Source organism: Lynx canadensis, chromosome A3 (genome assembly GCF_007474595.2).
Source record: "Lynx canadensis isolate LIC74 chromosome A3, mLynCan4.pri.v2, whole genome shotgun sequence".
NCBI lineage: Eukaryota > Metazoa > Chordata > Mammalia > Carnivora > Felidae > Lynx > Lynx canadensis.
In genome coordinates this window covers 102,990,355-103,062,088 of record NC_044305.1, presented here as the reverse complement: position 1 = coordinate 103,062,088, position 71,734 = coordinate 102,990,355, and the positions used below count along the sequence as shown (strand labels likewise).

Below are 71,734 nucleotides of genomic sequence, written 5' to 3'. Positions count from 1 at the left end.
TGGCGGTGGTGATGATAGTGGTGGTGTTGGCGGAGATGATGGCGGCGATGATGGTGGTGGCGGTGGTGATGGTGGTGGTGGTGGTGATAGTGGAGATAATGGTGATGATGGTGGGGTGGATAATGGTGATGGTGGTGGTGGTGTTGGCGGAGATGATGGCGGCGGTGATGGTGGTGGCAGTGGTGGTGGTGGTGGTGGTGGTGGTGGTGGCGGAGGTGATGGCGGCGATGATGGTGACGGCGGTGATGATGGTGGTGATAGTGGAGATAATGGTGATGATTGTGGGGGGGATAATGGTGATGGTGGTGGTGGTGTTGGCGGAGATGATGGCGGCGACGATGGTGGCGGTGGTGATGGTGGTGGTGGTGTTGGCGGAGGTGATGGCGGCGATGATGGTGATGGCGGTGATGATGGTGGTGGTGGTGGTGGTGGTGATAGTGGAGATAATGGTGATGATTGTGGGGGGGATAATGGTGATGGTGGTGGTGGTGTTGGTGGAGATGATGGCGGCGACGATGGTGGCGGTGGTGATGGTGGTGGTGGTGTTGGCGGAGGTGATGGCGGCAATGATGGTGATGGCGGTGATGATGGTGGTGGTGGTGTTGGCGGAGGTGATGGCGGTGATGGTGGTGGCAGTGGTGATGGTGGTGGTGGTGTTGGCGGAGGTGATGGCGGCGATGATGGTGATGGCGGTGATGGTGGTGGTGGTGTTGGCGGAGGTGATGGCGGTGATGATGGTGGTGGTGGTGACGGTGGCGACAGTAGCAATAGTTATAGACAATATTACTGAACCAAGGGTTTATTGAAATGGTATTAATTTCAGGCGCTATGGTAGGGAAAATAAGGTAAACTCCTTTTTGAAAAGCATCATCTCCCAATTTTTTTGTATTCCTCAATGGTATACAGGCAGACAAAGGCACGTGGTAGATACCCAATAAATGTAACTTAACTTGAGACTTTCATGTCTGCAAGGAAACAACTGATCCAGAAAATTCTGTTTGGCTATCCCTAAGCCCAAAAAGGCACATATTAGAAGAAAAGAATAATTGGATAAAGGTATTTCAATATGAAAGAAAGCGGACGAGTAGGGTATAAAGAACCCCTACAATTAGATACCAGCTCTATCCGGGAAGAAAAAGGAAATAAGAAAGCTATTGTGTGTTGAGTCCTCACTGACTCTTAGCAACCTTGCAAGGCACGGTGACTGGCATCTGCACAAAGAACTGAGGCCCCCACACCAACGTTTCTGGAGCTGTTGACACCACAGCCCATGGGCCTGAGGCAGACTCCAGCCAGTCTGGCTCTCTCCAGAGTGCGGTTCTGGAACAAGAGTTTGAAATCAGCCAGAGGAATCCAAGAATCCCATTTAATGGCCTTTTCTGAGCCATATTAGGCACAGAGGACAGTATCAGTTGTGGTCTTGCTGCCATGCATGAATATGCCTGACAAGGCTTGTTTTTCCTCAGTGTTTAGAAACTTCACAGCCGAGACTGACTTTTGCCTTACATTTCACTCTGAACAGATTGTGGCTAAGATGCCCAGTGTGTAGTTTGGTAGGTTGCACCTAGAATGTGCTGCAAAGTACAGAACCAAACTTGCAGGAACAGTGTGTGTCCAGCACATGGCCAGGCCGTGCTAGAGGAGTCACCTGCGCCTGTTTTTGGTGCTTCCAAAATCCAAATAAACCTCTTGATTCTTCCCCTACGTCACCTCCAACCACCAAGTCATGTACGTGGGCATTCTGGGCCCAGTACTCCCGACCTTTGAGGGTCCCACTCTTCTCCGCTATTTATTTGACTTTTGTGACTCTCTGTTTTATACACAAAACAAAATGTGCAATATTTGATTTTCTGTTTACTTTAGGTTGATTTATCATGTGATGAAGGCAACACATGACATTTTGGAAAATATTAAAAATTATTTTTTTAATTTAAATCATGCCTAGACTTACTATCGGTAGACAAGCACAGTGAGCATTTTAGTGTTTCAGCTACTGCAGGGATGTGTGAGCAGACACGGGGTGGGGGCATTTTGGGGTTTTAACAGAAGCAATTTTGTATCTTCTGTTTAATTTAAACTTAAGTCGCAAGCATTTTCTCAAACCATCCAATATAAAATTGCATTCATTCATGTATTCTTTTCCCAACTTTTTATCGGGCACCCCCTAGGTGTCAGGCACAGGCTGGGGTCACAGAGACAAACAGGCAGAAAGTCCTAACCTTACGCCAAGGGGTGAAGGTAGATGTCAGACTCTCACAACAAACAGTAAAGTCAGGAAACTGAGAACACAGAGGATTGACCACTAAGGGCTTTCACACCCTCGGGCAGATGTCTGACCCATGCAGCCGCTGACCCACAGCCCTAACAGTCCAACCAGCAAGACTGTCCTTGTCACTGTATTATATGTCCCAGGTTGAGACAACACTGGGATGTTCCTCTTTAGGAACAACATCATTTCCTGCAATACCATTAAGTACTGATGACGCTTCTTTTTTTAATTGGTTTTTGAAACAGAGAGAGAGAGAGAGAGAGAGAGAGAGAGAGAATGAGCGGGGGAGGGGCAGAGAGAGGGAGACACAGAATCTGAAGCAGGCTCCAGGCTCTGAGCTGTCAGCACACAGCCCACCATGGGGCTCGAACCCACAAACTGCAAGATCATGACCTGAGCCAAAGTTGGATGTTTAATGGACTCAGCCACCCGAGCACGACAATTATTGATGATATTTAAAAGCAGCATACATTTAGCCATTAAGTGACCATCAGGTCCTCACTATTTGCCATGCACTGAGGTACCATACCAGAGTGTTGACACCAGGGCTCACAGGCAGGGCATCATCCCAGCCAGCCAAAGGCTATAACTGGAGGTCCCCCCGGGTGCCCAGCTGTTCTCACACCCTCCCCATGGTACCTGCAATAGGACAATCACAGTACCTGCCGGGTCATCCGGTCCATTCTTCTCAAGCACTTAAACCAGCACTTGCCTCCCAGAGACCCCAACTGTTATTATGGTGTGTCCTCCCAGGTCCTTGAGCATCCTCTCTTTCTGTCCTTGGGAGCTGCCCTGAATGTCCTTTTATAACAAGGTCTGCCTTCCCTGGGAGTCTGGGAGGGGGTTCCACATAGACTTAGCTTAAAGCTCACCTCTGCAGAAAAGGCCTTGGAGTCACTTCCCTCCCTGAGTTGCAACAGCAAGAACATCCTAAGAGAGGATGACAAATGTGGGGCCCCTGGGTGGCTCAGCCAGTTAAGCGTCTGACTTCAGCTCAGGTCATTATCTTACTTTCGTGAGTTTGTGTCCCGCGTTGGGCTCTGTGCTGACAGCTCAGAGCCTGGAGCCTGCTTCAGATTCTGTGCCTCCTTCTCTCTGCCCCTTCCCTTCTCTCTCTCTCTCTCTCTCTCTCTCTCTCTCTCTGTCTCTCCCAAAAATAAATAAACATTTTAAAAAATTGGCCGAGATGACAAATGCAGTCAGGAGACTTCCAAGGAGAAAAAGGTAAAGAATTATCACTCTAAAGAGATAGAAGGGAAGGTGAAAAACAATGATTTAAGGGAGCCCCAAATAAAATGGGTAAGAATGCAAATCCTAGATAAGGTTATATGAGATTTTTACCTTTTTCTTGGTGCTTTGCTGATTTTCATATTTTGAAAGGTAGACATGCATTGTGTATATCATCCGGAAATGTAAACCTAAACAAAATATAATAAAGACCTGTCAGTTCAAAGTGAGGGAAGTAATTTTTACGGCAGCAAGATTTTCCTTACCTTTCATTCCTAACACTTTGATCTAAAAGAGGAACTGGAACCCTAGTCACCTGTATAGAACCAGGTGCCTGCAAAACAGCATTGGTGCAACAAATTAACCCAAGTCGGTTCAGGTTCACAAAAACATTTTCCATCTACCAGGGGTGCCCCGTGACGGAGTCCCAGCCATATGGGAAAAAAAAAATCGTTTGGGCTGTGTAATCACAGCTAGAATAATCACATTCTGTTTTTTAAAAGTGTATACATCTTTTTCAGTTCTAAATCAGCAGATGCAAATGTGAGAATGCCAGCGTATCTACACTCCAGCCCTTTAGGAGTGAGGACGGGCCTCAGGAAAATTCATGACAGTGGTTCTGTTCTGAAATGGAAACAAATAGAAGCTTTGCCTCGGGCTTTGGTTGGTGGCCTTACTGTCCTTTCCCCGCCAAATCTAGTCCTTTGCTTCCCTTGTCCTCAGCAGTCAGGCAGGGCTCACAGGACATTGCCCCAAAGCATGTTTTTCCTTCTACCTAATGATGCTGAGTCGTGAATGGACAGGTGAGGAACAGGAAGAAGCAGCCTCAGGGGTAGAGGGACCAGGATGCTGTTGCCTTGGAAACGGAGCCACCTGGTTTAAGTAGCTGATAAACCAAACACGGTGTGATTACTTTGCACTGACATGAGCTGATTTGCAAAATGCAAAGTGGTCATGTATTATTGATACAAATAAATCATTCACTGGGGCGCCTGGGTGGCTCAGTCGGTTAAGCGTCCGACTTCGGCTCGGGTCATGATCTCGCGGTTCGTGAGTTCGAGCCCCGCGTCAGGCTCTGTGCTGATGGCTTAGAGCCTGGAGCCTGTTTCAGATTCTGTGTCTCCCTCTCTCTCTGACCCTCCCCCGTTCATGCTCTGTCTCTCTCTGTCTCAAAAATAAATCAACGTTAAAAAAATTTAAAACAAACAAACAAGTCATTTACTGGCTGGTTCTCACTGACGAGGCGCCTGGCATACACAGGCCGCAGCAGCACCCACGGAAAACCCAGGAGTAGAGGGGCAATCCCAGGCCCCACCTGCCAGGCTCTGAAGGAGTCACCTCACCGTGTCAAAGACAGCTGCAGAATGCAAACAGGAAGGTAAGAAGAATTACTGTAAACTTCATTACAACTTAATTACAAAGTAGGGGAGGAGAAAACAACTTTTGGGCGGTCTGGTTCCTTTTCTGCTAGATCCCCAGGACTCTAACAGTTCCTGGGACAAGCTATCTGCTCAATAAATACTTGCCAAATGCATGAAGCAGTGAATAAAATTGCCCGCAGAACTGGTTGACGCCTTATAAGATATATTAAAGCACCGTTTGGCGAAAAGGAAAAGCGGCCACCGTTAAGAGGGCATCACGTTAAATGGACGTTGGGATCAAAAACCACAGGCTTTTGAAAAATCACAGCGGTGTGTTGAAACGAGCACCCACTGTGTGCATTAGTGATGCTTTGCAGTGCTGACAAGAGGCTTCTTGGTGACACAGCACCCCCTGGGACGGATCCTGGGTCCAGATGAGATGGGGTGGAAAGCCTTGCTCACATACCGTAATCTTGTACCTGGGACTGAATGTTTCAGGTGAGCAGGTGAAGAACATGAAGCATGCCTTTAAATTAAATAAATAAATAAATAAATAAATAAATAAATAAATAAAAAGATACTCCAGCCCATGCTCCGTTAGAGAATGGAGTTAGTCACATCAGGTCACATTAGGGATAAAGGTGATGCAGGTATTTTCCAAGGGACAGGATGGAACCCTGGAAGCTTTAGAGAAGAGCAGGACTGGGTCACGCAGAGCAGTCTTCCGGCCCTTGAGGCTGTAGGATTGTCCCCTCCCCCCACATCCCTAGTTATCTTGAAGCGCCGTATCTACCTAAGTATAACTTTCTCCAGAAGAGTTCTGAGTTGTGATGTCCTCTTACCTGGCACCTTCTACGGAGAGGCCTGCTCCAGGGGTGTCCCTCTGAGCACCACGGGGCTGGGCTGTGTGGGGGCGGAGCTGACTCACTCCCGCTAACCAAGGCATGAAGACTTGCCAGTCATGTCAGGGGGTGGCATGAGATGGGAACAGCAGTGCTGTGGCTGGTAAGCCTCCCAGCTTGGCGGCTTCTCACCAGAGATTTTCCTTGCTCACAGGCCATTCAGTGAAAGCGTTCAGGAGGCCACCTTCCACGTGGCATCTCAGTGTCCAGGATCCTTCCAACTTGTGGTGGCCTCTGGCCAACAGACGACCATTTGAGTCGAGAAGAAACCCCGTACCTCACCCACTCCCATCTCACTGGTGAGAACCGGCCAAGGAGCCCCATCTAGATGCAAAGGGGACCAGGGACATGGCCTCCCATCCCAACTCCACTCAACGGAAGAGGAACGTGAGAATCTCCTCAGGGAGGGAAGTCTTGGAGGATGAGACCAGCCGCCGAAGCCAGGCTGGGGTGGGGTGGGGTCAGAAATAGAACCAGGCTGCAGGGACCAGCGTGGATGAGCCAGCGAGGGGCTGTGGATCCTACCTTCCCCAGAAGATTTGTGGTGGAATTTCTGTGGTGCGTAATGTTTTTGTGTGACTGGCTCCTTTTGGGGGAGCTGGAAAGGCACTGAGTTGTGCGTCTGGTCTTAGGTGGAGAAAAAGTATCAGAGCCAACCTGTGTTACTCTTTTTTTAATGTTTATTTATTTTTGAGAGAGAGAAAGAGAGAGAGAGAGAGAGAGAGAATGCGGGGGAAGGGCAGAGAGAGAAGGGGACAGAGGATCTGTTGCTCACAAGCTGTGAGATCATGACCTGAGCCAAAGTCGGACGCTTCACCGACTAAGCCACCCAGTCTCCCCTAACCTACATTCTTTACTCTTATATCACACAAACGGGCAATCCTGACCTCAAGATTGCCTGGCGCTATGCATGCAAATGTTAATACTATCATGTAGTTGTGCAATAATGGCCCTAATATTAGTAGCCACGTTTTGCTGATGTGGAGCTTGAAATGTAAGTTGTAAGCAAGGTGTACTGGCTTGAATTCATGCCCACATGAGACCTCAGAATGTGTCCTTTTGGAAAGAGGGTCTTTGCAGGCATAATAGTTATGATGAGGTCATGCTGCCTTAGGGGAAGCCCAAAAGCAATAGGCCCAGTGTCCTTATAAGAAGAGGAGAGAGACAAGGACACACAGGAACACCACGTGAAGAGAGAGGCTGAGATTCAAGTAGTGCATCTGAGAGCCAAGGAGCATCTAGGATCACTGGCCACCACCAGCAGCTGGAAGAGGCAAAGAAGGATCCTCCCCTAGAGGCCTCAGAGCCAAGATGGCCCTATGGCCAACTTCATTTCAAACCTGTGACCTCCAAAACGATGAGAGGTCATGATGAGAGGTCGTTTGACCTCTCACGAGAGGTGGCTTCTGTGATTATAAGCCACCAAGTTTGTGGTGTTTTGTTACAGCAGCCACAGGAAACTGATACAGAAGGGGAGGGTCCGCGGGGAAGGATAACGAAAATGAGTGTTAGAAAGTATAGTCACCAGTGGCTCTCCATAACCCATCCTCACCTCTATCCCTGGCTGAAGACATTTTTCGCAACAGACTTTAGCTCTCCCCAGCTGGTTGTCCCCGGCACATCAGATACACCAGGTCTGGAGCCTAACTGAAGCCCCCTCCAGCCACACCTTTCTGCTGTGTTTCCTTATTTCTCCATTGCCCCTGCAGTCAGGCCCACCTCCTCCGTCCTCGTCACCACCCGCCTCCAGTCCACCACCGAGGCCCTCATCTCGGCCCCCCAGGCTCCCTTCTCTGAAATGGGGCTCCTGCTTTCCAGTCCCTGCGGTCCTTTAAATCAGCAAGGCCTCTGCACCTCGCTGTAGATGGGACTTGCTACCTCTCCAACTGGGTCACGTCACTCCCGGCTGAGGCACGTCTGCTCACTCCTTTCCCAACTTCTCCCCGGCCTTCTGCCTGAAGATGAGTCTAGACAGATCCCTCAGTGATGTGCAATCAAGCACCGGACATGGGTTGCTGAAATTATCCCTCACAACTAACCCCCCCTAAATTTAGGTCCGGTCATTAACTTCCTCTGATAGGCCAGAGAACTGAGACTAAAGAAAGATGAACTTGCAGGTGGCAAAGAGAGGCTGAAGTATTCTCCCTAAAAGTAAGCCAGTTCTTTTGGGAAACTTCAACTTGGAATTAAAGATTAAAACATGGACTCTCCCCAAAATCAGCCCTCTGGCCCCCCATTAAAATACATAAATCATTGGGGCGCCTGGGTGGCTCAGTCAGTTAAGCGTCCGACTCTTGATTTCGGCTCAGGTCATGATCTCATGGTCGTGGGATCGAGCCCCATGTCGGGCTCTGAACTGAGCATAGAACCTGCTTGGGATTCTTTCCTTCCCTCTCACTCACTCTCTGCCCCTCTCCCACTCATGCACATGCATGTTCTCTCTCCCTCTCTCTCTGTTTCTCAAAATAAATAAATACACATATTTTTAAACACATAATTATCATGGTAATTATGAAGCAGCAATAACAAAAAGTGATATTGGGCTACTTGAAAACTGTGTTGAGCCTGCAGGTTTACAAGATCATCCATTCAAATCCCATCACTGAGACGTTTTCAGAGTCTTCAAAGTCTGATATCAGGCAGGTCAGAGATCTCCGCTGACGGGTGTGGGGAGCACAGGGGAGCACATATGTGCCTCTGAGGGGTCTTTCTTCAGAGCCATTGTGTGAAATGCTACCCCCAACATGTCTGGGCACTAACACTATTGTATGCCTCTTATCTAAGCAACCGTTTCTACAGAGAATGTTGGTGTTCCCCCCAAATTCATATGTGGAAGCCCCGACTCCCAGAATGATGGTGTTTGGAGGTGTGGTCTTTGGGAGGTAAGTAAATTTTTTTTAATTTTTTTTTAATGTTTATTATTTATTTTTGAGAGAGAGACAGACAGCGTGTGAGCAGGGGAGGGGCAGAGAGAGAGAGGGGGAGACACAGAATCCGAAGCAGGCTCCAGGCTCGGGGCTGTCAGCACAGAGCCCGACGCGGGGCTCGAACTCATGAACTGCGAGATCATGACCTGAGCTGAAGTCAGACACTTAACCGACTGAGCCACCCAGGTGCCCCAGGAGGTGAGTAAATTTATGTGAGGTCACGAGAGTGGTGGCCTCACGATGCGGTTAGCACCCATATAAGAAGAGGGAGAGACAGAGCAAATTTTACAATAAAAATTAGCTTTAAGGTAGAAAAACTATGCCTTTCAGATTTCGAGCACCTGATGTGTGACAATTTTGACCCATAAAGTCAGTGTAAGAGGTGAGCACTGCTCTCACATGGGCACAGAGCTGCACCCCATATGTGCTCTTGAGGTCCTAAAGATCTCTTCTTGTGGCTGCGTTCGTTCTCTAGTTCAGTACATCAGATCGTCCCAAACTTCATACCTTAAGCAACGTCCATGTGTCAGCTTAGAGGTTACCAGGTGAGAAGGCCCTGGCTGGAGTGGCTGGGTGCTCTGCCCCGGGATGTTTGTTACAAGACTGAAATCAAAGTATTAGACAGCAGCATCTCTTTCTAGACTCTAGGGAAGATTCCACCTGCAAGCTCATTCAGGTTGATGGATGAATGAGTTGCAGGACGAGCGAGGGTCCCTGTTTCTTTGCTGGCTGTCAGCCAGGGCTTACTTTCAGTTCTTAAAGATTCTTTTTTTTTTTTTTTTTTGTTAATTTTTTTTTTTTCAAATTTTATTTATTTTTGGGACAGAGAGAGACAGAGCATGAACGGGGGAGGGGCAGAGAGAGAGGGAGACACAGAATCGGAAACAGGCTCCAGGCTCCGAGCCATCAGCCCAGAGCCTGACGTGGGGCTCGAACTCACGGACTGCGAGATCGTGACCTGGCTGAAGTCGGACGCTCAACCGACTGCGCCACCCAGGCGCCCCTTACTTTCAGTTCTTAGATGCCACATGCACCCCTACCACACACACCCCCTCCCACACACACACCTGCCACCTTCAAACCAGCAAGGGAGAATCTCCGTCACACAGAATCTCTCCCACACATCAAATCTCTCCCTGATTAGTCCAGGCTCACCCGCAATAATCTCTTCTCCTTAAAGGCAACTGATTAGAGACCTTAATTACATCCTCAAAACCCTGTCATGGTAGCACCTAGATTAGTGTTGGATTGAATAGCTGGACAAGGTGTGTGCATCAGGGACAGGGATCCCAGGAGCCATCTTAGAATTCCCCCCTACCACAATGCCTTGGCCTTGGGTCACCTACTTCATTCTCTTCTTTATTTAATAAGAGCAGAGGGTGCCTGCGTGGCTCAGTTGGTTAAGCGGCTGACTTCAGCTCAGGTCATGATCTCATGGTTCGTGGGTTCGAGCCCCGCGCCGGGCTCTGTGCTGACAGCTCAGAGCCTGGAGCCTGCTTCGGATTCTGTCTCCCTCTCTCTCTGCCCCTCTCCCACACATGCTCTGTCTCTCCTCTCTCAAAAATAAATAAAAACAGGAAAAAATTAAAGAAAAAAAAAGAGCAGGAAAGGATCCCTTATTTCTAATTATTTCAATATGCCAGAAAATGAAACTTATTTTGGAGCTGACAACCTATTCTGTGGCCAAATTGGAGACGTTTCAGAGACCAGAATAAAATCCAGGCTATTCTGAAACCTGTTTGTGCAGGGCCTAGCATTAAAGTCTCTTACCAGCTATTACCATCACTAGAACACTGCAAACCAACAGTGGCACTCCAGGGACAACCAGGGACCTGCAGCAGGGAGGCGCCTGGCTCTCCATCCACCAGCACTCACCGCTCTTAGAAGGAGCTCGGGACACCTCACCTTCCCTCCTCAAACTGGGATGCTGACCAACAGCATTAGCCCCACCTGAGAGCTTGGAGCAAATGCAGAGTCTCAGGCCCCATCCCAGACTTCCGAACCAGAATCTTCCTCTCAACAAAATTCTAGCTAATCCGTGCACACATCAGAGCTGAGCAGCGTGTTGGAAGCCACATGCCTAAGCTACTCGTTCTGCCCTGCCAACCACCCCAAACATGTCACCCTTCTCCTGCACAGCCCCACCTGGGTTCCTGCCCAGGCGGAGCCTCGATAATGGATTAGACCCATGTCATAGCTAGCCATGTGAGAGGAATCTCCTAACCCGGGCAATGATTGCCTAAAGTCGCTCCCACTTCCTGTGGTGCAGGGCTGAAGCCAGAGAGTGAGCAGAGGTGACATGGGCTGGCCCAGTCTGAGCTACGCTCCGACCTGCGGGCTTTCTCTGTGACAAGGTGGGGCCAGTGCTGCCTGCACAGAGTTGAGGTGAAGCGTGGAATCAGTGCTCAATGGCACTCAGTCCTCCTGCCAGGTGTGTCTTCTGCCCCCGAGTAAGTATAGACCCACTATGTGTCCAGAGAGCTGGGCACTCCAGAAAGCAGCCTCTGTCACCAACCCCGGGGCCCTTTCCTAATCACTTCACAGCTGTCTGCACTGGGGACCACAGGTCAGTGGCTGGGAGGCAGGACACCTGTCCTCTGGCAACGTTGGGGTTCAAAGCCTGATTCCCCACCTTCTAGCCACGTCACGTTTTGGCAAAGTGCTTCATCTCTCTGAGTAATATTGGACGCCCGATTCTTCTGGCTTGGCTTTCCCTGCCAAATACCCCATAGTTACCCAGGGCTGGGAGGGTCTTCATTTTGAAACTGTAGCCCCAACCTCTAGTGCTCCCTGGGACCACTCAGGGACCTGACCTCCAATGTGGCCCAATGTTGGAGGAGAGAGGGCTCCGGAAGGCCCCACACCTATACTTAACGGTGTCACTCTGGCTCACAACTCACCCGGAGGGTCTCACACCCATACTTAACTATTTCGCTCTGGCTCATGACTCACCGGGCAGAACTAGTCACATGCCCCACCTGCCACAGGACAGGAAATGCCAGCGTGCCACACCAGGAAGTGGAGAGCTGCAGCTATCCAATGAGTGTCCCTCAGACGTGCCAGCCCACTGATGGGAAGGAGAGTATGTGGGTGGTCTAAGGCCCCCCAAGTCCCTTTAGGGCCACCTCTGTCTTCAAAGCATTCTGGGAGGACAGTACATGATTCAGGAGCCCCAGGAGGACAGTACATGATTCAGGCAGGTTTTCTGACCGAAAATGAGGGTGCAGGAGGGCCATGCAGCCTCCACTCTCAGCCTGAGCACCAACCCATTCTCCCTACTTGCTGGGCTCGGCCCAGGGCCTGCTTCACCGAGGGGCCTGTGTTGGCCCTCGGGTTCTTACTCCCTCCCACAGGAGAAATATTGGACTCCCCTGATGGAACTCAGATCTGCAATGCTGGGGAAGGCCCGTGGCTGGGTGAGGGCTTTCCCTGGGACAGGAGGTCTCACAACACTGGCTCTGGAAGTTTCTGGAAAGCACAGCTCTACCACAGGCTTCGCAGCTGGGTGGTACAGAAAGCAGCCAGGACTGGCAGCTGGAGCACAGGTAGCTGTCGCTCTTAGGCGTGCTTCAAAAGCACAGCCCATGGCTGATGGATGCTCCAGGAGGACTTCGTCACTTGAAGCTGTTTTCCTGTGAGCAACCAACTTCCCGCTCCTTACATATTCTCCTCCCCAGGTATCACCAGGCCAAGCCCTTAAACTCAAGCTCTGAACTTTTATTATGCAAACTAATTTCTTGGTGGGGAAGAATCAGCTCCCAGAGGGTCTAGATTCTTGTTTTGTTTTTAATTCAAGTTTAGTTAACATACAGTGTAGTCTTGACTTCAGGAATAGAACCCAGTGATACATCTCCTACATATGACCCCTAGTGCTCACCCCAACAAGTGCTCTCCTTAAAGCCCATCACTCATTTAACCTGTCCCCCCACTCACCTCCCCTCCAGCAGCCTTCATTTTGTTCTCTGTCTTTAAGAGTCTCTTACGGTTTGCCTCCCTGTTCCTATCTTATTTCTCCTTCCCTTCCCCTATGTTCATCTGTTGTGCTTCTCAAATGCCACGTATGAGTGAAATCACATATCTTTCTTTGGTTGACTTATTTCTCTTAGCGTAATACCCTCTAGTTCTATCCACATTGTTGCAAATGGCAAGATTTCGTTCTTTTTGATTGCTGAGGAGTATTCCATTGTACATATATACCACATCTTCTTTATCCATTTATCAGTCAATGGCATTTGGGTTCTTTCCATACTTTGGCTATTGTTGATAGCACTGCTATAAACATTGTGGTGCATGTGCCCCTTCGAATCAGCACTCCTATATCCTTTGGATAAATACCTAATAGTGCAATTGCTGGGTCAGAGAGTAGTTTGATCTTTAATTTTTTGAGGAACCTCCATACTGTTCTCCAGAGTATCTGCACCAGTTTGCATTCCCACCAGCCGTGCAAAAATGTTCCCCTTTCTCCACATCCTCACCAACATCTGTTGTTTCCTGAGTTGTTAACTTTAGCCACTCTGACAGGTGTGAGGTGATATGTCACTGTGGTTTGGATTTGTATTTCCCTGATGATGAGTGATGTTGAGCATCTTTTCATGTATCTATTAGCCATCTGGATGTCTTCTTTGGAAAAATGTCTACTTACGTCCTGCCCATTTCTTCACTGGATTATTTGGTTTTTGGGTGTTGAGTATCGTAAGTTCTTCTTTTTTTTTTTTTTTTTTTTTTTTTTTTTTTTTTTTTTTGAGCTTGTTGAGTTCTTTATAGATTTTGGATACTAACCTTTTATCTGATATGTCATTGCAAATATCTTCTCCCATTCTGCCAGTTGCCTTTTCATTGTGTTGATTGTTTCCTTCACTATGCAGAATCTTTTTATCTTGATGAGGTCCCAATAGTTCATTTTTGCTTCTATTCCCCTTGCCTCCGGACACATACCAAGGAAGAAGTTGCTGCGGCTGAGGTCAAAGAGGTTGCTGCCTGTTTTCTCCCGTAGGATTTTGATGAGGGTCTGGATTCTTGGCTGGGAAGGAGTTTGGGAAGCTGCAGGCTGAATGTCTCCCAGCTTTGCCCCCAGTCCCTGCTGGGGACACCTACTGAGGATGGGCACATATCCCAGCCTGGCCAAGGACAGGGTCCCCTTATCCCTTCACACTCAAAACCCTATGGATCAGAGTGTCTCAGGGTTCCCAGAACTGCTGATCAGCAAAGGAGCCTAAGCACTTTCTCATGTCATGCCACCTGCAGCCAGATGCTGGACCAGAAGCTTTTTGACAACACAGGGTGAGCCAAGGAAGCCAAAGACAGAATTTTGCCTTTACCCATGTGGTGATTGGGGCTCGTAAAACATATATTTCACACCCCCAAATTTAAAAATTGGCAGCATTTATATGAGTGCTGGAGCTACGAGCAGCTGGCCATCTAAAGCACCCATTTTTTCAGAGGGTGTTTTCGTTGGTTGTTGTTTTGGAACACAACAGTCATTTTCTTATTTTGAGCAGTATAAGAAGAAAAACATCACCTGTCCAGGAAAACCATTGTAACATGTTGTGTTTCAAAATAACTAATTTTGGATGGGCCTCAGAACTGTCTAGATTTCTACTTTAAAAAAAAAAGAAGGGGGTCGCCTGGGTGGCTCAGTTGGTTAAGCGGCCAACTTCGGCTCGGGTCATGATCTCACTGTCTGTGGGTTTGAGTCCCGTGTCGGGCTCTGTGCTGACAGAGACCTGTGCTCAGAGCCTGGGGCCTGCTTCAGATTCTGTGTCCCCCTCTCTCTCCGCCCCTCCCCTGCCTGTCCTCTCTCTCTCTCTCCCTCAAAAATAAATAAATGAACTTTAAAAACAAGTGTCTAGATTTCTAGAATGGTCACGTGTCCTCAGAGGGAAAGAGAGAAGTGTCCCTTTACCCAACAGAGGCTGTGGTATCTGCAGCCCACTTCTTATGCTTTCCAAAATGTCTCATTCATGCAAGTGGTTTTAGCGAGGGGGTAAGTTCTCCTTGGGGACACTCCTTCATAACACAGAGAATCCCACCACCGCCCACATGATTTTTAAACATGTTCCTTGACATCCGTGTAGGTGAAAATCTGTTCAGTATTACCTGAGCCTGAACCGAACTCCATTTGACACGTAAACATTGTGTATTTTTTTTTACAGTTTCAAATACACTGAATCTGCCAGGAGACAACCACTGCATACATCAAGGGAAGATAGTACTTTGATTTGTTTGAAACCTTCCCAAGGTCCAGTCTCCAGTCTGGACACTCAGGGCAACAACGCATTTTTTCCAGGCATGTCAGTCACCGGCCCCATGTCCCTGCTTCGGTCTGCATTTACAGCTGGCAGACCCGTGGTGATTCTAGGCTTAGAAGCAGGTCAGTGTGCAGATGTCACTCGGAGAATCGGCTCACCTGGCAGGGCACATTGGCAAGGGGTTTTTCAGGGGACAGGTGAGAAAAAGAAGGATTAAATATTTATGTAGGTTCCCCAACATTTAAATTTACACCACTGACCCAAAGCATAATTGTGTCCAAGAGAGATAAAAAAAAAAATCCATGTTACTAAAATGGGACAGTCATTAATTTTTTTTGGGGGGGGGGGGGCCAGGATGGGGTCAGTGTAATTAGACATCAAGTCCCATGTCCTCCAATCCTTCCAGGTTTCTGTCTTCTGCACCAAGAAGGACTTCGGCTCACCGAGAGGCCTCCCTGGGCTAGCACACCCTTGCCCTTCTCAGCAATTTCTCTTCCTAGTTAAGATCAAATACTACATCCCCGGCCTGGTGGCAGAGTCTGGATTTTGTGGAAGCTAGTGCCCTGGTTCTGCTCTCACCTGCTAGAGAGAAGCCCCATCCCCTAGTGCAGGGGTCAGTGAGCCCAGATTCAGGTCCCAGCTCCCCTCTTTCCAGTCAGGTGACCCTGGGCTGTGTCCTCACCCTAACTCTCTTTTTCTTGAGGGAGGGCAGGGTTGTGGGAGGGGCTGCACAGGAGAATACAATGGTCTTAGGCAGGGGTTTAGAGAGAGGAGGCTCTCCCTTAGCAAGGGTGACCCTCCCACTGCCATGATCGTTAGATTCCATTGTCTGGGAGCAGGTTCACTGCAGCTTTGGGCTCCAGCAAAGGGTGACCTCTTTTTTCACTTCCCATCCCAAATGACATCTCATCTCGGGGTTCCTGATCCAACATGGAGGCATCCTAGCGCCCCACTGAAGTGTCATTAGAAACTCTGGCAACTTGTCACCTTCAGTCTCAAGGGATGCCAGTCTGCCCCAGGCTCCTAGATCATCCAGCCTGTTTTCAAGGCTTTGCTACAAGACCTTCCCACCATGACACTGAGCCCTGCACGGGTAGGGACTGAGCCACATTACCTTGTGTCCTCCCAAAACCATGCACACAGTTGGTGCTTAATTAGTGCTCACCGGGTGGATGGATGGGCAGACAGACAGATGGACAGGCAGATCTAACAGCAAACTCAGCCCAGGTGGGAAGTGTACGTCAACAGATGACCATGGAAGTGACTCCCTCCACTCACCAGGAGAGAAAGCTCTCCCCTCCCACCTAAGGCCTCCATTTCCTGGGCTCTCTGCAGCAGCTTCAATGGGAGACAGGAGAAGCTGGTGGTAGTTAGGGTTCATAACATCGCAAATCATTTTTCAAACTCTTGGTCCAGCCCCTTAGGCCCTTTGCCAAGTACTTGTCTGCTTGGTTTGCAAACCCTAGGAAAATGCTATCTGAACATTTCCAATTCATTTATGCTCAATTCATCAAAATACCATTTTGTAAGAGCCATTTAACCTCTGAGAGGTCTGGGAAACTTTCCCCTGGTATATTTATATGTGAAAAGCAGGCTGGGTCCTTCTGTTAACTGGGAGTGCCCTGCTGTGCTGCCCCCACCTACCCCAGGGGGCCACCTGGATAGGCTTAGATACAGATAGCCCCCAGGCTATTTCAGGGCAGGAGGTCAGGCAGGGTACCATCCAGGCCACCCCACCTCCACAAACAAGAGAGAAATGTTGGACCCAGGCAGGAGATTTGAATTCCCAAAAGCAAACATTTTCCTACAGATTCCTCCCCAGGGAGCATTCCCTAAATGCAAATGAAGAGCTTCCAGAGTTCTCCAGATTGGAGCTGGGAGAAGAAGGATGCATTCTGAGCCTTAGATGAGGAAGAGGAGTCTCAGCTTCCACTGCCATTACTTCCTGACCGGGCTAAGGCTTAAATGGGATAGTGTCCCTGGGGTCCAGAACTCTACTAGATCCAAGATCCCCTTCAAGAAAGGCCAGGAAGTGTCTGGTAGAGCTGCCCTCCTCCCCACCTCCAGCACACTCCTCAGTGAAGCCTGAAGTCCGCAAGATCTGCTGGAGTGCTCCCTCTAACTACAACGTTCTGGCTTCACGGTCAGCAACCCTCCAAGCAGAAGGATGGGGACAGCTTCTTCACCCCCACCCACTTCTCCACTTTCTCCTCCGTGACCCAGCTTGGGAGGAGGGGGAGAACCAGACATCAGAAAATCAGAAATCGCTAAAATTGAAAACAGAAAATCAGTGGAGACAATGAATGAAACAAAAAGCTGGTTCGTTGAAAAAAAGTCAAACTCACAAACCTCTAGCAAGACTGACAAAGAAAAAAAGAGAGAGGAGACACAAATCACCAATATCACCAATGAAATGGGACAAAACTACAGATCACAGCAGACATTATGTGAGTAATAAGGAAATACTATGAAAAACATTATGAGCATAAATTTGACAACTTAGATGAAATAAACCAGTTCCTTGAAAATGACCAACTACCACAGCTCATACAAGATGAAACAGATACTATGAATAGCCCTATAACTAATCAAGAAATTAACTCTTAATTTTAAAACCCCCTAAGAAGAAACCTCCTGGCCCAGATTATTTCACTGAAGGGAATTTTAACAAATATTAAAAAAAATTAACATAAATTTCCACAATTTCTTCCAGAAAACAGAAAAGAAGGGAAAACTTCTCAATTGATTTTTATGAATCTAGTATTACCTGATATGAAATCAGACAAAGACAGTACAAAAAAAGAAAACCACAGACCAATAGAAGTCATGGATACAGATGCTAAAATTCTTTTTTCTTTAAAGCTTATTTATTTTGAGAGAGAGAGAGAAAGACAGTGACAGAGAGAGAGAGAGAGAGAGAGAGAGAATGGGAAAGAGGCAGAGAGATAGGGAGACAGAAAATCTCAAGCAGGCTCCGCACTGTCAGCATGGAGCCCAATGTGGGGCTCAAACTCACGGACCATGAGATCATGATCTGAGCCAAAACCAAGAGTCAGGCGCTTAACCAACTGAACCACCCAGGTGCCCATAGATGCTGAAATTCTTAACAAAGTATCAATAAACCAGGCTTAGCAGTACACACAAAGAATACCACATGATCAAGTGGGGTTTATTTCAGAGATGCAAGGTTGGTTCAATACTCAGAAACCAATCAGTGTGGTCCACATCAATAGGTGAAAGAAGACAAATCACATGATCATAGCGATTGATGCGGAAAGAACATTTGACAAAACTCAACACCTACTCATGACAAAAACTCTCAGAAAACTGTGAATAGAGGCAAATTTCCTCAGCTTTGAACATCTATCAAAAAACTATAGCTAACATCAAACTTCATGATGAAAGACTGAACACTTTCCACCTAAGGTCAAGAACAAGGTAAGGATGTCTGTCCTCACTGCTATTATCAACATAGTACTGGAAGTTCTAGCTAAGGCAATAAGACATACATACATACATACATACATACATACATACATACATAAATAAATAAATACGATTTTTTAAAAAGTGAAAGGCTTACAGATCAGAAAAAAGAATCTAAAGTGTTGTTCTTTGCAGATGATGTGAGGGTCTCCATGTATGGAATCTACCAGACACACATACTCCAAAACAAAACAAAACAAACAAACGAAAAACCTCCTGGAACTAATAAAACAGTTTTATTAAAGTCACAAGATAAAAGATCTACAAAGGACAATTAACTCTATTTCCATATCTTAGCATGAATACACAGAAATCAAAATTAAACAGACAATACCATTTACAATCTCTTTAAAAATGAAATACTTAGGTATAAATCTAACAAAAGATATACCGGACTTACATGTCAAGGTCTGAAAGCTGCTGCTGAAAGAAATAAAAATAAAAAACAGACAGACACACGACATTCATGGATTGTAATACCCAACATAGCAAAGATGTCAATTCTCCCCAATTTGATGTACAGATTTAACATAACTCTTATCAAAATCTCAGCAAGGTATTTGTAAATATAAGCAAGTTTATTCCAAAATTTGTGTGGAGAAACAAAGGAATTAGAACAGCTAAAATAATTTTGAAAAAGAATAAAATGAGAGGAGTCATTCAACCCAGTTGTAAGACTTATTATATAGCTATGGTAATCAGGATATGTGTTAATGGCAGAGGAACAGACACGTAGACCAGTGGAATAGAACAGGAAAAAAAAATATGGCCCCACACAACAACAGTCAACTGGTTTGTAACAAATGTGCAAAAGCAATTCGATGGGTAATTTTTCAACAACTGGTGTTGAAGTGATTGGATAACCAAAGGCAAAAAAAGAACCTTAACCAACACTTCACATCTTGTACAAAAATTAACTGTAAACAGATCACTTCGTCAAAGGTAAAATGTGAACTATATGATTTCAAAGAATACATAAGAAAACATCTTCCGAACCTAGAACTTGGGGAAGAGTTCTTAAACTTGACACCAAAAGCACAATCCACAAAAGAAAATAATTGATAGATTGAACTTCATCAAAATTAAAAAATTTGCTCTGGGAGAGATCTTGTTAAGAGGATGACAAGACAAACTGCAGACTGTGTATTAATTCTCGATTGCATCCATAACAAATTACGACAAATGCAGCAGCTTAAAACAACACCCGTTTATTATCTAACAGTTTTGAAGTCAGAAGGCTTGTAGGCTCAGCTGGTTTCTCTGCCCTAGATTTGCCATAGCAGGAGCGCTGTGTTCCTTTCTAGAGGCTCTGCTAATTAATCTTCCAGACTCATTCTGGTTGTTGGCCAAGCTCAGTTCCACGCAGTTGTACGACAAAGGTTACCATTTCCTTGTGGCTGTCAGGTTGGGATCATTCTTAGCTTCTAGACATCTGCATTCCTTGGCTCATGGTCCCGTGTCTTTCATCCATCTTCAAAGTCAGCAATGGTAAATCAAATCCTTCTCACACTTGAAATCATTCTGACCTCCTCCTCTTCTTGTTCTTCCTCCTCCTCCTCCACTTTCCATTTCTCTCTCTCCCTCCCTCTCTCCCTCTCTCTGCCCTCTCCTCTCTCTTTCTTCCACTTCCTCTTCTACTTTAAAAGGCTCCTGTGTTTACATTGAGCCTATCTAGATTATTCAGGATAATCTTCCCTATTTTAAAGTTGGCCACTTAGCAACCTTAATTGCATCTGAAAAGTCTCTTCACAGCACTACCCAGGTTAATGTTTGATTGAATAATCAGGGAAAGGGGAATTCTGGGAGGACATCTTTAAAATTCTGCCTACTACAGACTGGAGAAATTATTTGCAAACCACATATCTAACAAAGCACTCATATTTGGAATATAATATTATATTATATTAATATAATAATATAATTAATATAATATTAATATTATAATTATATTATATATTATATTATATTATTATAATATTAATTATATTATGTATTACTTATTATCATTACTAATATATATACCAAGCTCTCAAAATTCAACAGGAAAAGACAATCCAATTAGAAAAAAGGCAAAGAAAGAAAAAGAAATTTCACTGAAGAGAAAATACAAATGGCAATAAGCACATAAAAAGATATTCAACAACACTAGCCATTAGGGAAGTGCAAATTAAGTCCAAGGGGAGCTAACCCAACTCACCTATCGGAATTGATAAAGTTAAAAAAATAGCAACAATACCAAATGCGGGTGAGAATTGGGAGAAGCTAGATCTCTCATCCATTGCCGGTAGGAATGTAAAATTGTGCAGGCGCTCCGGAGAACCATTTGGTGGTTTCTTAAAAATTAAACACACACTTATCTCATGACCCAGCAGTTGCAATCCCAGGCATTTATCCCAGAGAAATAAAAACTTATGTTCACATGAAAACTTATACACAGGGGGTGCTGGGTGGCTCAGTCGGTTAAGTACCTGACTCTTGATCTCAGTTCAGGTCTTGATGTCGGGGTCATGAGTTCAAGCCCTGCACTGGGCTCCACGGTGGGTGAGAAAACTTATACACAGTTTTTATTGTTGTTTTTTTGTATGTAATAGCCAAGAGCAAAGTAATCGAAATGTCCTTCGATGGGTGAATAGCTAAACAAAGTGTGGTGCAACCATAGTAAGGATTATTAATCCTGGTTCTCCAGACACAGACACAGTCACAGATGCAAATGCAGACGCAGACGCAGACACAGACACAGACACAGACACAGAGATATGGAGAGAAAAAGCGTTGAAGGAACTGGCTCAGGTAACTGGAAGCTGACATTTGCAGAGCAGGCTGGCAGGCTGGAAAATCAGGGAAGAGTAGATGTGACAACTCAAATCTGAAGGCAGCCTGCCGACAGGCTTCTCTTTCTTGGGAGAATCCAGGTATTTCTTCTTTTTCCTATTAAGACCTTCAACTGGGGGTGCCTGGGTGTCTGAATCAATTAAGCCTCTGACTCACTTTTTTTCTGTTTATTTATTTATTTTTGAGAGAACGTATGCAAGTGAGTGGGGAAGGGGCAGTGAGAGAGGGAGTGAGAGAATCCCAAGCAGGCTCCGTGCTCAGTGTGGAGCCTGACACAGGGCTCGATCTCACAACCGTGAGACCATGACCTGAGCCAAAATCAAGAGCCAGATGCTGTGGGGCACCTGGATGGCTCAGTCTGTTGAGCATCCCGCTCTTGATTTTGGCTGCCATTGTGATCTCAAGGTTCTTAAGATTGAGCCCCACGTGGAGCTCTTCACTGACAGCAAGGAGCCTGCTGATGATTCTCTGTCTCCCTCTCTCAAAATAAATAAATAAACATTAAAAAAAAAAAAAGGACCTTCAACTGATTGGGTGAGGCCTGTTGACATTATGCAAGATAATCTGCTTTACTCAAAGTCTGCTGATTGAAATGTTACCCTCACAGCCTTGGCAGAAACATCTAGAATAGTATTTGGCCAAATATCTGGGCCAATACTTTGATCGAGCCAAGTTAACACATAAAATTACCCATCACAATGGAGTACTATTTGACAATAAAAAGCAATGGACTGTGGGTACACACAACAACTTGCATGGGTCTTTGTACTCCATTGAGAAAACACTGGAGCCTCAAAAGGTCACATGAGTCCATTTACATAACTTTTCAAAATAAAAATACAAATGTGGAAAACAGATTAGTGGTTGATAGGGTTGGGGATGGTGGGGAAATGGGGCAGCATGATTTAAGGGGAAGAACACGGGGATCTTTGTGGTGATGGAGCAGGTCTGTGTCTTGGTTGAGTTGGTGCTTTCAGGAATCTATACATGTGACAAAACAGCATAAAACCACACACACATAGGAGAAAGGCCAGTTTCCTGGGTTTGGTATCATACTATAATTATATAAGATGTAACCAGTGGGGTGACTAGATGGAGGGTACACAGGAAGCCTCTGCACTGTCTTTGCAACTTCCTGTGACTCTATAAAGATTTCAGAATAAAAGTTTAAAAAGAGGGGCGCCTGAGTGCCTGAGTGGGTAAAGCGTCTGACTCTGCATTTTGGCTCAGGTCATGATCACACGGTTCATGAGTTCCAGCCCCTCATCGGGCTCCACACTAGCAGTGTGGAGCTGCTTGGGATTCTCTCTCTCTCTCTCTCTCTCTCTCTCTCTCTGCCCTCCTCAGCTCACTCTCTCTCTCAAAATAAATTTAAGAAAAATAAACTTTAAAAAATAAATTAAGAGGAAAGAACCAGAAGGATTTATAGCAAAGGGCCAATAAGCAAATTTTCAACAATAAACATGTATTCCTCCTAAAGTAATACAAGCTTCCTTTTTCTTTTTCTTGTTTCTATTTTTAATAAGAACGTCCAAAAGTTTTCCCTCAGAAGGAATGACATAAATACCAACGAATACACTGAGGTCTGTTAATAATCACTGGAGGAAGAGGCCAAGGGAACTTGCCTGAGAAGCAAGCGTTAGGATGCCCTCTGCCTGAATACCACTGAAGTGGCTGAACCCCTGGGTTCTCAGGCCCCTGAAGGAAAATATGAGCCCCCTCACCCTGCATTCTCTCCTTAGGTAACCCTGGGATTGCAAGGGTGGCAATGATGGGCCAATGGCACATGGAAAACAATCACTTTGGCACCAGAATCTGTTCTTTTCCATTTGTTCACCTTCTTAAGGCAAACCAATTTCCTTTCTTTTTATGTCTACCTAAACCAACAGCTGAAAATAATTAAACACCCCTGTCTGCAAAGGCCACACAAATCTGTGTTAATAGATTCCATTCATATGAATACATTAAGTCCATGGAGATGAACAACCCTGCCCAAAGCAAGTTATTTATAACTATCAGAGTTGACAATTGAAAATTACAGGTGCAACTTACTTTGGAGGCTTGTAGATTCATTAAAACCGACCCGTTAGTCCTGGGACTAGACTGCATTCAAGTTGCCCTTCAAATAGTAGTCTAAAAAAAAAATAAGAACCATGCAGGGATGCATGAGTATCCGAATTCAGCTCATGTTACGATCTCGCGTTTCGTGAGTTCGAGCCCCGCATCGAGCCCCGCTGACAGCTCAGAGCCTGGAGCCTGCTTCGGATTCTGTGTCTCCCTCTCTCTCTCTCCACCCCTCCCCTGCTCACACTCTGTCTCTCTCTCCCTCAAAATAAATAAACATTAAAAAAAATGTTTTTAAATAAGAACCATGCAGACAGGAATTTAGGGGAGCCTCAAGGAACTGCCAAACAAGAGGGCAGCAATGGATGGCCTCCACTCAATGTAGAATAACACAATAGGGGAGGCTCATGGGGAGATGGTTCACAGTGAGGAACCATGCCTACAGTGATGAACATGGTCTACAGTGACGAACTTTGTCTACAATGATGGACCTGGTCTGCAGTGATGAACTTCATCTACCGTGATGAACCTTGTCTATAGTGATGAACCTTGTCTACAGTGATGAACCTTGTCTACAGTGATGAACCTTGTCTACAGTGGTGAATTTTTTTTACTGTGTTCCCCTAATCTTCCCACCAGCCCTGCCTCCTCCTTGCCCATAAAAATTATCCTCACACTCTGGCCCCATCAGGTATTAACTGACCTTCCAGGGCTCTGTACCTTCTGTTGGGGCTTCTTCCCCATTCCCACTTCCTGGGAAATGAATAAGCAGGGTTTGGCTGGCTCTGCCTCCTGCCTGTGTTATTACAGCTGATTCACCAGATACAGTTGGTACACAGTTTGGAGTATTGATGCAATTCACTTCACATTGGATCATATTTCCCTGTGTCATTAAATATTCTTGAAAAACATGATTTTTAATGGCTGCTAACATTGCCAGCACCATCTGCTTACTTGATGTTGGCATCGAAGCTGGCAGACCTCGTTGTCCCCCTGGTCTTTGATGTATCCAGTGGAGAACACACACCCACATGTGGCCATTTCCAGTATTCCACATTGTACACTAGGTCCCCTGCAAAGCTACTGCTTTGAATCTAGGCATTTAAATATCAAAACGTGATAGCCACAAAAAAAATTTTTTTTAGGTTCTATAATAAGCCACGTGGCCTTTAGCTCAAATTTACCTGCCCCTGAGGGGTGCCTGGGTGGCTCAGTCAGTTGAGCGTCCAACTTCAGCTCGGGTCATGATCTCATGGCTCGTGAGTTTGGGCCCTATGTCAGGCTCTGTGCTGACAGTTCAGAGCTTGGAGCCTGCTTTGGATTCTGTGTCCCCGTCTCTCTCTGCCCACCCCCTGCCACCTCTCTCTTTTTCTCAGAAATAAACATTTTTTTTTTAATTTTTTAATCTACCTGCCCCTGGGATATTTCTATTCACTTTAGTTCAGCTAATGGAGGAATGAACTCTCTTTCCTACATGACCAGGGATAGGCATCCAGCACACAGGCCCTGGAAGATGGTATTAAAGGATCCTTGAATCACAGATTTTTTTAAATAATTATGTTTATCACACATATGACATGTTTATGTACCAGATGCTCAAAACAACACAGTAAAAAAGTAATTAAAATATAAAGAATTTAAAATAAGGCAGTTTTCTATCCATTTGAATAGATATTTAATCTATTAATATTCCAATTATTATCACAAAATTCCTTGCCTCAGAAATTGCTGGTAAGAGTTAAGTCAACTTCTTAAATCCTCACAGCAGTAACCAGATAGAAACCTTCAATAGAGTTCATCTTCAGGTACCTCTAAAGAAGAAAAAGGACGTATCACTCCTGTATTAAAGATTATGAGAAAAAAAATTATGAGAAAGTCATACAATGATAACAGCATCATTTGCTGCACACATACTAGGCCCCAAGTACTGCACAAAGTAACTTTATGGAAGCTATCACCACCCTTTTGGTGTATTTTTGGCCCAAAATGGCAAGGGGGGGTGCTTCATTGCATAATGTAAGAGCTCAGATTTAAAGTCCAGAATAGTGGGTATTACCAGCAAACAATGTTCCAGATCAAGGGACCCTGAGCCCTCTGGCCTCCACTTGGGTATTTCATGGTCAACTGTATGAGAAACCCACCACCCTTTCCATTACTGGCTGTCCCTGACAGTCTTCTTGCCAGGCTTTGCCCTTCTCAACCTTGTGCTCACTGGTAGAACTAGACAGACAAAATTCCCTTGTAAATGTGGCCCAGTATGTTCAGGCTCTCACTAGTCTCCCCAGTCACACAGGATACAGCTCCTCCCTGAGGGCAGGTCAGCAAGGTGGCTGGAGTTAGTGTTTATCCCAACACCGCAGGGGTACCCGGGTCCATCCACCACTATCTCCAGGACACTAGGCTAAAGTGTGAGCTCAAAGAGTGAGCTGGCCCATTCTCCAGAAGGAAGGCCCCAATGGCAAAGAACGCCTCCCATGCATTTGCAACTCTCAGCGGCTCAGAGAGGGGCCACGGGGCCTGTGCCGAGAGCCTCTGCGCTGGACTCCCTGGGCTCCTTTCTCTCTCCTGAAGGAAGTGTTCTCTGGGAACAGGCCCGAGCTGGCTGTCTCACCCCTGGCCACATGCTGCTTGGCACAAAGTGAAAAGACATTCCGGTGGAGCATTGACTATAGAGGAGGGGAAGATCATGGTCATTTGGCATGCTGGGAGAGGAAACGCAATGCACTGTCCATCAGCACGAGGACAGGGACAATGGAACACGTGCAGCAGAGCTCACCCCAGACACGCCTTGGTTCCCCCGGAAGTCAATAAGACAGAGTAAAAGGAGGTATCAGGGGCTTTGGGCGGCCTCCCCTCCTCCGGGTCCCTCTTCTGGGCACCAACTCTCCACGCTTTGTGTCCACGCCTGATCCCAGATGGGAAGATCGGACCAGGCAAGCAAGCACATTGGCATGATTATGTCCCAGAGCTACGCCCAGGTGGAAAAACAAAAACCAGGGAATGAGATTTTAAAAATAAAACAATTGATGCTTCTCTTCTGTTGGCAGTTTCTGAGGACCCCTGCTCCCCCATTTCTCTAAGAACTCCTTCAGGCTCCAGGGAGCAGGACAGCAGGTCCTGTTTGGACGCCAAATCTCACCTGTCACCAGCAACAGCTACATCTTTTTGATTCTGATACAATTCCCCATGTACAGTAGGTGCTCAATCAATGCTGATAAAATCAAGGGAAAACTTAGGAATGGCTCATATGGATGTTAAGACCCTTGTCCACCTCTGGCTCTCGGGGTTTTCATGGTGCCCGCCAGCATGACAGACATCTCCCGGGTGCCCAGAAGGCCGAGCAGAGCTGTCTCTGTACTTGATGAGTGTAGCCAGCAGGGAAGATGCCTCGCCACCCAGCCTCACCCACACCCTCAGGAGTCTGGGGGTCCTCCGGGCACCTGTTCTGTGCCAGCTGCTATGAACCCTTTGCACAGTGGCTGGCTATGGCTTCATTAGCCGGGGTGAGGAGCCACCCTCAGCCTCTTGACCGCAGGCCTGATGGTGGGGGTAGAGGGAGCACAGTTACTCCCTGAACATGGGAATTATAGAGACTAAAGGAAACTCATCTGCTGCAAGGGCATCTTCCGGTACCTGCCAGGCCTCATCCTGATGCCATTCCACATTCCTGGCAAGGATGTGCTGGAGAGAACATCACTCTCTCCAAAAGCCAATCTGCCCTCTATTTTACATTAGCTGGCTTCGCCCTCATTGGCGGGGGATTGGGTGGGCCCAGCTCCAGCTCCGCTTCCTACAAGCAGCCCACCCTTCGGCGAGGATGGGCAAGGGCCCGAGAGCCCCAGTCTGACATACTTACTCATTCCCGGCAGCCCCATGTCTTCTTGCCTTCCTGCTTACACCATCCCGTGTCCCCCCAAAAATTACATAAGGGAAGAGGAAGGTAAAAAGATGGCCCTGTAAGTGGCCCATGACACACTGACAGGTGTCCCACCCTGCCCCACCTCTTACCTCCCAAAGAGAAGAAAACAACTCTTCCGATCAATGAACTGACGGCTACGTGCCAGGCAGGTTCGAGGACTGGGGACACAGGCCGGCAGGGAGCAGAGGGGACTCGTGCAACCGTTCCTCCGGCTGCAGGGCCGGCACCTCCTGGAGACAGCTGCTTGCAGCACCGTGCGGGCCATCTCCCTCGGAAATGACTCCTGTGACATTCATTTCTAATAACGCAGAATGTCTGACTCACCCCGCCACCCTGATTCTTCCTGCCAGCTGCAGTGATGTGGCAAGGCAGCAAATCTCTGGAGCTCCCCGCCATAGAAGGGAAAGTCCGAGCACCCCACGATTTCCAGGGGGCCCGCAGCCTTGTGGTCTGGCTTGGTGGTAAAGGAGCGAGTAGGTGTGCACTGGGCAGTCACTGTATGGCTGCCCAGCGACCTGGGCTCGAAGCTGCAAATTAAAAACCTGACCCTGAAGAAGTCCGTGTCTAAAGGTCACAGGCAAGTGTAATGCAAGTCCAATGGAAATGGGATAAAAGGAGGACATCTGGGGCCACCTTTAACTCCGAGTGCAGAAAGAAAAAAAAAAAAAAAGAGATTCCTTCCCTGTGTTTGTCTGGCAGATTCCAGCCGCTTCCAGTCCCAAGGCTGAGGGCCCAATCTGGCACCGCCCATCGGTTTCATTCCTGTGAATAGACCAGATTTGATTGGAACCAAATATTCCCATTTCTGAAAGTCCTTGCAGTGAAGCTTGCAACTCGTCCTTCAGGCCTGAGGACTGGGGGGAAGTGGTGGGCACCTGCAGGTGGGGACACAGGCGCTCTCTCCGGGCAGTGGAAATTCGGAGTGTGTACGTTGATGTTAGCGGGAAAGGAAAAGTGTTTGCAGTATCTAGCTGCATGGCCAGGTGGAAAGAAAGCCCAAAGCCATGTTGGGACAAACGTGCTGTTTTTATTTCCACCCAAAAAGCACCAGAATGCCAGGTGAGAGCTGTCAGCTCGTCGAGGTGGCATGTAGAAAATCAAAGCCAGGGTCAGGGCACACACGCTCACTTCCAAAAGGGGAGTCAGCCCCGGAGGGGTCTGGGAGGGCCCTGGGGGCTCTTGCACCAAGTGAGAAATACAACTTCATCAAAGGATGGGTCACCCCAAGCACACTTTCCCTCTTCACGAGCATGGCAAGGATCTGAGCGTCCAGGCAGGCCCTGTCTAAAGGGCTCGCCGGTTTCCCCCTTAGGGTGATGTCTTTCGTGTCAACCAAACTGGGGCAGCCATGTGACTGCAAAAAGCTGCTAAGAGAGGGCAGCACTATTTCCAACAGACACCCAAACACCTGTTTTTCTTGTTAAGTAAAAACAAGTTAATAGTCACAGCAAAACCATGAAAGAAAACCACAAGTGACCTAAGGATTTCTGACTCACCCCCCAGCCTGAGTACTTTGTGACATTCCACCAAAAGCCATCAGCCACACCTGCAGCAGCTCTGAGAACTGCTGATCAGCAGTCCTTTCGTCTCCCCAACTCAGGGTAATTACCCGTGTGTGCCTGCTCCCAGATGGCTCTGGCCTTCAGATGAAAAAAAAAAGAAGAAGACTGAACAACAACAACAAAAACCTACCTTCCCCCTAAGCCCAAGTGACTAAGAAAAGCTGGCAGGGACCCTCCCTCAGACCATAATTGTGGGAAACCTCTTGCAAAACAGTTTCCTCTGCAAGATAAACTGTGTCTGTTCCCAGCAGCCAAGTACCACGCCCAAAAGAACGGTGAGAGATTTCCTTTAAGAAACCTCGAGAAAACACCAAGAACATTCACTCTTCTGTGCACTGGGATTAGTTGTGAAGAGTTACTTACACTCTGAGAAGATCTTCTTCTTCTTTTTTTTTCATCTTGAAGAAACAAATACAGCCTCCAGGGTAGGCACAATCTAAGCCCAGTTCTGGAAACCAGGGTTAATAAGTTAGTTCCAAGTCAGTCTGGGGCTCAGTCACCTCCTATCAGCAGAGGGTCTGCCACATGCCAGGTGTAGGTCAAGGCCCTTTGCTTGTCTCTGATTGCACGGGGGCCGGCCAGGCCCCGGAGCCATCCTGCAAGAGGCAGCCAGCATGAAAGTTGCCACGCTCTGTGTCCCACACAGCTCAGGTAGCTCAGGTCACCCCTGGCGGGAACCGGGCCTGGGCCACAAGCCAAAGGCTACCTTCCTGGGACTGGACTATGGGCGGTAATGGGCTATGAAGTTTCCTGTTCCCAAACGCCGCCCTGGGGTCGACCGGGGCCGTCTGTCCCCATCAGAGTCTCCTGCTTTTGATCTGATGACAGTGATGTAGGACCATAAGGTGAGCCGAGGGCAAAGTGCAAGCTAGCCCCCACCCCCACCCCTGGGTGGGATATGTGTGACATTTCTCAGGCACTTCTGGCTGCCCAAGAACAAAGGAAAGGACAGAAGATAAATGGTTAAACTGATAGAGTCTCCATCAGTTTGCAAATATCTTAGTACAATCAAAAGAAAAGGACAATCTTATCAAAAGCCTAATGTCCAGAAAATCCCTACCATTTTAAGTCTTTGCTAGAGGGAAAAACAACCTTAGCTTGACAATAGCTAGGCCTCCAGTAACCTGTGAGTCTTCTTCAGCACATGGAAATCCCTTTAGAAAACTTCCTCTTGGGGCACCTGGGTGGCTCAGTCGGTTGGGCAGCCAACTTCGGCTCAGGTCATGATCTCGAGGTCCGTGAGTTCGAGCCCCGCGTCGGGCTCTGTGCTGACAGCTCAGAGCCTGGAGCCTGTTTCGGATAATGTGTCTCCCTCTCTCTGACCCTCCCCCATTCATGCTGTGTCTCTCTCTGTCTCAAAAACAAATAAACGTTAAAAAAAAATTAAAAAAAAAAAAAAAGAAAGAAAACTTCCTCTTGACTTTATCTCCCCCAATTCCTTAGTATACAAGCAGCCACTCTTTACAACCCAGTGCAGCTCTTTCTGCCCACGGGCCCTGTCCCCGTACTTTAATAAAATCACCTTTCTACACCAAAGATGTCTTCAAGAATTCTTTCTTGTCCATCAGCTCCGAACCCCACTATCACCCCAAAATCTCATCAATAGTATCGAGGTCATTGCAGGAGAGGGGACAGCCCCACCTCTGTCTGCCCACTGCCCAGCACTGCCCATGGGCCTCTGGGTCTTGCACTCACCTGCAGTTGTGTGCCCTGTACCCGGCTGGGGTCCCTGTGATTCCCCAGTCTGCCCACTCTGCTCCCTGACAGCTGATCAACGAGCACAGTGCTCAGGGCCCCGGGGAAGACGTAGATGACAGGAACCCAAAGGGAATCCCTGGGGCACCAGGGTGTGAGGAGTGGGGACTCCAAACCCCATAGGTGGGAAGTGCCCCAGATCACGCCTGTCGTGTGAGCACCCTCTGAGGGCACAAGAAATTCTGCTCAAGAGAAAATATCTCCCTCCAAAGTCTCTCCACGTACTGAAAGTCTCCCATTAGAAGCACCCCAGGTGCTTCTAGGTGGTTGCCTCTGTTCCTCTGTTGACTGTTCTATGGGATGAGGCTCAGGAACAGTAATATTCATCCGGCACCTTCTAAGCTTTCACACATTTCCAGCACACGATCTTTTAATATAGGATCACAACCAACTTAAGAGGTGGGCAGTTCTATTAGCCCATTTTACAGATGAGGAACCTGAGACTGAGTGGATTACATAATGTTTACAGGGCCACATGGACAGGGGTTGGGGCCTCCGTTCAATCCCGTGAACGTCAGATGCCACAGCCATTGTTTCGTGGCGTTACACACGGCACGTAGCACAACCCACTGTTTCTCGCCTTCCTGCTGGCACCTGGCAGAGGTCAGCACCCTGGAGAAAAAGGAGTTTGGAGGGTCTAACACTAGACCCTCTGCCCCAGGGTGATCCTCAGCACCTGGGTATCTGGCAAAGAAGGCAGTGGTAGGCAGTCTAACCTGTAGACCTGGACTTTGCCTCCTGGAGAGCAATCTTTGGGCAGTCTCCCTGGGCACCATCTGCCACCTCAACTTGAGCACCATGAACACTGGTTGAGTGTATGGCTGGCTGCAAGACTCATGGTTTTAGCTAAGGCTTTTCTATAAATCTTTTTATAGGTACTTAAAAGAAATAAGCCTAAATTTGAGAATCATAGTGTTCCACTTCTCCAGCGCTCAGAATCTACTTCACCCCCTGAGGCTCAGAACTCAGCAGTTAGCAGATGGAGGAAAAAACCACCTGAACCTGAAGGAAAGAGAAAAATTACCTCAGAAAGCCAACACCCCTTCTCTAGACACCCTCAGCACTGCCTTCTTTGGAGTCTATGTACTTAGAATGTTGTGTAAAGTGACAATTTTGACATTCCTCAGAGGGAGCGTCCAGCCTGGGCCTGAGCGTGCCCAGGACATAGTGACTGTTGGTCAGGAAGAGAGAAAAGCAAGTAAGAACGGCCAGTGTCCAGGGGCCGATACCCCCACTGGACACCACTGCTTAACACAACTTGGATGATTTATATGACTTTACCTAATATACAAAGTCTTTAAAACCTGGATACCTTAAAGGTTGAAAATAATAAAGATGTTAGTAAAGACTTTATGAAGCCAAGAGAGCGTGTGGAATGTTCTAGAAAACAGCTCCATCCAGGCATCATATTAGTTTATTGTTGTTTCCACAGGGTGCAACACAAAGTAAATTCTCAAGAAGCATTCATTTTCTTACTCTTTTTTGCCCTACATCTCCTAAAGTAAGAAGTCAAATCTTCACCTCTCACATCACCTCAGGAATAACAGGAAGAAAGCAAAAATCAAAGTGGGCAATCCTGACTCCTCCACAGTCCCCAGCTGAGGTTCACGCTGACATGTGCTGCAAGCCTCACCCATCTGTGTTTAGAATTATCGTTCTGGAAAGCAATTAGGCGATCTGAGCTAAGAGCCTTAAAAAAGGAGTTTCCACCCTTCTGCCCCTCACCAACCTTCTGGCAATCCATTAGTAGGAACAAGTCAGAAACTTGGATGTATTTGCAAAGATGTTCACTGAAGCATCATATATAATTGTAAAAAGTCGGCACCAGTAGATTTGTCTTACAATATAAGAATGGTTAAATAAATTATGGTACATCCATACGATGGAAGAAACCGCAGTGATTTCACAAGGGCGACTTCAAGACTGTTTAATGAGGCAGAACCACAGTTATGCTACAATGTTAAGTGGAAAGCTATAGCTATACAGAATCACACACACAACAATTCCAAGGCTTCAATAAAATTGCACGTATGTGTGTGTACACACAACCGGAAAGAAAATTACAAAATGGCAGAAGTCGCTACTATTTCTGGAAGGTAAGATTATGGTCCGTTTTTTATTCTCTCCTCTGCCCCTTTATTATTTTCTGTCTGTTGTCCTTATAACTTAAAAAGGCTATTGAAAAGAAATTTCCGCCAAAAATAACAAGAAAAAGTTTTTTCACAGTTCACAGTGCAAGTGTGGAATCATAGGAAAATTTTGTATGTGAAATTCATTTAAAGACAGTCCTGCTTTGGCTTTGCCCTTGCAGAGCCAGCTGGGCAGGGAGTCCCATACTCCTATCCCTGTTCCCAAGAGGAAACAGGGCAGGGGCCCAGGCCAGGCAGCAAAGGATTACGGTAATTCCGGAAACTCACAACAGAATGTCTCCTGACGGCTGACTTACAGCATCCATTTGCTTTTTGTGTTTTTTAGGATTTTTTTAATGCTGTAATGGGTTATAGGACAAGGTTATATAATTATTCTGTTATTCTGTTTATATTGAGAGATTTTTAAATTTTATTTTAATGTTTATTTATTCATCTTGAGAGAGACAGACAGAGAGTATAAGCAGGGGAGGGGCAGACAGAGAGGGAGAGAGGATCCCAAGCAGGCCCCATGCTATCAGTGCAGAGCCCAGTGCAGGGCTCAATCTCATGAACCTCTCACAAACCATGACATCATAACCTGAGCTGAAATCAAGAGTCAGACACTTAACCAACTGAGCCACCCAGGGGCCTGTCGAGAGATTTTTTTTTTTTTTTTTTTAAAGAGGGGTGCCTGGGTGGCTCAGTCGGTTAAGCGGCCGACTTCGGCTCAGGTCATGATCTCGCGGTCCGTGAGTTCAAGCCCCGCGTCAGGCTCTGTGCTGACAGCTCAGAGCCTGGATCCTGTTTCAGATTCTGGGTCTCCCTCTCTCTCTGGCCCTCCCCCGTTCGTGCTCTGTCTCTCTCTGTCTCAAAAATAAATAAAATGTTAAAAAAAAATTTTTTTGAAGAAAGGTGTCAGGTATAAGTCATGAGATACATGAAGGTGCTGGAGATGCTCATTCACTCCAGTGTGGAAAATGACAATGGCCACAGCGTCCCTGTCCCAGAACAGCTCTGATCAGGGGACACGTGCACCGGGGGTGCTACTGCAGAGGTCTGGAGCTGCACTGGCTGCAACAGAGAGGAGGCTGGAAAGATGAGCCCGTGTCCCATAGACACAGCCAGAAGGAGGGGCAGGTGAGTCTTTCCCGGGTAGGGCCCATTCAGCACTGAAGACCTAGCCCTGACGTCCTGACTGTAAAGACTTTGCACCATCATTCACATGCCCCGAGGGCTCTCTATTCTGGCTTCCTCCACTCCCCCCTCAAATGTTTATATAATAAAATGTGCTTCTCCAATATAGGCCAAAAATGTGGCTTCAGACTCCCACAAACCCCAAACATCCTGACAAACACCACCACAAGGAAGCCCCACTCCTGATGCAGAAGCGAAGCCTCCCAGGGAAGGACATTCTGCACCCCGCACTCCCAAGCCTCTGGAAGCCAAAGACACGGCTTTGTGTGGCCAGCCTGGGAGTCAGCCCAAATACACAGTAGTGTGTCCCTGAGAAGGGGCGGCGTTCCAGCTGGCCTTGATGCTGGGGTCTATGGAGTTGGCCAGGCCCCTGAGGTACAGGGGGCCTGAAAGAAGGCCGCTTGGGAATTCTACCGCTGCCAGGACACCGTGACAGCCGCCTCAGCCTCTCAGGCTCTGTGGGTGGCAGGGTCTGCAATACATCTGTGATCACTGCCCTTCCACACCTGGGGAACTGAGACCATGCCATGAGATCCTGAATGAGGGCTTTGAAGTGTAAAAAAGCTAAATACATGCAAGCTATCTTTACTTAAAAAACAAACAACTTTTCAAGTCACAGAAAAGTAATAAGCTACAAATATGGTCATCAGTGACATCAGGTAAGAGGTGGATGGTTTCGGCTTCAAGCTGAAAAGGCAGGATGATAAGGAAGGAACGACAGGAATTCGGCGGAGCCCTCTCCTAAGAGCAGAAGCAGGGTTGTGGGGGCAGGGGAGCAGGGCAGAGGGAAGAGAGAGGCTGGTGTCAGCTGCTGACAGTGGTCCGGGGGGAGGGCAGAGGAGAGTCAGGGCCTGCTCTGGAGAGCCTGGCAGGGAGGACTCGGGGTATGAAGGGCAGGGAGTGGAATGGAGGGGCCCCACGGTCACTGCAGTGTGCAAAAGTCAGCAACAGGAGACAACTGTAGATGCTTTGCTGTATGCCCCACACCCACCTGTAAGGAGCCCATAAGAATTTCAGGTGCTGGCTCTGGGACTGGGGCTTCTGTGGACTCCATGCTCCGGGAAGCTGGTACAGGGGCTGAGCTGTGAACAGAGGCGCACTCAGGCCTGAGACACCAACATGCACTGTGCAGGCAATGATTTTCACATCACAGGTTTGCGAACAGGAAGGACACCTTGACCAATATTTCCCAAAATATACCCCCCGCCACCACCATCACCACAAAAAGGGGGTTTTGTGGTCAAAAGGTGAGGGAAATGCTCACTGAACATCCTAACCAGTTTTCTTCCTGTAGGTATTTGCAGATCCTGTCATGTGCTGATGAGTCTTGTAACTGAAAGAATGTGGAGAGGCAGTGTTTTCCAGACACGCTGGACCAAGGAACCTTCCCAGTGAGACATCTACAAGCATCCGGAATACATTTCACTGTGCCTCATTTTAAACAAGAAGAAAGAGAAGGTAGAAGGTTGAAGGACTTGCCCTAGATCACATGACCAACTCGCCATGAAATCAGAGGCAGCTCCAGACCTTCTGTCTGCTCCCTTCATATGCACCTGGTCTGGGACACCTGCCCATCCAGGTAACCTCCCAACACTCCACCACGTTCTCCTCGTGCAACCTTCTTTCCATATCACCCCAAAATGCAATGCTATGAAGGTAAATTAGGTAATTGAACCTTAAACCACATGTCCCAATGCCAAATATACATATTGATCACATATTGTTTGGAATTACACTGAAGCTCCCTTCAGCATTGACTTACGTGTAGTTCAATCCAAGAGGAACTGACAGAACAAGAGAATCTAACCAAAACAGCAGACTTTTAAAACCATCATGGAATCACCCCCTCAGGAAACCCTGCCTCGCTCACCTTCAATGGTTCACAGTAAGGTTAGAGCAGATGAACACCCTCCTCTGTGGTCCAGGACCAAGGGCAAGCCCTGGAAGAAAGTGTTTCATTATCATCCTCACAGAAGGCTGGTTGCTGTGAACTTTTTTTCCAAACTTGTCTGGGAGTCGTCTGGTGGTTTAGTCAGTTAAGCACTTGACTCTTGTTTCAGCCCAGGTCATGATCTCACGTTTTGTGAGATAACGCCCTGTGTCAGGTTCTGTACTGACAGTGTAGAACCTGTTTGGGTTTCTGTCTCCCTCTCTCCCTGCGCCTCCCCCCATGTGTGCACACGCTCTCTGTCTCAAAATAAATAAATAAACTTTAATAAAATAACATAAAAAATAAAACTCATCTGGTTATAATTAAAGTACCATGTAACCTGTCCCCTCCCCAGGACCAGAAAACAAAAGGATCATGGTCTTTTCTTGTTGGGAAGAAATAAACTCCTGAGCTTGTTGTTGCTTCCATGGTGACCCTTGGAGTTAGAATCACCAGCCACTGAGAGGAAGGGCACAAAGGAGGAAAAAGGAAAGGATTTGTAAGATTGCAGGACTGAAGTCAAGAAGAGATAAGGGAAGAGGCGCCAGGCTGACTCAGGTGGTAGAGTATGGTGACTCTTGATATTGGGACTGTGAGTTTGAGCCCCATGTTGGGTGTAGACATTACTTAAATAAAATCTTTAGAAGGAGAAAGAGGAGGAGGAGGAGGAGGAGGAGGAGGAGGAGGAGGAGGAAGGGAAGGGGAAGGGGAAAAAGGAGAAGGAGAAGAAGAAGGAAGAAAAAAGAAGAAAGAAGAAGAAAGAAGAAAGAAGAAAGAAGAAGAAGAAGAAGAAGGGGAAAGAAGAGGAGGAGGAAGGGAAGGGGAAAGGAAGAAGGAGAAGGAGAAGAAGAAGAAGAAGAAGAAGAAGAAGAAGAAGAAGAAGAAGAAGGAGGAGGAGGGAGGAGGAGGAGGGGGAGGAGGAGGAGGAAGAACAGGGCCAAGAAGAGCTCACTACCCAAGATGCTCAGGTACAACATACACCATCAGCACCCCTTGCCTAGCACACATGCCCCAACCCACCCCAGTGAAAGCAATGAAGGGCAAGATTAGGATGCCTAGAGAAGGCCATCCAGCTGTCACCTGCAGCCAAGAATAGCCTCTCCCACAAATGCCCCATTGTATGTGGTACAAATGCTCTTTTATTTATGGACCAGGAATAATGGAGGTTGGTGCAGCCTTACAAGGAGAATGCTCTCCACCCCCTGCCATATTGGGCTAAATGCCCTTCTTCAGTATCACCATGGATAGAAATCTTGAGCTGACTCCTACCCAACAGCCTTTACTGTGCTGCTGTGTATGTTTGCATGAGTAAGAGCTGCTGGAGCCTTTATTCCCCATATTCCCATGGCTTACACATTAATACGCAGTCAATATAACTCTCACTAAGTGTTTGCCACATGCCAGGCACTGCTGAAAACACAATCGAGGAGGCAGTTCAAGATGGCAGCATAAAAATGTCTTGAACCTGCCTCCTCCCATAGACACACCAAATCTATAGCTATTGATGAAACAATTCCCTCTAAAAAAAAGACCTGAAAAACAGGGGAACAGATCTCCCACAACAGAGGATAATAGGGCCACATAGAGACAGAAGAGGAAGAGACACGGTCTCCCCCAAAGCCCTGCCACCGGCTCTGTGACCCACAGTTGGTTCTCACAGTTGGAAGGAATCTCGTGAGGAATCTTGGTGCACCACGTCAGGCACCCCAACCCTCGGGGCCTGCACTAGGAAGATGAGCCCCCAAAACAGCTGGCTTTGAAAACCAGAGGCACTTACTTCCAGGAGACCCAATTCTGTAGGGAACTGAGATTCTGCTCTTAAAGGGCTCATGTGCAGACTCACCCACCACAAAGGCTGCAGTTTGGAAAGAGCCAGACCACATGTGAAGGAGATTCATTTGCTAATCTTTCAGTGCCCACTGGAGGAGCAGGGGCCTTTAGGACTCTCTCCAGGGGTGGAGGCACCAGCAGGCACCATTTTTTACCCCTTCCTCTACCTTGCCAGTGCCAATAGGCACAACATCCCTCCATGTTCTCTCACGCCCTGCTAAAGCCAGTGGGTTCATCTGCCCCCATGAGCTTCCAGAGTTCCATGACAGCCAGCGGGTGCAGAGTCCACAGAGGGGCCACCCCTGGATCGCCTGGCTCTGGTGGCCAGGGGCACTCGCTTTTCTGAGTCCCTCAGGACTTATCCCATCAGAGAGACAGAGGTTGGCAAGCTATTACTGCCAGGGCACAGCACAGACCACAGACTGAAACACACCCAACTCTTCCTGTGAAAAAAGGCCTATTTCCTTGTCTGGAGCTTTAGCCTAAGGGGCACACTTCAGGTTCACCACACATGGAGAGGCTACGGAGGCTCTCTGGGAATATGGGCTGCTATCTTTGTTTGCTCACTTGCCTCACTCCAGCTCACTGGTACCTTCTAGAAAGAAGCTATCGGTTCAGCTGGAGCTCTGGTTTTTGCAACTTTAATTTGGGGGATACCTCTAGATCGCCTGGTTGGGAGGCCAGCAGGGTTTACAAGCATGGTCCCACAGGACTAGGTCTGCATACCTGCCTGGAGGTTCGGCTTCCAATTAGGCTGAAACTAGGGGCAGACTGAGACCCCTCCCTTTGGAGCACCCACAGGCCTCGGCATCGGTACCTTTCAAGGATAAATCAGTCCGTTTAGAGCATCACAAAGGTTCGAGAGACAATCAAGCCCCAGGGCGATGTTATATAACAAGGTTCATCTCCTACACAAAGCCACTCCTTCAAGACTGGCAGAGGTAGTTATTTAACCTAATACATAGACACAAACACAGAGAGCCAAGCAACATGAGGAAGCAGAGAAATATATTCCAAATGAAAGAACAAGATAAGACCCCAGGAAAGAAACCTTAATGAAACAGAGTCAAGTAAAACTCCTAGAAGAAAACATAGGGAGTCAGCTCTTTGACATTAGTCCTGGCAATGACTTTTTGGATCCAATTCTAAAGGCAAAGGTGACAAAAGCAAAAATAAACAAGTGGGATCACATCAAACTAAAAAGCTTCTGCACAGCAAAAGAAACTATCAACAAAACAAAAAGGCAGCCTACTGAATGAGAGAAGATATTTGCAAATCATATATCTGATAAGGGGTTAACATTCAAAATACATAAAGGACTCAAAAAACTCAATAACAACAACAGTAAAAAAAAAAAAAAAAACAACACAATCTGATTAAAATATGGGCAGAGGATCTAAGTAAACATTTACCCAGAGAAGACATACGGATGGCCAACAAGCACACAAAAAGATGTCCAACATGACTCATTATCAGGGAAATGTAAATCAAAACTATGAGGAGATATCACCTCACACCTGCCAGAATGGCTAAAATCAAAACAAGAAACAACAAGTGTGGGTGAGGATGTGGAGAAAAGGAAACCCTTGTGTACTGTTGGTGGGAATGCAAACTGGTGTAGCCACTATGGAAAACAGTATGGAGTTTCCTAAAAAAAAAAAATTAAAAATAGAAAATAGAAAAAATTAAAAATTAAAAATAGAAATACCATATGATCCAGTAATGCCACCGCTAGGTATTTATCTAAAGAAAACATAAACACTAATTCATAAAGATATATGCACCCTACGTTATTGCAGATAATGCAGTATTATCTTGGCCAAGAGCCAAGATGTGGAAACAACCTCCTTATGGGTAAGTAGATAAAGAAGATGTGCCATATATATATATATATATATATATATACACACACACACACACATATATATACACATATATATGTATATATATGGCACACACATGTATATACACACATACACACATACACACACATACATACACACACACACACACACACACACACACACACACACATACACACCACTCAACCATAAAAAAGAATAAAAGAATGAGGTCTTGCTATTTGGGACAGCATGAATAGACCTTGAGAGTATTATGCTAAGTGAAATAAGTCAGAGAAAGACAAATATCATATGATTTCACTCATATGTAGAATTTAAGAAACAAAACAAAGAGACAAAAGAGAGAAGCAAAAAAACCAGACCCTTAAATACAGAGAACAACCTGGTGGTTGTCAGAGGGGAGGTGGGTGGGGGATGGGTGAAACAGGTGAAGGGGTGAAGAGCACATTTATCCTGATGAGCACTGAGAAATGTATAGAATTATCGGATCACTGTATTGTCCACCTGAAACTAATGTAGCACTGTATGTGAATTATTCTTGAATGTAAAGAAACAAACCAACAAAATAAAACTAACAGACACAGAGAACAGACTGGTGGTTGCCAGAGGGGAGTGAAGGTTGGGGAGGGACAGGGTAGGCAAAATGGGAAGGGGGTCAAGAGGTACAAGCTTCCAGTTATAAAAGAAGCACATCATGAGAATGTGCTATACAGCATGGTGACTACAGTAATAATATTGTAGTGTATATCTGAAGGTTGCTAAGAGAGCAAAATCCTGAATAAGAAAAAAATGTGTAACTTTAGTGAAAAATGGTAACCAGACTTACTGTGATGATCATTTCACAGTGTATACAAATATCGAATCATGTTGTACATCTGAAACTAGTATAATGCCATGTATCGATTATACCTCAATTAAAAATAATAATAATAAAAAACATAATCAAGCACCAACACAAATGTATGAGGTAGGCACTATTATTCATCCCCATTATAGAGATGAGGGAACTGAGGCACAGAGAGTTTATATGACTTGTCTAGGGGCAGGCAGGTATACTCAGGGTCCAAACCCTGGCGGTTTAGCTATGGAGTGTGTTCCTAACCACTCACCCATTCTGCCTCTCATGAAAAGCGTGTTGAATAATCAGCCCTGGCCATCAATTAAGACCCTTTAGAAACCAACTTCTTACAAAACATTAGAGTAGATGTCGGGTCAGGAGGAGGAAGAAGTAGGAAAGCAACGGTAAAGAAGTGTGGTGCTGGCTGGTTTCCACACCAGCGATGGCTAGTGTGAGCCCATTTGTGTAACACCATGCAAACACCAGCTGGAACCGGTATAGAGAGAACTAACCAGAAGGACGTTACAGCAAATACAGTCAGTGGTTGTGTCTAGGTAGCTGGATCTCAACCCAAATTGACTTTCTCCCTTGCACTTTCCTGTGTTTGAATTATTTTCATTTACAGTGACTACAATTTGCTTTTACAGCAATTTTTTAAAAATTTTTTAAATGTTTATTTATCTGAGAGAAAGAGAGAGAGAGCGGAGGAGGGGCAGAGAGAGAGGGGGATACACAGAATCCGAAGCAGGCTCCAGGCTCTGAGCTGTCAGCACAGAGCCCGACGTGGGGCTCAAACTCACAAACCGTGAGATTGTGACCTGAGCCGAAGTCAGACACTCAACCGACTGAGCCACCCAGGTGCCCCGACAGGAATTTTTTTGGAAAGGTCAGGGTATAACCCCTGTCATCAGGGGTTCACCATCAAGTTGGGGCAATCTGCTGTAAACTAATAAAGAGGAAAGGGTAAAATGCCCACGCTGAGCAGTGGGAAAGAAAGCCCTGTGGCAGGGCAGCCTGGGGAGGAGTCAGAGAGCAGGCAAGAATGTCCGAGAAGGGTGTGAGCAGGGTTTGCACTGGCAGAGGCCAGAAGTGGGACGGTGACCGCTGAGTTCAAGAGGGCAGGAGGCATTTCTAAAAGGTGAGTTAAGTGGAAGGTTGGTTTTGGCGTGTTGTTTTTACTGAACTAAAAACGTTCAAAATGATGCAGAACAGCATATCACTCTCCATTTCTTTTCTCGGCCACTCGAAAACTGCTCACCGCACACCCAGAAGCTTTCCTTGGAAGGTCGTGGTGTGGGAAGGGGTGAGGCAGGGCTTGGCTCAGCTGTGGGAGAAGCAAGGCACACACACGGCTCCCCCCAAACCGAAACACAGCAGAACGAGTTCTGGGAACGAAAACCACAGGTGACTCAGCAAGGGGGGAAATGTGTAAACAGTCTTCATTCCACTTCTAAGACTTGAACTTTCCAGGGAAAGGAAGAGCTCCCCCCACCAGCAAGGGTGACGGCTCGGATCACACGAGTCCTAAACGAGTCGGAACACCGCCCTACCTCAGGTGGCCACCTCCCAGCCCCTGCCCAGGGCCCATGAGGTCAAGCGCCCCTCCCCGCTGGAAGGAGCTACAGCCTCAGGCCGTCTGCACCGAGGGCTCTTCGTAGGGCCTGGTCCCCCACGTGCCAAGCGTGGAGACAGAGGGCCAGCCAGCAGTGTGCAGTTGCTGGGGAAGGGATCGGCGAATGAACGAATAGCCACCACACCGTTGCTGTCATCGCTCTGCTTAGTAAAGAATTGTTGATTCATCAGACTGATTTCCTAACGGCACAAAACAGACTTGAAAGTTTTAGAGGAAAACTATGTGTAGAGCCACGTGAGAAGCGAGCAGAGGTAGAGATGTGGGTGAGAAATGCAGCCGTCCCCATCCCGCACCACAGCTGATGACGCCTAGTCCTTCCGTGTGCCCAGTGCTGAGCTCGACTCTATAAACATGATCTCATTTCATGCTGCGACTCCACAAGGTAATTACATAATTATTACCCCTAATGTATTATGTCATTACCCCCACTTAACCAACAAGGAACCCGAGTGCCAGGGAGGATGGGAAATCGCCCGCACTCGTCCTGCAGGTAAATGGCAGGACTGGAACTTGAGCGCAGGCCAGGCTGACTCCAAAACCAGGCTCTTGGCGGCCCCACTGCCCTGAGATATCGCGGCGACGGCCTCACCCTCAGTGGAGTGAGGGTGACGGCCTCACCCTCAGTGGAGTGAATACGGGAATGGGCCAGACGCACAGGCTCAGCACAGAGTGAAGCCAAGCTGAGTGGCAGCTCACCGAAGGGTTTTGTCACTCCAAAATGCTGGGGGCGGGGCCAGGAATGGAGGTCCACCTGACCGTGCAAGGTGTATTCCAGGCCCTTTTCACCAAAACCCTTGCAGACTTTGTTAAGCGCAAGTCCAGTGGTTCCTACAACACCTGTAAGGCAAAAGCAACCTAGAGGGGAGGGAGAGAGAGGAGGAGAAGAGGCAAGGGTGGCCATGCTGGGGCAGACAGTCTCCCGGAGTCCGGTCCCACCTGTAAAGTGTCCTCCACAAGCTCGCTAGTTGCCATCGACAGGCTGTGACTAGTGTATGGTAGGAAGGGTCTTGGGTCCTTCAGCAGTCTTGGCTGGGACTCTGCAGTCCCCTGGAGCAACCCCACTGCAGCCCAAGCCACTTTTGGGGACCAAGACCGTCCCCACCTCCACCCTGAGCATCGCCACCACCCGCCCCCTTTCTCTGGCTGGCTCGCAGCTCCAAGTCCCCGGGTGAAGGAGGGCAGAGGGCAGACCTCATGGCTCAAGGGGCAGACACTTCACTATGACACAAGCTCTTAACCCAGGCCACGGGCCCTAAGATGTCACGCAAGCTGTGCTGTACCAGCGCATTTAAGCTCACTTATTTTTCCCTTAAGTTTACTTATTTACTTTGAGAGAGAGAGAGAGAAAGAGGGACAAAGAGAGAGAGAGAATTTCAAGCAGGCTCCGTGCTGTCCATGCAGAGCCCCATGCAGGGCTCAATCCCACCAACTGTGAGATTGAGCTGAAATCAAGGGTCGGATGCCCAACTGACTGAGCCACCCAGGCGCCCCATGTACCAGTGCATTTTCATGGATGGCAGGTCCAGCCTTCCCTTGGGTCCTCAGAGGGGCCACCTTGGTTGGGTGGATGAGTCTGAGAAGTGAGGAAAAATGCCTTAGGGAACAGCCCCTCTCTGCTCCTCAGCCAGGCTCCGGGGGACCCTGGACGGCAGCTGGCACAGCAGACAGTGAGCACCAGATTCTCAGCAGCTGCGGGCCCCGTGTCTCCAGCAGTGAGCTGAGGTAGAGCGGCCTCCCCAGATGGGAGAAGGCCAGGCTCTGGAAGGGGACTCGCCCCGGGGGAACACAACCTTCTGATGGCCCTGCCACGTGCTCTCTCTCTCTCTTCATTCTTGTGCTATTGTTTTCGTCCTATGTAGTCGATAAATATTCAAGTAATACCAAAGTCCTTACTTGGGCAAACCCGACCAAGTCTGTGCTAAGGCACATGCACACCCACAATTCACACCGCCCTCTTATTCCAGTTATTCTGGGAGAGGCCAGGCACACCCTGAGGTCCAAACTGCCTGCAGACTGCGATGTCCAGCAGGCACAAGGAGGCAGAGGGAGGTGGGAGTCTGCACAAAGCAGCCTGAGGGGGGCCGATGGCAGAGGCAGGGAAGGCCTGATGGCCAGAGGAAGAGGGTACCGAGAACACACCCAGGCCCGGGCCCCTGAACTGCCCAGACCTGGCTGCATGCTGGATCTTAGCCTCCATCACCCACTTAGCATCTTAGGAATTAATTACCTGATTGCTCCGGGCAGAAGCCAGAAGCTGGAAGGAGGCCGCAGGCGATCTGCAGAGGCCTGGAGAGCGGGGGAAGCAGCGTTTGATGCCAAATATCAGCAGAATCCTCAGAAGACGGATTGTGATATTGTAACATTTCCTACAGCTCTGACTGCATCTGAACTCACCAACCCTCTGATAGAAGCAAACTTGGTTGTGATAAGTTTATCAACAGAGCATAGTGAAGAGATGTCAAGAGAGCACTCGGGACACCCTTCCGTCAGCCTGGTAGCTTGATTTCTTAACGAAATCAAAGGGTAGGAGAATAAGGCAAAGCACAGTTGAAAACAAAGGAGGCTTATCATGAAAAAGCATCAGGGAAGAAATGGAAGAAAAAATCGAAAGCATTGGGAGGCTCTTCTAACAGTAACTAAGTATGTATTGATCCAGATTCTTTTCCCCTGAGCGGTGGAAAATGTTTCCCAAAAATTGCTTCCCTAACATGTAAAGGATGGTTTTGTGAACTTGAATCTTGATGAAGAAAAACTGCCAATGATAAAAGCCCATGATTACCAAGGAAATCAGCAGGTGACGGTAGCAACAAGGACTCATAGCTGAGTTATTGGGACCTGGGTCACTAGGACTGGAAGCGCTCGGAGAGAACTAGAAGTCGCAGAATGTGTGCAGAGGAGACGGAAGGTTTTCCACGGAAGCTTTTAAGGTAGAACTGGTTTTCTGTTTCCTGCAGTATTTCAGGTGTCAAGGAAAGTATACAGTGTATGTATTATATGATAAGTCATGCTTTCAAGAATATCTGAAATTTCTGGAGGAAAAAAAAAAGGCCTCTAATGTAAAAAAACCTAAAGTTCTTTTCTCTCAATCTTAGCCAGTGGTTTAGGGCACAGCCTCCTAGAACTTTTATAGTCACATACATTTGTAATAAAAACTTGCTGCATGTATCCTTCGACCACTTGCATTCTTTATTTAACAATTTGTCATAAAGGTCTTTGCATCTGCTTTTTTAATAGTGTATCACAAATTAAGCCATGTCAGTGGCTTCATTTAACTGCCGGCCACCTCCACGGTACTGCTTACCCAGAACCCTAGGAGGAAATCACCATTTGCAGGTGTATGGGACTGGGGGGTGGGGGGTCACACCTGAGGGCTGGGGCCAGGTTTTAGTTCAGAAATGACCAGAGGAAGATGAGAGGAAGCCAGATCACCCAGCTACCCCTTTTCTTGCCAGATTCTCTGTAATTCCCTTCAGGGCTGAGTTACAGGCAGAGGTTTCCAGTAAGAATGCAGGCATCTCAGCTTTGTGTATCCCACAGGGACACCAGAGTGGGCAAGTCTGAGAGCGTGGCTATGGGCCAGAGCCCATCCAGAACTAAAATCCCTCACCCCTTACCTCTTGCCCTGCTCCAAATACTGAATGAGGCTTCGTAATGAGTCTGAGGTAGACTTCAGATGTGTTTTGTTAGAAGACTGTGACACTCACAAAATCTAAGAGTCGGTTGAGGCGAGAGAGGCAGGGCTGGCTTTCTAAGACCACCATGTAGGCCTATAGAGTCAAATGACACATCTCAAAATAAGTAGTTCACCCACCGATTTCAAAACCCAGTCCTTCGCATGAGGATCTGTGTTTGCCTCTTGCTCCTTTTGTCATTCCTGGCAATGGGGGCCCATTGTGTCTGCCTGGGGCCACGCCCCGAGTCCTCATCTGCCGCTGAGTCCTCCCTCAATCGGGGGTAGATAACCAATCCGGAATAAGGAGGCAGAGCTCCCAGGATGCCCCAGTCCCACAATCTTCCTGGTTTAGCCAGTGGGGGGCTCACTCCTGCTCTCACGTAGAGGCTGAGATTGGGGACATTCTTTTCTCCATTAAGGCTCCATCCAGGTCCTCCTCCAATGGTGCGCTGTTCCATCTCAGTCCGCCTACGACAGTACATTCCCCAACAACAGTGATAATAATGACCCTCAGTTACTAGGACTCCCTTCCCAGGAGCCGGACGCAGGCTCAGTGCTTTCCACATAATCCCTACGACAGCCTTGTGGAGCAGACACAGTCATTTCCAATTTCCAAAGGAGGCAACTGAGGGCCACAGGCACAGCCACCGTCCCAGCCCATGCCTGTCCAATGTCCATGCCTGGCGCTCAGCCATGTGGCTGTGAAGGCCTCCCTAAAATCTACGGCTTTGACCACAGAAGTTACAAGTCCCACTAGCTCCCATCGGACGATTATTTCATCCCTTCTAAAAAGTGAGAAAGATCACCAAAACACAGGCCTCTGCCTTATTCACTGAATCCACAGTTTCCAAAACAGAGCCTCATGGGACTCACGTATCAAATGTCTAATTTAATCAATTGCTAGATGGCGAGTAGGTGGTAGCAGACAGGAAACTAGGTAGGGGAGGAGAAATGTGCTAGAGTAAGGTCAGAGAAATGCTCCCTGTCCACGATGCTATTTGGTAGAAATGTATCCAGCTGGCAAGCAATGTCACCAAGCACCCTGCCTTCAACGGTAGGTGGGGGTGCGTAACAGTCCATTTCCAAATGGTTTGCTGATAGCTGGCCAGACACACTCGGAGTCCAGATGGATGAGCAGAACCGTCCTCTACTTCCCCCACAGAATCCACAGGGACAGGGGCTGGGAACAGTCACCCCCCTCCTAAGACTTTCAAGCGAGGCTCCCGTGGTCACCGTCTCATGGGGGATGGGGAAAAGTTCTTGTGTTCCCCATGGCCCCTTCCCCCACTCTGGTGTGGTTGGGTGGGGACAGGGGAGGCCCTCACTGTGGTCTGGCCTCAGGGTAGAGTAACCACAAGACAATCAGACTGACAAATTGAACTCACCATAGCAGAGTTCCTGTGTGCTCTTATGCTAAAAGGTCCTCTTTGTAGTGTTGAGTCGTATTTCAAACAATCCTCAGTGTGCATGCACGTGTGTGTGGATGTGTGTTACGGATACATACATACAAGCCTGAGGAAAGAGTGGAGAACGCGAGAGAAATCAGCCCCACTGTATATATCACACTATGTGTAAAATTTCAAGATCAATTTGTGCTTAATATGAAAAGCTGCCTCCTACCTGAATAGGTGAACCTATGTAGGTATTTCAAAATGGCAGCCTCAGTCTCCATCCCCACCAGGGTGATACTCTCTACCCAGCTGAGTCGGTAATGTAAAGCAAGCCATTTTCCCTTGAGGTAAACAACAACACATCGGATTAGAAATACAACATCCATGGACATCACTCCTAGTAAAGCCATCTTGTAAAAAGAAGCATTTTATTTTTTTTTTAACCTTAATTTATTTTTGAGACAGAGAGAGACAGAGCATGAACGGGGGAGGGTCAGAGAGAGGGAGACACAGAATCCGAAACAGGCTCCAGGCTCTGAGCTGTCAGCACAGAGCCCGACGCGGGGCTCGAACTCACGGACCGTGAGATCATGACCTGAGCCGAAGTCGGCTGCTTAACCGACTGAGCCACCCAGGCGCCCCAAAAAGAAGCATTTTAAATGAGACCCGGGAGGCAAGTACCTTTAAGTATCACGATACTGAGAAAAAGAAGGCATCTAACACATAGCATGTTCCCCAATTCTCCCTAGTTTCAGGACAGACCGGCTCTCAGATCAGAACCTGTCTGTGAACTCAGAGTAACTTGAACCCACCCCCTGGTCCAGCTCTGTCAGCACTCAGTGGCAGGCCTTCCCCACCAGGAAAATCGACCTCCGGCTACACGTGGAACACCAACCCCACCCACCCCGAACCACTTTCAGGCATAGCAGCTCACTCTGGAGCCACTGAAACAGGCTCACTGACCTGGAATATAGCCCGACACCCTCAGTTTAGTTTTTCTTACCAGTGATTTTTTTTTTCATTTGTGGTTATTGTTTTTAGAAAAATAAGAGCCACTTTCTGGGGTGCATGGGTGGCTCACTTGGTTGAGCGTCAGACTTTCAGCTCAGGTCATAACCTCGTGGTTTGTGGGTTCAAGCCCCACATCAGGCTCTGTGCTGACAGCTTGGAGCCTGGAACCAGCTTCTGAATCTGTGTCTCCCTCTCTCTCTGCTCCTCCCCCACTCCTACTCTGTCTCCCTCTCAAAAATAAATAAGCACTTTTTTTTAATTTTAAAGAAAAATAAGAACCACTTTCAAAGATTCTTAGAGCAGAAAGCTGTTTCAACTTTGGACCTGAGGAAATGCAAAATGAGGCAATTTCTGGAATGCTATAACCCCCTGTCCTCCCCACTCCCACCCACCTCAAAGATAAAAGGATGGCATTAAGTGATGTGGACCCCACGCCCAAAGCACTCACAATTTCTGCTGTCCGGAAAAATGATAGTGCACAAAGCAGTGTTTTCTGGGGTGACATTGAAAGGCCAGGGAGTCCTCTTTTACCCACATTCCCAACTTTGGGGTAACGCTTTTCCATTTTTTTCCACACAGGTTTTCTTTCTCTCATTTGTCTCCACACCTCCAGGAGGTGGATTGGGAGGTGAGCTTCCCATACAGGCCCCCAAGCCCCAAAGGGCAACCTCAGTGTGAATTATACACACAGCTAGAGCTGGGGCAGAACTGGGACGCCTCCAGGGGTGCCAATGCCAGAAGAGGCAAGGCCGCGGGGAATCTAGGGTCAACCCAGCCTCTGCACCGCCTGGCGCAGCAGCTCTGCTGAGGCCTTCCATCTCCTAATGCATAGAAGATGCAAGACCATACGTCTAACCCCCAGTCCAACCCCCTGCCCCACAAGCAAACTGCAAGACCTAGTTTAGAGCCCCTCAGATGATGGTGGAGAAGGTGCTTTGCAGAGCATACCCCTTGATCTTAATTATAGACTTGGCAGTAACAGGCCAGGACTTGTTGCTGGATCATGTTCTTTACGAGGATTTTTTTAGTTTTTGGGTTTTGCGGTTTTTTGAGGCAGGGGAGGGGCAGAGAGAGAGAGAGAGAAAAAAAAAAAAATCTTAAGCCCACACAGGGCTCGATCCCATGATCCTGGGATCATGACCTGAGCCAAAATCAAGAGTTGGACACTCAACCAACTGAGGCACCCGGGTGCCCCTCTTTATGTTTTTAAAGACAATTTATTAAAAGAAAACAGGAAGTGAATGAGCAGAGAAAAATGGCTGGTCTAGCTTGAACTAACAGAGTTACGTTCTTTCCCTACCTTTTGACCAGTGCTCCGTGAGAAACTCATGCTCAGAAGTAGAAATAAGATGGGAGGGGGTGGGGGGCAGTGGAAAGTAGGTTAAGTCCTTCATATTCTGAAACACTGACATCATTTTCTAGGTTTGGGTTTTTACAGCTAGCACATGAGACATTTTACCTCCTCTGTCAAAGCGTCATTTTCAAAATATTAGAAAGGTGTCCTCATACTGTCAAATATATATTAAGCAATTTCTGGAATGCTGTAGCCCCCTGTTCATCTATGCAGCTCATCAGTGAGGGAGCCAAGGGGATGGTAAAGCTGGTTCACAGCATTAGAGAAAAGACATGGGCAGTCAGGGGGGGATAACACTGCAATAAATAGTGTCTTTGTCCAGTTGCGTTGCTGTAACAGAATCCCATAGACTGAGTAGCTTATAAGCAAGAAAAATTCATTTCTTACAGTTCTGGAGTCTGGGAAATCCAAGATCAAGGTGCCAGCAGATGAGGTGCCTGGTGAGGACCTGCTTCCCAGATGTTAGCTCCCCAGCTCCTCACTGTGTCCTCACGTGGCAAAAGGGGACAGGGGATCTCCCTGGGGTCCCTTTCATAAAAACACCAGTCCCATTCGTCCCCTAGTCATCTCCCAAGGGCCCCACCCCCTAAAACCATCACTTTGGGAACTAGGATTTCAACACGAATTTGAGGGGGACACAAACATTCAGTTCATTGCGCTAAGTTACATATAAAACTAGTTCATATTCGATGGTACAATAAACCTGTAACATCTGTGGTTATCTTTTCAACCAGACAGAAATCGTTTGCATTTTTACCAGGTTGAAAACTATATGTGACTTACCCTCTGTAAGTTAACGTGTAACTTCACAGAGTCTGAGTCCTAATAACTAGTAAATAGTACATAATTCCGTGTCTCCTTCTCTCTCTCTCTGCCCATCCCCTGCTCCTGCTCTGTCTCTCTCAAAAATAAATAAACACTTTGGGGCTCCTGAGTGGCTCAATCGGTTGGGCATCTGACTTTGGCTCAGGTCACGGTCTCATGGTTCGTGAGTTTGAGCCCTGCGTTGGGCTCCGTGCTGTAGCTCAGAGCCTGGAGCCTGATTCGGATTCTGTGTCTCTCTCTCTCTCTCTGCCCCTCCCCCACTCACACGCTGTCTTTCTCAAAAATAAACATTAAAAAAATTAGAAAATAAATACATAAATGTTTTTTAAAAAGTGTTATGGGTGGGGGGATGGGCTAAATGTGCAAAGGGCATTAAGGAAGACATTTGTTGGGATGAACACTGGGTGTTATACATAGGGGATGAATCACTGGAATCTACTCCTGAAATCATTATTGCACTATGTGCTAACTTGAATGTAAATTAAATAATTAATTAATTAATTAATTAATTAAAAAGAGGGGCGCTTGGGTGGCGCAGTCGGTTAAGCGTCCAACTTCAGCCAGGTCACGATCTCGCGGTCCGGGAGTTCGAGCCCCGCGTCAGGCTCTGGGCTGATGGCTCAGAGCCTGGAGCCTGTTTCCGATTCTGTGTCTCCCTCTCTCTCTGCTCCTCCCCCGTTCATGCTCTGTCTCTCTCTGTCCCAAAAATAAATAAACGTTGAAAAAAAAAATTAAAAAAAAAAAATTAATTAAAAAGAAAGAAAAGTGTTATTAGTAAATAGTACATGAAACAAAGATACATCCCCCTAGAGATTGAATAACCCTTCAGTGGACCTATTAGACATGCTCAGGTACAACACCAAAAACACACGACGAAGGGATCCTTTTTCCTCATCTCCAAGTTTGGGGTAATTTTTCTTAACACCTCCTAGGCCCCTTGCCAGCCATTTGGGCAGCTTCCAGAAAGTCAGTGATGATGGCTGAGTGACAAGCCTCATGACCAAAGCAGAGTCTTAGGCAGCTCCACTCCTCTCTGAAAATGAACTGCATGCTAAAAATGAAGCATAATATTAAATAACAAATTTCAAATGGCCATGTACAAAATTTTTTTAAAGGTTTTATTTTTAAGTAATCTCTACACCCAGTATGGAGCTGGAACTCAGAACCCCAAGATCAAGAGCCGGGTGCCCCAAATGGCCATATACAAAATTCAAGGAAATTCAAGCACACAGGGATAACCTGGTACCTTTACACATCTTTACATTTTGTCATCACAGATCAACTTCTTTTAACCTTTCCCACTTAGCTTGGAAGAGACACTTGAACTTGTCCTCTAAATGTCAGTCTGCAACCTCAGGCTTAGCCACTTGGGTTATGGTTATGGAATAAGAGCTGAGGGATTGGGGAGAGGCAGGGCCCAGGATCACAGAACAAGGGGCTGGCAGGCGGGTAGACCAGACACCAGGAAGCATCTAAAAACCAATGGTGAACTCATATCTTGAGTCAGATACACAGCCCTTATAGTCATCCGGGTGATTCAGTCAGTTGAGAATCCGACTTGAGCTCAGGTCATGATCTCACAGTTCATGAGTTCGAGACTCACATCATGCTCTGTGCTGACAGCTCCGGGCCTGGGGCCTGCTTCAGATTCTGTGTCTCCCTCTCTCTCTGCCCCTCCTTTGATAGCACTCTGTCTCTCTCTCTCTCACTCTCTCAAAAATAAATAAACATTAAAAAAAATTTTTTTTAAGTAAATTAATACCAAGTGGCGATAAGCAACACAGAAACAAGCAGGGTTAGTTAAAGGATAAAAAGAATGAAGGAGGGTTATTTTATTGCAGGTGCTCATGAAATTTCTTGGGTCACACCTGGCCTCTTAACATCCTCACCACAACCAGTGTATCCGCAAAAGCAGATGAAATCCTTCTGTAAACTCAAGTGAACTAGAAAAACTATTTTTAATGCTTGGGCAAGTCCCTGGAATAGAAACGTTTTGTTAAAAGTTTTCCGATGTTTTGGTATTTTAATAAAGACCACATGATATGAGGCTTATTTCCTGGTTATTAAAAAAAAAGAAGAAGAAGAAAAAGAATGATGACGAGGGGAAGCCTCTAAGATAGGGGACCTGAAGGGAATGGAAGAGCTGGCCATGTGCATATCAGAAGGAAACTATTCCAGGCAGAGAAAACAGCTAGCGCAAACGTCCTGGGGCAGGTGCACACTTGCATATTAAGGGACTTCAAGGAGTCTGGTAAAGAGAATTTGAAGTGAAGGGAACTGAGTCAGAGGTAAAGATACAGTACCACACCCCAAACCATGGAGAGCTTTGTGGGCCGAGAAAAGGCCTTAGAATGTTTTTCTGAGGGAAATGGAACTGAGCCGGAGAGTGGAATGATATGACTTGTTTTCACAGGCTGCAGAGAATAGCCTGCAGTGAGGCAAGGGGAGAAAGGAGTCTAGCCGGGCAGCACCATCAGTGTCAGATGGGGCATGATGGCAGCTGTGAGTGCCGGCGTCGGGAGAAGTCAATGGATTCTGGACATATTTCCGAGGAAGAACGGACAGGATCCCTCATGACTCAGGCATCAGGTGTGAGAGAAAAAAAAAGAAGTCAAAGACGACTCCAGGGTTTTTGCCCTGTGTAGCTGGGAGAAAGGAGTGGACCTTTGCAGAGACTGGGAGGGTGGGGACCTGGAGAAAGGACAGGCTAGAAAGGGAGCGCAGATAAGGGGTTCAGTTCAGGATGTGCCAAGTTCAAGACCCCTACGAGACATCCAGGTGGAGACATGAAGTGGGTGGTTGGCTGTACACGTCTGGGGTTCAAGGAAAGTTGAGACCCGAGACTTACACTGAACGGCAGGGACCATGTGGTTGGTATGTGACATGTTTGTACGTGCACACGCACCCACGCACCCACTGCAGGTAGTAGTGCGTGTGGCTGACATCAGTTTGGTCATAGATGTTTGGTGGCAGATACACAAAAATCCAAAGCCAGACACAGCTACTCACTTGGAGAGTGTGGAGAGAAGGTGAGAAAACCCCGCAAATGAGCCTGGGGCCCTCTAGCATGTTTGTCTGAAATAGGCTTCATGTGGTCACCCTCCAGAAGCATCCAAGACACCCACCGTCCAAACACTTTGGGCTGATCTCCTCGGGGACAGGGTCTGGTCCTGCATCCCAAACCCACTTCCGTTCTTCTTCCACCTGAGCCTTCCCTACGGCCTCTCGCCTCACTGGCCGCGCACACACCACACCCACTCCCTGGAAACCCAAGTTCACACCACTGGCCTTTGTAGGGCAGTCTCCCCAGCCGCTCCCTTCTCTGATTCGTTCCTACTATGCCATCTAAGACCATTCGACCCCCGTCTTTCCCACAAGCCCTGCTCCGTGCCCCATGGAGGGAGCTTCCCATGAAATCCCCTCCCTGGCCAGGCCTAGGCTCCTGATCTTTACCATTAACCTGGCACCAATCATTGTCGTCCTGTACCAGGGCGCTTTCTCTCTCCTGGCGAGGGAGACGCCTCCATATCTAGTGTCCTAACTTCCCGAGTGCTTGGCATTGTACCCATCACAGAGACGCATTCAGCAGACATCCGTTCATAACGCTGATGCAAATGTGTGGGCAGAGAAGCGCAACTATCCTGGCACCCTATGTGACCGGTGCCCCTGCATGGCCCCCAGCCAGGCCCACAGGCAGGCTTTCACCTGTGCCAGCAGGGTGAGCTTTGTCCTGATCATCCGTGCTCAGCCCAGCACCCTCCTGCTTCTTATGAGAGAAAAAACACAGGGCTTTTTCCTCCCACACTATGACTTTCCACTCTGGCCGCACTGAAGCTGGAAGAGAACAGGACGGGGGTCCCCTGGGACCCCTTGCCACAGCCCCCGTGACCACCCTCTCCAACCAAGTGCCCCCCTCAGATGAAAGAGCCCTCCTCCATGTGTAAATTATTTCTAAATTGAATATACTGTTTAATGTGTTTCAAAACTGAAAGAAAATACTTCTCCCAAAATTATAGCCGTTTTGTAACTAAACCCCACAGTTTCCCAGCTCCTTCCAAACCTACCTATTTTAAAACAGAAAAATGCTGCTGTTTCCCAACGTGTTCTTTATTGAGTAAGCCAGGGTGTGCTCAGCAGAGCACTTTCCCCTCCAGGATCCTCCTAGGACTATCAGATTAAAGACAAATTAGGTAACAGGGCATGCTGCTCTCTTCCAGAGAGATTTTGAAAGCCTGGTTTTAAGGGAGGTGAGGGAACACCAGAACACGCACCAAAGGGAGGCAGGCGGGTCCCTGTCACCGAGACCGGCCACAAGGAGAAGCAGACCCCCAGGGAAGACACGGTGTCTGGACGTCAGAGGGCTGTGGGCCAGAGACGGCCTCCCACCACCCACCGGGCTGGTGGGGTGGGCCTCCCAGAGTCTCCCAACACTGAAACAGGACCCCTACACCTGTTGAAAAAAACAAGCTACAGTCCAGAAGTTCATGGCGTGACATTTTCTAATGTGTAGTCACTGCTCTCAGTGAAAAGATCAAGACACACGCCCTCCTTAACCAAGGCTTTAGATGGAGTGAACTTCAGCCAGGTTTGACCCTGGGCCTTAACCTCCATGTGTGTCATCAACTGATGCCTGGACTCCCACCACTGAACCATACATAAACCAGGGTTTATGCAGTAACCACAGCCTCAGAAACTGGTAATTAATCAACCAAACAATACATACATACATACATACATACATACATAAATGAGAGAGAGAGAGAGAGAGAGAGAGAGAGAGTCTTCTTTTCCAGAAGCCAAATTTTACTTTGTAATAAATAAATGACCCTGTCTAAATGCCACAGATCACATGATCTGGAGCTACAATGGGGCCCACAGACAGCGGCAGGTGTCTGCCGTGAAATATGCAGGCTCACACTGACAAAACCCACTCCCTGGGAGAGGGTCGAAGGACTCTGAGCGAAGCAGCTGTTTTGCACTCAGAAGGTTCAGAGGCACCGTGAGCAAGGAGCCTTCTAAAGGAAAACACTGTCACTCAGGTGCTGTCAGAAACCAGGATGCCTCCAACAGATGCAAAGGGCACGTCAGTCGTGAAAATCATGCACAAAGTTCCAGCCCAAAGCTGAGTCGACATGTGCTTCAGCTCCCATAACTCTTTTTTCAATTGGGAGTCAGTTTTCACCAGGTGTGAGACACAGCGCCACTGACCCCAAGCCAAGCATGCGGCAGCAACCTTCCTTAATCCAGACACTTGTCATCTTGGATTTAAACTTGACCCTGCCTGCCCCTGCTGCACGTGGGATAAAGGTCAATCCAGCGTGCCATAAAAGTCTCCATGATTAATCACTTCCCACCAGATTTGACAGCCGCAGATATTTTTTCCTCTCGCCTTCAGGCACTCTCCCAACTCGGGATGAATTTGGAACTGCCACTTGAGGCACGCACGCAAAATGGACACATGAGGCTCAAAGGACACTCAGGAAATGCGACTCATACCTGTATGGGGTCAGGGTATACCTAGTTTCGTCAGGAGGACAATGCAAGGCTTTCTACGGCACCAGTTCAAAACTGGGGTCATCTCATCCATAGATATGGAATCATCTTTTGCCTAAAAGCTACGTACCTTAATTACATGTCCAACAAACTTCTTGAAAATCGTTGCACGGATAGATACCACACGGATGTCAGGAAGGCAGTTATATGTCCTGGACTAAAGGTGCCCCTTTTGGAAACAAACTGGTGTGGTCACCTTGGAAAACAGGCAGTATCTTACAAAGCGTCCATCCATCCCACGATCCAGCAAACCAGCTCCTGGGTATTTACCCGAGAGAAATGAAAACAGACATCCACACAAAGACCTGCACAAAACAGCTTTCTTCATAATCACCAAAAGCAAGAAACAGCTCAAATGCCCATCAGCTGGTGAAGTCCAATATGGTGCATCCATGCAGTGCAAAACCACTCAGCAATAAAAAGGAACCAACCACGGACACATACAAGGGCATGGACAGGTCTCAAATCGATTATGCTGAGTGAAAGAAGCCAGATACGAATACCAAATGCTGTTTGGTTGCGTTTACATGAAATTCTAGAAAAGGCAAAATTATTGTGATAGAAAACAGGTCACCCGTTGCTGGAGCCAAAGGGAGGGGGTTATTCCAAAGAAGTTAAAGGGAACTTCTTAGGGTGCTAGAATGTTCTATATATCACTTGTGGTGGTGGTTACATGACTATATATAATTATCAAAATTCATTAAAGGTGCAACAGATTAATCAAAATAGACTATTTTTATAATGTAAATTATATCTCAATTTTTTAAGTTTATTTATTTATTTTGAGAGAGTGTGAGTGGGAGAGGGGCACAGAGAGAATCCCAAGCAGGCTCCGTACCGCCAACACAGAGCCTAATGTGGGGCTTGATCTCACAAAACCGTAAGATCATGACCTGAGCCGAAAGCAAGAGTTGGATGATTAACCAACTGAGCCACCCAGGTGCCCCATATCTCAATATTTTTAAAAGATCCCACCTATTGACTCCAAAAAAAAAAAAAAAAAAAAAATCAGTCTACAGGTTCTGTTGCTGTCCTTCTTTACCTTACTTGTTGTCTCAGCCTCTGTTCCTACAGAAAGAAAAGCTGTGGTTACAGTAAAAAAAAAAAGAGGCTGGGAGGGATCCTTTGCATCCTGTCCCTTTTATTTTATTTTTTTTTTCAAAGTTTATTTATTTTTGGGACAGAGAGAGACAGAGCATGAACGGGCGAGGGGCAGAGAGAGAGGGAGACACAGAATCAGAAACAGGCTCCAGGCTCCGAGCCATCAGCCCAGAGCCTGACGCGGGGCTCGAACTCACGGACCGCGAGATCGTGACCTGGCTGAAGTCGGACGCTTAACCGACTGCGCCACCCAGGCGCCCCTACATCCTGTCCCTTTTAAAACAGCGTGGTCTATGTCAGGACAGTGACACACCTTCAGAAAGCCAGAATGGGGTCCACAGCCTGGCCACCAAACGTCCCAGGAAAGCAGACATGAAGCGTCCCACCCCAGAGATGACGCATTCTGTCACCCCACAAAAGAGGGGTCTCCACCAAGGAGGGCGGTGTCCAAGGTGATTACCCATGCAGGACCAACTGGAGAACAGGCAAGATCGAAGAAGGGTGTTCCAGGTGCCCAGAGAGGAACCCTGGCCTCAAGGATCAACCCTGTGAGCTCCTGGACCACGAGAGAAAGGCCAGCATGATCTTTAGAAATTCGCCAGGAGACAATGTGAAGAATCCCACGGAGTACGTGCCATGAGCATCTGTATAAGACAAGTCTGTAACAGTCAGAGGGAAGGAACACAGCAATGTAAGTACTGAAACATGTCACCCCTGTAAGATCTGGCCAGACTGTAGGGAACCAAAATTCTTCCTTCCTCACTAGGAAAAAACAAAAACAAAAACATGAAGCATCTTCATATTTAGGGGGCAAATGATAAAGGACAACTAAATTATTTTTGCAAATTTACACATACACCAAGCCTGGGCAAATTCTTGAGCAAGAGTATGAGGCACCCACGGTCAATGTTGGCAGATCAGCAAACTGACCGCGTTCCCTTCCCACTGTCTTGCTCTTCTGGAAAGGTGTTGGGCAAAAGCACAGAGAACCAAGGCTACCACATTACATGCCAACCACTGGTACCAATTTCTGTGAAATAACAAAGAAATCATCACAGATTCTATTGAAACCAAAACCCCGAATAACACCAACAATACCACAATAGTCCTCAAATGAAAGGTTGCAGCTGCCAGGCCTGGAAGGACCGTGGGGGCTCCCCCAGCTGTGGACCTCAGTCTCTGTTGAATGCTGCCCCCACATTCCAGATTTCAAAAGCCACAGGAAGGTGCCGGGACCTTTGCAACCAAACTCCAGGGAATCTGCAAAAACAGAGGAGGCTAGCTAATGCTCTGACTCAGCAAGGAACACACAACCCTCACATTTCCCAGGGCGCCTTGTCGAATGAGCTGGCCCCACTCTCTGCCTCCCCTTCCTCCCAGTGGCTGTGCTCCTCACCATTCTCTGTGTTCTTTAGCCTCTCCAGGAGAAGGAAGGGCTGGGCCTATCCAGTCCTTGTTTAGTTAACAGAAGAAGAGCCAGTGATAAGGGGAAAGATTGAAACCACGAGTGAAACGTCCAGGGTCTGGGAGCACGTGAGTGGCCAAGCAGGATCTGCATTCGATCAGCCTTCTCCCCATGTCCACACCCCAGACATAACTAGGTGGTGTTTTAAATCACCTGCCTAAAGCTGAGATACAAACTAAGCTTCTCTCTTGAAAAGGGAGCTTCTCAAATGCCAGCAGATGCATCCCAGAACCATGGCCAAAGAAAAAGGTCAACTGACCGGGGATGCGGGTGCCGTGGGAAGCCATGACCAAGATGAGCACGTCCTGAGATGCCCCAGGTCTGCTCCAGCCACCCCCTCACAGTCTACCTGGGCCCTCAGCCTCGGCCTCTGTTTCCCCTTCTGTAAATGGGGCACTGTGTTGTCACATGAATGTGTCATAAGGAAAGAATGAGATGAAATCTGTGAAAAGCAAACTATAAACTGTTAAGCGAGATGATTACAGGAGCCAGCTCCCAGAAGTTATTAACGTCCATTTAATAAAAAGCCCTTACCCACGAAGAGCCCTTTAATTACCAGCCAACAAATATCTCAAAGCGTAAGCTCACTGCTCAGTGGATGATGTGATTTTTTTTTAAAACAATAAAACTAGAGGGGCGCCTGGGTGGCTCAGTCGGTTAAGTGTTCGACTTCACTCAGGTCATGATCTTGCGGTTTGTGAGTTGGAGCCCCACGTGGGGTCTGTGCTGACCACGCGGAGCCTGGAGCCTGCTTCAGATTCTGTGTCTCTCTCTCTCTCTCCCTCTCTCCCTCTCTCTCTCAAAACTAAACAACAACAGTAAGACTGGAATTCTGCACTTCAGTGAGTTGTACCTGCCTCTGGGCAGCTGGGCCCATTGGCTGCAAGGATAAAGCAGAAATCTAGGCCAAGCCTTCACTTGGAAAGCTGATCCCTTCCAAACATGGAACCCCAGTTTAACCGGAAAGTGCTAGCTACTGTGCAAGACCTGATCCTTGGCCGCAGTGGGTCAAGGAGTCTCTGAGCTAGAGCTCTTCTCCCTCCAGCTTCCTCTCCCCACTACAGGGACCACGTCTGTCTGTCCATCTGCTGGGCAGCTGTCTACCAAAAAGATTCCTGCTTTCATTCCCTGAACTTCCTCCCCTCTCTGCCTAGACTTGGGCTCAACAACACTCTCCTCTTGTGCTGAGTAGACAGTGACAAGGAAAAGAGTGAGAACACTCACAGTACCACCTCATTCCAGATGCTTCTAAATGCACCATTAGTTCATTTTAAACCTCCGGGCAACTCCAACAGTAGCTATCATTAAGCTCGTATTTTACCAAAGACACAGAACAAAGAAATGCCAATATAGGATTCAGGTACAGGCCTGCCTGCGGGCATCCCACCGGCCCCCCAAAGACCCGAGCCTTCGGACATTCACCCTGAGGCACGGCCGGCCCTCCTCCCGAGTCTGAGCTCTGTGGGGGCAAACTGCCTTTTACTGACTTATATCTACCACAGAACACATCTCTCACCAGATGTACTAGAAAGTTTCATTTTATCAAGTTTCACTTTATTTTTGGAAGGTTTTTAAAATAAAGTGAATCTGTAATTAAGAGGCTGACCCACAACAATATATAGCAGTTGACCCCAAGAGGATGGTTCAGGCGACTGAAGGGTAGGTGGGCAGACACTTCCTGTGACTCCTGCCCACTTTGGGTCAATGTGCCTGTGGCCTATCTGTGGCAATGCTGTGGGACATTTCACAGGCCATAAAATCCAGTGGTCAGGATGAGGACTTCAAGCTTCCCAGCCTCCCCAGGCTCATTCCAGGGAGAGTCTTGCTGAGGGAGAGACTCCTGGGACCTTCCACCTGTGGGGCAGGAGAGTGACACAGTATGGTTAACAAGTCAGCCTGCCTTGCTCCTGTCCTCAGAGTATCTGAAGCTGTGACCTGGTAACATCTCAGGAAATTCTGGTGACCTAAGATTGGTCCAAATGAAGCTGTCCTCAAGTGAGTCCCTGAGGTGGAGGGGCAAGTCCTAGATGTAGCCACACATGAAGGGGTCTGTGGGCAGGGGTTCTGAGGAGAGGATGGGGGTGAGGAAAACATCTTCTTTCTCATAAGACCACTGTCATAAGAAGATATCACGTTGCCTAGCCCACTCAAGAGAAAGTCCTAGAAAAAACAAACTTAGTGTCCACACACCATCTCATACCCATTAGGATGGCTGCTATCCCAAAACAAACCCAAACAGAAATTACAAGTGCTGACAAGGATGTGGAGAAGTTAGAACCCTTATGCACTGTTGGTAGGATTATAAAAGCTTCTGTGGAAAACAATATAGCAGTTCCTCAAAAAATTGAAAATAGAATGACCACACAACCCAGCCATCCACTTCTGGGTACATGCTCAAAAGAGCTGAAAGCAGGTCTCAAAGCAATATTTGCACACCCATGTTTATAGCTGCACTATTCACAATAACTAAATTGTGAAGGCAACCCGAGTGTCTATGGATGGATGAATGATAAACAAAATCGGTACGTGCTCATAATGGAATACCATTCGGCCTTAAAAAGGAAGGAAAATCTGACACGTGCTGCAACATGGATGAATCTTAAGGACATGACGCTCAGTGAAAGAGAGTTGTCAGATTCATAGAGACAGAGAGTCAAATGGCAGTTGCCATTTATGGGGAGAAGGCAATGGGGAGTTAGTGCTTAATGGGGGCAGTTTCAGTTTCACAAGGGCAGAACTTAGGAGATGGGTGGTGATGATGGTTACACAACATGAATGTGTTAAATACCACGGAACTATATACTTAACAATGGTTAAGGTGGCAGGGTGCCTGGGTGGTTCAGTCAGTTAAGCATCGACTTCGGCTCAGGTCACGATCTCGCGGTTTGTGAGTTCGAGCCCCAAGTCAGGCTCTGTGCTGACAGCTCAGAGCCTGGAGCCTGCTTTGGATTCTGTGTCTCCTCTCTCTCTGCCCCTCCTTTGCTCACATTATCTCTCTCTCTCTCTCTCTTAAAAATAGATGAACATTTAAAAAAAAATTTTTTTAAATGGTTAAGATGGCAATTTTTTTTTATTCTCAAGTTAGTTAACATACAGTTCAGTCTTGGCTTCAGGGGTAGAAGCCAGTGATTCATCTCTTAGATATGACACCCAGGGCTCATCCCAACAAGTACCCTCCGTAATGCCAAGATGCCAATTTTTATGTTATATGTATTTTAGTGCAATTTTTTTTAAGTGTCCACATATATTAAAATTAGAAGTGCCCACCCAGTCTTTACTGACCAGTTTGCACTTCTTGTTTTGCTGGGATGTGTCTCCTCTTCAGCTTCATATCAAGCTGATGCCAGTTTTATTAACGGTAGGGTGCGATTCAGATCGACTTTCCTCCAGAGAATCTAGGATGGACGCAAGAAGCTGGCAACTTGTCAGTACCAAAGAACAGGAAACTAAGTCACCAACGGTTCAGAAGGTGTTGGCTCTGCCCCTCAGCTAGGCCCCGCAGGACTCTGGGAGCGGGCGCCCCTGCCCTCTGGGAGGGGCCTGGGGTCTCTCCTTCTGAAACTGGCCATTTTGGGAAAAGAGGAAAGGGCAGACTAGACCAAGGACCAGGTGACAGTCCACAAAATGTGTTATCATTGTCCTTCCAGGTTCTAAATGTTTCTTTCTATGACTCACAAAGGTTAACCGGGAGGCTCGTGAATTAAAAACCCGCAGGGTTTTCCTTTTATAGACTGTCCTCAGGAGACCTCTCACTGAGTGTTCCCTCTGTCCTCATCCCCAACTGGCAGCTGCACTTAGCATGTGTGTTTACAGAAATACCAGTAGTTATTGCATGTTCCTCTCCATGTGATTAACCATTGCCATAAAGCCCAGGCTGGATTAGAAATAGATCTTTTCCTTCTGAGGAAGGCCGAAAAGAGCATAGCTGGCGGCGGTGGCGGCAGTGTGCATCTTGCGCCACCTACTGGCCACTGTTGGGATCGCACAGCAAAAGCCGAAGGCCTGGTCAGGGCTTTGGCACCTGCCAATGAACCGACCAGAAACACTGCCCCACCCACCCTGCAGGGTGGAGGGTGACTGGGAAATCCCACCAATCAACTGCCCCACACTGGAACCTATCTCCAGACTTGTGCTCCCTACTTTGGTAGCTCCAATCACCTGATCTATTATAGAAGGAAACAGTCGGTTGAGTCTCTTGCTCCCAGGAGAGGGCACTTCAGGACAAGACAAGGGGAACTTCTATCGTGGAATTATTATACACGTGTTCAGACTTGAAGATGAGGGACTACACCTCACTGTGGCTTGCAACTTTGTAGTATTTGCCAGGTAGCGTTTGACAGAATGTTTTGATCCTTTGATCCTCGTAACAGCTGTATGATACATTCTATTATTCTTATTTTAGAGGTGAGGAAACCAAGAGGTTCAATCGCTGGATTAAATAGCTTCCTCACACACAGAGGGAAAGGTCAGGGTACCTGTTGGGAAGAGGAACTATAACATAACGTTTCTTTTTTTTTTCTTTGTCTGTCTTCCAAAGCCAACACACCAATATACAGACATCCAAGTACTGCGTTAACAGTGTGGAAGATCCTGTTTGAAAGTTCCACAGGCAAATGAACATCCCCAGTTTGGCAGCCACTGCTTCATTTCTTGGTTCATTTCAACAAATATGAACTGACCACCTTCTGGGGCCCAGACTGAGCAGCTGGTGGAAACTACTTCATCACCTACCTTACGGTAGGGGCACTCTGGATGCCAGAAAACTAATTTTAACTAATGGAGACCTGCCATCAGTGGAGATATTCACGTTCTGAAGCCCATTCACAAAGCGTCTGGAGCCATTATGAGGCCACATACGTAAAATCTCCGAGAGTGACCACTTCAAACAGGATGACATCCATGGAAGTGTGTGGCCTAATGTGTTCATTAAAAAAAAAATAATAGTGTCCTGTTTAGAGTCACACATGACATTTTAGGAAAAGAACTCATTGTCAGGACAACCTTCCTAGAAACAGCAGGAGATCAAGCCCTTTAGAAACAGGATTCTAGAAACTGTCTCCCCATCAACCCTAAACCCCACTCCGCTCCCTCCTTCCTATATGGTCCCAGATAACCATCCTGCAACATGCCTAGTCTGTCCTGAAAAGAAAGAAGGAAAATGCAGTATGATCCCACTGCTAACCACTGGCATTTTTAAGAGTATGTCTTACTCTAAAGAAGGAAGGAAGCCTCCAGTTTAATATGAGGTAGAGTGACAATGCCTCCATGTCTTGTAATCCACCTGACTGAGGAAGGGAAGCCTGCTGTACAGTCGCCCTGCAAAAAGAGCCCAGGTGACATCAGCAAACAGGACCCAACTTTTAAGAGAAAAATCCAGATTACTTGTTTGGGAGCTCCTTACACTCAGTTTTTTAATATCAATTACAAAAAACAAAAACAAATATTTTTAAACCCTCGTCTATACTTCTCTGTGGCTTTAATTATTTTTTTTTAATTTATCTATTTATTTGGAGAGAGACAGAGACAGCATGACCAGGGGAGGGGGAGAGAGAGAGAATCCCAAGCAGGCTCTGTGATACCAGCACAGAGCCCAATGTGGGGCTTGAACCCACAAAAGCATGAGATCATGACCTGAGCCAAAACCAAGAGTCAGACACTTAACTGACTGAGCTACACAGGCACCCCCTCTCTGTGGTTTTAGAAAGGACTATTCCTAACCGAGATGACCACACTCTGAAGAAACTGAGCAGTGAATTTTTTCGGCTGCCTTCATATAGTGAAGTCGCCTGAGAATTCAGTCACTCATTTACTAGGCACCTACTATGTGCCAGTAATTGTTCTAGGCAATTAGGATACTTCAATGAACAAAAGAGATAAAGACGCTTGCCATTGAGGAGGTTATATTCTAAGAGAGGGAGACAGATCATAAGCTCTAATCAGAAGTTATATCGCATATAGTAAAAGCTGGTACGTGCCACGGAGAAGGAAAGAACAGAGTAAGGACAATCAGGAGGGCCAGTCAAGACACAGGGAGTTATAATTAAATTTCACATAGAGCGGTCAGGGTCGGCCGTTGAGGAAGTGACGTTTGAGCAGAGACTAGGCTTATTTAATGTTGGACCAGGCACTATGCAGACAAAGCATGAGAACAGACGAGTCTGGGAGCAGCCAGAAGATTCCAACAATGCGATTTGCTGAGGAGCCACCAACAGGGTTAGGCACAAAATTTAGGAAGAGCGACCGGAAAGCTCTAAGATTGGAGACTTTGCAACAGACCTGATGGTGATGAAATAGGGAACCTGCCCAGAAAGTCCCTAAGGGTCGGGCTTTTGAGTGGCCTTAACCAAAGCTGCAACACGCCGCACATGACCCAGTGACACACTGCGGGTGGCATCAACACTCACCCCTGTATCCTTTGCGACAATGGAGGAAAACACATTTGGTGTTAGAAAAATCAGAAAAAAACGTTGCTGCTCACCAGCAAAATCTTTTCCGCGAAGAGACTCCACATGTGCAGCACCATGTCTGGAAGCTCTCCAGGCAATAATCTGGGGCCATCACAGGCCTCACTTCATCTGTTTCCCTTCTCTCAGAGACCACTCATCTGCACTGCCTCATATCGATGTCTTGAAGTCTGACTTGGTTTTTTCTATTTAGTTATCTCAGGGGGGAGGGTAAATTCTGTCCCTATTTACTTCACTTATGTGAAAGCCCAAGTGCGGAGAGCAGTGACTCTTGAAGTTTGAGAACTGGATTAGAGCTGTAGACCCTCTGGTTGTCAACCACTGAGGAGACACTCCCCAGTCAGGAGAGCTCTCGAGCTCCCCAGCACATGGTTATTCTTCATGTGTGTCATAGATCGATGGTGGGCCCGTTCCTTCCTGCCCATGTTGTTACACATCCACGTCCTTGTCATGGCCTCATGGTGGGCGGAGAATATTTCCCCACGCTGGAAATATGGAGCTGGGCTCTGACTTGCAGCCCGACAAAAGCTGAGGTTTGCCATGTGCTCCCCGGCTGGTCTTGAACAATCACAGCAGCCGGAACACCCATCTCCCTGGACACTGCAGAGTGAGTTTCTCCACTCAGCCCTGAGGGGTGTTTCCTGAAGAAGGTTGTGAGGACTATCAGCTGGACGAACGGGGGAAATGTCGTTCAGAGCAAGTCTGGGTTAAGATACTGAGTGTGGCTTGGTCTCAAATGCACTGCACTAAGTAGAAGAATTAAAAATAATTTGGTACTTGTCTGAAAGCTCTGGTTACTAGTAGGATTCAACTTGTCTCCCCTAACAAGATAAACTCCCTAAAGCAAAAATAAGGTGCCCCTCGCCAGGAGGATGGGCAGCCTTGATGTAAAGACTCTGTTAAGAGGATGAAAAGACAAACTACAGACTGGTAGAAAACATAGTAAAACCTTGGATTGCGAGTAACTCGTTCTGCGAGTGTTCCTTAAGACAAGCAAACATTTCTAGTAAATTTTAATTTGATAAACGAGAGTGATATCTTGCAATATGAATAGTACGTGACAGCGAATGTCACATGATCACAACTGAGCCAAAGGTTCTTTTCTTTCTTTCTCTCTCTCTCTCTCTGGATTGCGGTTGATCATCTCCCATGCTCAGACGCTCCGTCTCAGGCCACAGTGTTCGGCAGAAATCAGTGATTTTTCAGAACGTTGGAAGGTGCCCACAGCTGGCACTAGTGTATTTTTTGTCACTCCAAAGCACCTATGGACAGGCCTTTGCTTTTCCATACAAGAGTGAGCTTAGCAATGCTCTGCTTCATTCTAGGCCATTAGATAGGTTCCTTGTTAAAGTTGCACAAAAAGAAAAAGATTCTATTGAGTCAATAGATAGTAATGATTCTGTTAGTGATAGTGAAAGTCGTCCAACACAATAACCCTCCTCTCTCTTGTCTCCCAGCCACGAAAGTTTTCAAAGGTTTTCAAAGGTGAGTGCAGGTTAATTTGTTTATTTTTCTTTATATTTTGTACTTTCTTTCTTATTTTGTATTATATTACAGTATGTAATCATTTTTATATGAATATTTTTGGGTGCTAGAACGAATCATCTGAGTTTCCATTATTTCTTATGGGGAAATTCACTTTGATATGCAAGTGCTTTGGATTACAAGTATGTTTCCAGAATGAATCATGCTCACAAACCAAGGTTTTACTATATTTGCAAACCATGGATCTTACAAAGGACTTGTATCCAGAATACATAAAAAGCTCTCAAAATGCAATAGTAAAGAAGGAAACAATTCAATTTCACCAGAGGATATACAGACGGCAAATACATGTGAAAAAGATGTTCAAAATGATGCGTGACTATGTGAATTACTTTTATTATGGATGAGGAACTAATCAGCTTTCAAGTTTGTGCTTTCTCAGTTTTTAATATGTGGAGGCATTGCTTTCATTGGGAATCATTAATCGATTTGATTAAACACAAGATGAGTTTCAAAGCAGAGAGAATGTTGGGATAAGAGGAGGTTGAGTCCAGTCCTCTGGCTTGGATACTAACTCCCCTCCCCTTGAGGCCCATCGCCTTTTCCTCGAGCACCTTTTATAGACCAAAGAGCAGCTCCTAGTGGAATGGTGTGATGTCATCAGTGACTTGGGGCAAGGGCTCTGGAATCTTAGAAGCCATTTGATCTCAAACACCTGGCTACAGTCAGTGTTCTCACACTGTTCTGAGGCTGTGCTCTGAGTAAGTGTGAGGGGCCTAGATCCTGAGAGAGCCAGGACGTGTGTTCTGGGTGAGTGTTGCTCGTTCCTGTACTAGACTGGTGTGTAAGACCATCCAGCTTGGCCCTCATGGAAAGGTAACTGAGACTCAACTATCACTGCCCCTGGCCATTCTTCCCTTGAGCACTGGTCAGACCACAAGTTCTAATCCCAAATCCAAAGTGCTCTAGCCACGGTCAAGGAACACATCCTAGACAAGTTAAGTCACCATTTTCTCATCTGTAAATCAGGTAAGCTATACATCTCACCTTACAGATCATTATAAGGATTGAATGAGGTCATTCTCTATGTATTATTGATCAATATTGGAAGTTCAACAAGCAATCAATAACTGTTAGCTATTTTTACCATTCTAATTATTATCAGGTTTCACAAGGAGCAGGTTAAGCAAACAGAAATGGCCAGTCAGAATCAGGTTGATCCCTTCCCTCTTTTTGTATGCAGAGAAGACAGGACCCCTCTGGGCTCCACATCGGCTGCCTCAGAGACTGCTCCAAGCCAACAGGACGCAGCAAAGAAGAGTCAGAAGAAAAGGGTGTGCATGGAAGGGAAGGCAGGTGTGCGTGGTCGTCTGGCCTCTAACCCTGGTTTCTGAATGAATGAAACTGATAGAAGACCATAGCTCCTTTCTCCTTCCTCCTCTCTACTCTCATGTGTTTGGATCTGCATGGGCAGGAGAAAGGGTGTTCAGGGTGAGACAGGGAGGTCACTATCATGTTCACTTTTATACCTATTAAAGACAGCTAGGACTAGAGAACTTCACATCTGTCTCTATAGAGGTATTCCCCAGGCAGAATGATCCATGGAAAGAGGCACAGGAGAGTAGATTTTGCCTGGCAAAGAAAGGGAAATAACAGCTCAATTCCTACCCTCCTTTATAGACAAGGGCAAAGGGGTGATGGTCATTCTCTTATCCCTTCAGATGTCACATGCAAAATTCTCAAGGTGAGTGGGCAAGGAAGGGCCTAGCATTTCCCGGGTGGGCCCCCTATGATGACACAGGGTCCTTCCTTTCTCTCTGCAGCTCCACAGAATAGGAGCCCTCTGGCCTCCAGTTCTGCGTCTTCAGAGGTTGTCCCTGAGCAGAGAGCCAGGACAATGAGAGGCCAGAAGAAGAGGAGATGGACGGATGTGAAGGCAGGTATGTGTCCCTAGGCATCCCTCAGCTTCCCTGCACCAAGTATCAACTAATGCCGAGTAAATCACTTGTTATCTTATCTTCACAAGGCTGGGTCCAGTCTTCAGAGTGAGCTGCAAGGAAAGGACCCCACTTCTCAGGTGGGTCACATCCACACACTCCGAGTGACCGAGTCTGTTGTTCCCGCAGGGACCCAGGAGAGAAGTGCCCCGGCCTCCAATTCCACCACCTCTGAAGCTCTCTCTGAGCTGAAGTCCTGGAAGAAGAGGGGGCAGAAGAACATATGGACTGTCAATCATGTTGAGGGGACAAAACTCAGGATGAACAAGAGGAGAAGACCCAGTTATCGTCCTGAAGACCAAGAAGCATTCTACCGACTTCTGGGTGTGTGCTCTGGGCTGACGGAGCATTCAGGGCCCTGCTGAGCTGAAAATCATGTGGGAGGCAGTGGCTCTGGGATCGTGCTCAAACCTCCCCCAGGTGCTAAGCTCTAAGGTGTCCAGGTGGTGTGGACACAGAGCGACCCTGCTTCTTCTGTGGAGTTGGCAGGTTCTTCCTCTCTGAGACAAGTTCTTGGAGGGAGAGGATGAAGGGTCACACTAGGGAGTCCTCAACTGTCAAGACATTTCACAACCAACCAAGGGGTCCCTCCTCTACCCACTGAGATAGAGTCATGTATTCCCTGCAAGTAAGATTTTAGAGATTAGTGATGAAAAGGCAACCTAGATCTTGCTGCCTTTGTGTTCAAGGTCGGGGAGACAAAAAACAACCTCATACAGAAATAGGCTGCTCTCAGCCAATGACAAACGCGAAGACATAAATTTTTTCAAAGGCAATGATGCCTGGAGATGGGGCCTGAGCAAGGATAGGGGAGCTTTATGAAATGGAGTACTCAGGGAAGGTCTGTCTGAGAAGGTGGCATCAGGACCAGAGGCAGGACTGAGTGTCACATATTTAGGGACAACACTGAGATCACATTGTCCAATACAGCATTCATTAGCCACATGGAGCTATTTAAATGTCATCTTAAATGAATTCAATAAGCTTTTAAAATTCAGTTTCTCGATCTCATGAGCCACATTTCAAGAGTGTGGTAGCCACCCATGCCTAATGGCTGCCATATTGAACAATACAGATATAGAACATTGTCATCATCACAGAACATTCTACTGAAGAGATCCAGACTGACTGGAGAGGGGTCAAGGAGCACGAAATGATACATGACTCCTCCATCCCCACTGTGCAAATATCATTGTCCCAGGCAAGGAATGAGGGATACACAGCACTGGACATTCTCAGGTCTTCACTGGAAAATGGGGCCTCCAGGGGACACCTCTAATCCCCAACAAGCCTTCTGGGAGCAGGGAAAGCCATATCATTATCTTTGGGAAGCAGGCAGATCCAGGAGAGAAGGGGCAGGTGCCTAGTGCCTCGGGTTGGAGGGTGGGGAGGCTGCAAACTCACCACCACAGGCTCAGGGTGCTCAGTTAATCAGGTGGGGCAGGGAAACTCTGGACAGTCACAGCATGATAAAGTGACAAGGATGTGGTGTCACAGAGACCCATGGCCACATGCAAGCTTCTGGCTTGAGGCAAATTTGTTAAGCTTTGAGAGCCGGGTCACATCTCTGTGATAAAAAAAAAAAAAAAAGTGCCCCCTGCCATCACACGGAAGATTAAATTATAATAGCAAACTCCATGCCCCACATTTGAAACTCACAGTACAGGTGCCAGTGGAAGGAATAGCAGCTATTACTAATGTTAAGGCTCGTAAGCCTCCTGGAAGAAAGGAGGCTGCCTCCACTTCCATGAGACAAAGGAACTTGGAGAGGCTCCGGTTTTCCTCCTTCCCTCTGGGATGTCCCACAGCCCTTCACTCACATGTCCCAGAAGGGTTGCCCCAAGGCCCTCATCACTTTCCCTTCCTTTGCAGAGGATCCTGTTATCCAGAGCTTCTTGGAAGCTGACATTTTCCTCAAAGTGTCTGATAAGGTATCTGCTGCATAATGATGAGGGACCGAGGGGTCTACAGAGTCCCCACCCCATGAGGGCAAGAACAGAGAGCCAGATTTCTGCCCAGGCAGGAGAAGGCCTGGAGAGACCTGCTCTCAGTGCCAGAGAAGGAAAGGACACACTGCCCGTGGCCTGCCCTGCCCACTGGAATCTTCTGCTGGCCTTCCCATCGGCTCCCCTCCACATGCCAAAGGGCCTCAGCACAGCTGAGGGTTTCCCATTATGGCCATTGGATGGGGCAGGACCCATGGCCTGTGCAGGACACTCTCACCCTTCTATTCACCCCTCACCTGCCTTCTACTCCACACAGTACCTGCTTTCCATGGTGGTGGAATATTTTGGCCGGGTCGGGCTGCCTGGACACCTCTACAACAGGATCCACTTCTTCCTGGCCCTGTGAGTGCCTCCCTGGGGGCCTGTTCTCAGTTCTGCCCAAACTCCCCATTCCCACAGCCTCACCAGCCCACCTGGGTGCGTGGCCATGCTATGAGCCAGAGAGTCCCCATGGGTAGTCCCTCTTGGCCGCAGAGCAGACAAAAGGTCTTCAGGGGTCAGACGTTCTTGGGGGAGAGGAAGGCAATGAGCAAGGTCCTGTGATAAAGAAGAGTCAGGAAACACCACTGGCTGCTCAGAGACTGCGTGACCCAAGAGAGGAGGCCACAGGGAAATGGCAGACAGCCAGAACCTTGACTCGGGCCAGGCACAGCATGGGTCCTGTAGGCTTAGAGTTGAGGATAGTCCTGCTGTCCCTCTGGACCCAGGCGCCCTGCAGAGAGGGCTTCCCGGACCCTCCCTCCTGGATAGACCGACCCAGGCACCGGGTCCTCCGGTGTGGCCTCCGCAGACTCTCCCCACTGTGCTGCCTGAGGCTGGCTGTGGGCACTGGGGCCTGCCAAGCTTCCCTGCTTTTCCCATGGCAGCTACATTGCCTCTGACATGGAGGAGGACAACCCCACATCTAAACGGAGCATCTTCCAGTTCCTGCTGGGCAGGGAGCACTGGCCAGAACTCTACAAGGAGTTCCTGAAGCTGAAGGTGGAGTTCTTCCATGCAATGGGGCACCGAGCCTGGGTCACCCCGGAGTTGTGTGAGGAGGTCTGTGGGGGACGAGGGCCAGGAGGCACAGCCCAGAGGCGGTGGGGCTGGGCCCTTTCTCCAAGTGCTTACGTTGCTGTTTCCCTTTCAGATCCAGGCCCAGAACCCACATCACTGGGTCTGGAGTCGGGCACGCCAGTGCGCCCCCTAGGTCCCCAGGGAACAGAACGGGGGCTGCAGGTGGTCCCGGTGAGTGCCCCGGGGCTCTGCAGGGTTGGACAACCCCACCCTCCATGCCCCTGCTGTCACCTCCTAGGCTGGCGTGAAGAGGAAGCAGTATAGCATCCCTTAATGCATATTAGCATAGTAAGGGCTCTGAGAACTCCTGTGGTAAAGTAAGTAATTACCTGTGCTTATATCAAAATTCTCCAAATGATTTTCATTATGGAATCATGTAAGC

The 71,734-nt window shown here is 47.5% G+C and overlaps 1 protein-coding gene and 1 long non-coding RNA gene across 2 annotated transcripts; one reads left to right on the top strand and one right to left on the bottom strand.

Annotated features, from left to right (window-relative positions):
* Window positions 1–18,634: 18,634 nt before the first annotated feature.
* Window positions 18,635–23,384, bottom strand: LOC115510858. The gene is made up of 2 exons (XR_003967860.1): window positions 23,305–23,384; window positions 18,635–19,891 (listed from the first exon to the last, which is right to left on the bottom strand). It is a non-coding gene; the product is annotated as an uncharacterized LOC115510858 (long non-coding RNA).
* A 30,644-nt stretch (window positions 23,385–54,028) lies between these two features.
* LOC115511271 (putative speedy protein E7) lies at window positions 54,029–71,516 on the top strand. The gene is made up of 8 exons (XM_030311809.1): window positions 54,029–54,162; window positions 67,534–67,646; window positions 68,114–68,230; window positions 68,417–68,611; window positions 70,160–70,218; window positions 70,550–70,635; window positions 71,160–71,334; window positions 71,426–71,516. Exons 1-8 carry the CDS (start codon window positions 54,029–54,031, stop codon window positions 71,483–71,485), a joined length of 939 nt encoding a protein of 312 aa, XP_030167669.1. The 3' UTR covers window positions 71,486–71,516.
* Window positions 71,517–71,734: the final 218 nt, after the last annotated feature.

Excerpts from the sequence above, each read along its gene's own strand:
- LOC115511271 (XM_030311809.1), top strand. The coding sequence starts at position 54,029 with ATGACTTTCCACTCTGGCCGCACTGAAGCTGGAAGAGAACAGGACGGG. Across the intron at positions 68,612-70,159 it reads AGCATTCTACCGACTTCTGG|AGGATCCTGTTATCCAGAGC; the intron begins GTGTGTGCTCTG and ends CTTCCTTTGCAG. Across the intron at positions 70,636-71,159 it reads ATCCACTTCTTCCTGGCCCT|CTACATTGCCTCTGACATGG; the intron begins GTGAGTGCCTCC and ends TTCCCATGGCAG.